The sequence below is a fragment of the Grampus griseus genome (assembly GCF_964374135.1).
Source record: "Grampus griseus genome assembly, chromosome: 14".
In the NCBI taxonomy this organism is placed as follows: Eukaryota; Metazoa; Chordata; class Mammalia; order Artiodactyla; family Delphinidae; genus Grampus; species Grampus griseus.
The window spans coordinates 36,933,704-37,003,526 of record NC_139008.1 but is presented as its reverse complement, the minus strand read 5'-3'; the positions used below and the strand labels follow the sequence as shown (position 1 = coordinate 37,003,526).

Below are 69,823 nucleotides of genomic sequence, written 5' to 3'. Positions count from 1 at the left end.
GGAAGGGCAAAGTTGAGATAGTGAGGTTTGGAGGTCTGGTTTAAGGTGGACCTTAATGAGGATTGGGTAAGAATCATGTTATACAGTTTAAGGTTGTTGGTCACAGTAGTTTAGGATTTGTCGTCTCAGCGAGGTGAGGGTTTCAGAGTCTTGGAGCTTCAACAGTTGTTTGATGTTACCTGTTAAAAAGTGGTGCCATTTTTGATGGATTTTTCTGAAGTCAAGGCGTAAAGTTATTTGCACCTTTTGTCCTCCCGGGCAGGTGTTTCCGGGAATAGTAGACTCACAGTAATAGTCATTATTTTGCCTCAGCCAGTGTGAGTCACAGTCCTCTGCTATTTGCACCCAGAGGAATCCTGTATGTGGTTTTCTTGTGCGTTAAATGGGGATTATGCTGCGGGGGGTGCGGGGGGCGTGGGGGGCGTCAGGGGCGCGGGGGGCGCCGGGGGAGCTGGACATGCGTGAGAAGACCAAGGTGGCAGCCTGTTGGAGCCTTTCAGTATTACAGCACGGTGGGGCTTACAAAACTGTCTGCGTCTTGAAAAATAATTCTTACTCTCAAATCCGAAAAGGGAGCTGCCAAATCGAAACGAATAGATGTTTATTAAATGTCTCCAACATATCACTGTGTTCACTTGCCAACTGCGACTGAACGCATATAGTAACAGGGTCATTGCATTTACTTGGTAAAGGGAGGTGCACGTTCACATGTTTGATGCCATGTGGTGGAGGCTTCAAGGTTACAAATGTTCCAGGCTTATCAAGGTCTTAAAATGGCCCTGGGGTGTTTGACTCCTGGACTTCCTACTTCCCAGTCATGTGAATTGGGGTGAGCTCCTCCCCTCTCTGAGCTCATTTCCTCCTAGGTATGGTGGGGAAGACGGTGCTTTGAGCAGGGTAAGGAGGCTGAAGTGAGTTCACGTGTTGAGTGCCAGAAGTTGCAACTGAGGTGCAGATGATTCTGGAGCAGCGTCAGCCCTTAGCAGTGTGGGCTGCCCTGTGAACTGTGGGCCTAGGACAGCTGTGAGAGAGAGACTGGTCCCATGGGAAGCAAAGTTGGGAAGGACTCAGAGGATTAATCAGGTTGGGAAAGAAAGCAGGAGAAATGAAGATGACAGTAACCACTATCCCAGCTCAGGGAGTCTGGGGCTTGTTCAGGTCAGTTCCTGCACTGCTCCCACTGACCCCCTCCCCATCCCCAGGACAAGTGCAGGGGCAACATAAAAAATATTGAACAACCAGTTCTTTACAGGCAGAAAACAATCAGAAAAGGCTGGCTGGAGACTCTTGGAGGTCCCCTGTCTCAACAGGCATTAACACCCCCCCTTTTTTTTTTCATTTTTTGGCCATGCTGAGTGGCATGTGGGGTCTTAGTTCCCCAACCAGGGATCAAACCCATACCCCCTGCATTGGAAGCACAGTCTTAACCACTGGACCGCCAGGGAAGTCCCCAGCATTAACCCTTTAATTACTCCCTTTGGGGGTCTAGAGGAGGGCTGGAGCAGCGGCATTAAGGGGCAGTCGGGGGCTTGAGGAAGCAACTATTTACAGCCTGTAGGTGACATTCATTTGGGCCCCCTCAGAGCGTCCTGGCTGGATATCTGCTTTGCTAGGGAAGCGTGGAGGTGGCAGGTGTGGCACAAGTGGAGGTTGGCAGCGCAGCCCAGTTCAGGGCAGGCATGGGAGAGGAGTAAATTCTGATCAGGTGGGTCCTCTCTGGGCACTCCCAGGCCCTGGCACCTGATGGCTGGGGTCTCCCGGTGAAGCCTGGGCTCCTGAGCCTTTGAGCTGCGCCCTCACACGGAACTTTGCTGGTCTTTCCTTGATTTAGACTGGGGGAATTCCTTCCCCTTTTCTGTTCCTCAGTGAAGCATTTCCTGTCTCCTCTTGTCTTTCCCAGCAGACCTGAGGGCAAGGTAAGTCTTGTGACCAAGTCATTAACACCTGGAAAACTAGTTCCCTTTTCCTCGAGGGCAAGAAAGACGGGATCTTGAAACTCTGCTAGGATATGAGGGAAAAATATTTGCATTTCATCTTTCTATGGTAAAGAAAGGAAAGAAAAGAAATCACTATACAATTTTAGAACAGAGAGTAGTTTGATAATACATGCTAAAAGCTGTATATAAGTTTATAACCTTTGACCTAGCAATATCTCTATTAGGAATATAACTTGTGGAAATAATCAGAGATGTTTTTCAAAGATTTCTGAATAAGATTGTTTAATGAAGCATTCTGTACAGTAGTAAAAAGAATGAATGTCCAGTGTTAATTTTCATGTTATGAAAATAGTTTACTGGCATGGGAAGATACCAAAATATATTACATTTAGAAAACAGATTAAAATAATGTAGTAGCATGATTCCAATAATATAAAAGCGTAAAAATAGAATCCATAGCCTGTTTTATCAGTTAGGAAAAAAGTTGCGTACTGTTTCATTTAATTAAGTAATCAATTGACTCAGCAAAGGTGGGAGCTGCTACGTGCCAAGCACTGTGGGTATAACAGTGAGCTGTTAAAAGTGTAATTTTCAAAAAAGGTAAAAGCATGACTTTCAAATAAATATGAGTGGCATGTGTCAAAGACTTTAACTCATTAATGAAGGAGGAAACCATCAAGATGTTAAAACTGGTTTAAAAGAGAATCTGAAGAAGAGACATATACATGGGAAATCAGGAATGCTGAAATCAATTTACTAATAATGGATGGAAGACTGCTCAGTAGCCTAAAGCAAGGAATGTAACTTTTGGAATCATCTCTTCCACAGGATGACGAGAATGCCAACCAGCAATGCTGTCCATCCTCACAGGGTAATCAGTAGCATTGGTGGGATATGACTTGCTTTCTAGGAGCAGGAATTATTGGCATTACTATCAGTTTTCTGCCAATTCTGTCTCCACAGAGCTGTCAAATAGCCTCCTCATCAGAGACAAACAAAGGTGCACTCCCCTATGGGATCGGATGATCCCTGGAGGCTCCAGCTTGCCTTGGAAGGCTATCCAGGCATCTCATTTGCCCATTTCAAGTCTTCCACACTTTTCCCAACAGGGCTGTGTAAAAGAATAACAGAGGGACTTCCCTGGTGGTCCAGTGGCTAAGACTACATGCTCCCAATGCAGGGGGCCTGGGTTCTATCCCTGGTCTGGGAACTAGATCCCACACGCCACAACTAAGAGTTCCCATGCCACAACTAAAGGTCCCGCACGTGGCAACGAAGATCTTGCGTGCCACAACTAAGACCCGGCGCAGCCAAGTTTATTAATTAGTTAATTTTTTAAAAAAAGAATAACAGGGTGTCACTTAAACTAAGGCCAAAGAGAAGGTGCCTGCTCTGAAGGTGCGGTCAAGACCTTCCGGTTAGATGGAGCAGCACGTGCAAAGGGCCAAGAAGAAATAGAGGCCCAATGGGGCTGGGCTTGAGCCAGGAGTGAGGACAGGAAGGGGAAGAGGTCAGCACGGGTGGACGCTGAAGCACCTGCAGGGAGGAGACGCGAGGATTTGAGATCTCCTAAGTGCAGTGAGCACCGCTAGGGTTTTTAATGGGGAGATGCCGTGACCTAGTTGGTGTTTTGTTAAACATCTCTGGTTGCTGCGGGAGAAGAGCCTGGAGGGGACCCAGGACCCACCAGGAGGGGGGCTGGCGGGCCTGTGCCGGGGTTGTGGGGTGGGGGAGAAGGCCTGGGCTCTCCCACTCGCTTGTTCTGGGCTGGAGACACCAGGACGTGCCGATGGATTGGTGGGAAGTAAGAAGTATTGCTGTGTTGGGCTCAGCCTATCAGTAGTAACGCTGGTGGCGAGGGGTGCCTGAGCCCTTCTCCCAGCCCTACAACATGGCAAGGCCTTCACAAGACGTGTTGTGGCTGGGCTGGCCCTTGTGGTTCTTATTATGATTGCAAGACACACCTTAGCAACAACCCTCAGGAAACTTTGGAAAGAAACCAGATTTATTACTCACAGGTCCTGGGGGGGCACACCGTACACCCTAGGGCCACACAGCGAGGTCGAGGGTGGGGGGGGATGGGGGACGCGGACAGGGGGCTCTGCCTTTATTAGGGTCCAAGAGTGAGGAGGCTGGGGTTTCCCGGCTTCACTCTTTGTCGAATTTAAATTCTAATTCATGGCCGAATTTAAAAGCTGAGAGTTGGGGGAGTTCCTGGTGGTCTGGTGGTTAGGATTCAGCACTTTCACTACCGTGGCCCAGGTTCAATCCCTGGTCAGGAAACTGAGATCCCGCAAGCCTCTCGGCAAGGCCAATAAATAAATAAATAAAACCTAAGAGTGGGAATTTGGGTTCAGGAAGGGAAAAGTGGGGTCACTCCAGTGGTCAGTTATCTAGGTCACTCAGGGCTTTCTAAACCTTTCTAATCCTTCATGTGCGGGGCCGCCTGGCTCCTTATCTGGTTGTCAGCTAGTAGCTGTGTTGCACAGCTGGCGATGTGTTCATTCAAGATGGATGTCTTGAAATGGTTGCCCCAGCAACCAAAAGCTTAATGTCAGACACTTACACTGCAAATATATGTATATATTGGTCTCTGCCCCCCTCACCCCCGTTCCTGAAGCCCTTGGAATTCCTGGGTGATTGGAGCATCTTTTGTTCTAATGAGATAATTCTTGGTAGCCTCTTTGGTTCCTGGATGGGGACTGGTCACCAGAAAGACCAAGCCATGATTAGAAGCTTGAAACCTTAAACCCCATCTCCCATCTTCTGGGGAGTGGGGAGGGGCTGGAGATTGAGTTAGTAATGGATTGTGCCCACGTGACGAGCCTCCATAAAAATCCCTAAAGTACAGGGTTTGGAAGGCATCCAGGGTGGGGAACACATCCACATGCAAGGCAGGTGACACACTCCAGATCCATGGGGACAGAAGCTCCTGCAGTCGGGACCCTTCCGGACTTTGCCCCATGCGCCTCTTCACCTGGCTGTCCATCTGTGTCCTTTATTGTATAATAAACTGGTAAATGTAAATAAGTGTTTCCCCGAGTTCTGTTGAGTCGTTATAGTAAATTATCAAACCTGAGGAGGGGGTTCCTGGGAACTCCAGATTTGTAGCCACGTCAGACAAGTGCAGGTGACCTGAGGACCCACCACTTGTGATTGGCATCTGAGATGGGGGGAGTCTTATGGGACTGAGGCTTTAACCTGTGGCGTCTGCATAAACTCCAGTTAGTGTCAGAATTGAGTTAAATCGTAGGACACACAGTTGGTGTCCACAGAGAATTGCTTGTGGTGGAAAAACCCACACACCTGGTGTCAAAAGTATTCTATGTGTACAGGAAAGGAGTTTTTCCTTTACAATTGGTTATGGGTGGGGAGGAAAAGGCTAAATCAAAGATGGCTCGCAGGCGTGTGGCTTGAGCAACTGGGTGCATGGTGGTGCCGTTTTCTGAGACATGGTGCCTGGGGAGTGTCTGAATTTGAGGGAACCTCCAGATTCCTAGTTAAAGATGCCTGGTGGGAATCCAGATCCCCAGTACCCAGCCTGTGTCTTAGAGGCACAGCTATGGACTGCAAGTGGGGGGTGTCTCTCTCCCTGGGCCCCTAGATCAGGGGTATCCCAATCCCAGCTGCCAACTGACTCCCCCAGAGTTGTCTGTCCTCCTGGCAAGAGAAACGTCCACACTCTGACTTACCCAGAAGCCATTCATTAGCAGTAATTAGCACAGTCACTTATTTCCCTGGAGGGTTGGTGGGGGAGGAGGAACGTGGCTGGAGGCAGGTGGCTCTCCACCCTGCAGGGGATGCTGGAGCTGGTTTCTCCACGCCTTCTCTCTGGCCAGCATCACGTGGCTGCCTAGCTCATGGCTCAGTAGGTACCCCACAGGCAGACCTGCAGACTCCAGCTCTGTGTCCAGCTCACCTATGGAACTGGGGGCCTCTCATTCTCCACCTACCCCTAGCCGAAGTTAATTCTGTACAGTCACCTCCTCTCCATGAGCCCTTGGCCATGACCTCTGACCTCACAACTCCTAGGTCTGCGAGTCTTTGATGAGTCACCAAGAGTGCTAGAAGTGGCCCAGGCCGGCAATGGGCACCTAGCAAGGCAGTTTGCCCAGCGTGCCCACTCCCTCTGCCTTTCCCAGCTCAACTCTTCCCATCAGGCTCCATCTGGGCTCAGCCCTTCCCAGCATGTGGCTCCCCTCTCTGTTTCCTGGTGCAGAGGAATTGCAGTCCTTCCAGACTGATTTCTCAGTGTTGCAGTGAGAGTCATTCTAGTTGGTCCTGGGTAGGAGGAAGAGCAGTGTGCTTGACTGGTGAAGGACACTCTTAGTCATGGAGGAAAGGAGACCTTTCCAATGACATTTCTGTAGGATGACTGGCCACCTTCCTCCCTGGTGATTCCCAGCCAGGCTGGTGGGATATTTTTCCAGAACAACAGGAGTCAATGGGGAAAACGTGCTCTAAGAATTCTGACGTACAGCCAACTTTTCCGAAGAAGGAATAGGTTATGAGCAAAACCTAGGAGAATGCTGTAAGCCATGGAAGGAAAACTCTGGAGGAAGCTGACATGGAGACCTGCCATCGAGAAAGAGATGGACCACTAAGGAATGGAGGAACAGGTATAAGTGCAGTTTTTTTAAAAAGTGCTGAAAGTCTCAGTGGACCACGAGAATGAACAATGCTCTATATTCCAGGAAGACATTAACCAGAGTGAAGATACATGGAGTCACACTATTAACACCTGGACCCTGGATGTCCAGCATTCAAAGAGTCAGACAGTGGTGTGGGTCAAGGAGGGGCTCTGTGTTTAGAAAGTATGGGGTTGAGGAAGGGACTGGGGAGGAGGGACCCCTAAGACTACAGAAAGGAAGGCTGGCAAGGAGGGGGATGCTCAACTTCCATTTTGAGGAAGTGTCAAGAGGACAGGCAATGCTGTTATAAGATGGAGAAAATTTTATTTCGCAGAATTTGGGGTGGGGGGTGCGGGTGGGGAGTGCCTGGACTACACAGCCCAGGGTCCGAGAGCCTGAAGATGGCGAAAGGATTCGGTGTGCACTGATGAAGCTGGGTTTCTCGTGGAAGAAAGAAGAAACAGAACTCTGGGGCTGGGACTGGGGTAAGCAGAACCAAGAGGGCCTTGAGGAGCCTGGGCAGAGGTAGAGGAAATGCGAGGCCTGGGGCCATAGGAGCCATGGTGAGGCTCTGAGGGGGACCCGGGCTTTTGGGACGGGGAGACCTTTCCAAACATCACTGGAAATGTCTCCTTTCTTCCATGACTAAGAGCATTCTTCACCCCAGTCTCCAAGAGGCAGGGAGCCCCGAGTGACAGCCGAGCTCCTAGGACAGTTCAGGAGTGGTTAGATGGAAGGATGTCCCCTCGGGAAGGTGATGAAATGCCAGCTGGTGAGCAGTGTCCTGGAGACCAGCCAGGCCAGGTTCCTCAAAACCATTAGGGGGCTTCCCTGGTGGCGCAGTGGTTGAGAGTCCGCCTGCCGATGCAGGGGACACGGGTTCGTGCCCCGGTCCGGGAAGATCCCACATGCCACGGAGTGGCTGGGCCCGTGAGCCATGGCCGCTGAGCCTGTGCGTCCAGAGCCTGTGCTCTGCAACGGGAGAGGCCACAACAGTGAGAGGCCCGCGTATAGAAAAAAAACAAAAACAAAAACAAAAACAAAAAACCATTAGGGCCCTGGAAAAACTCGCCTGCAGACAGCACAGCCTGGCTGTTGCTCAGTCGGCGCTCAGCCTGAGCAGTCATGACAGACTTAGCGGGGCTGACAGGCCTCTGCACAGATGCATAAACTGAGGCCAGGTTGGAAGAAGCAGCTGCTATGTCCCTGGCTCCTTCGGAGTGCTCTGCTTGCTCTGGGAGCTTACTTGAGTCACCCGGCAGGGATGGAGCATCTGCTCTGTCCCAAGCCCTGCCCTCCGAGCGCAGGAGATACCCAAAGATGTGGTGCCCTGGCTGGCCCAAACCGCGGAGTGCGGGTGGGTAAGTGTGGCTGGACTGGAATCAGGCCTCTCAGCCCAGCGGGGCCCAGTGTTGCCACCGCTTCTGAGGTTCATGAAACAGTGGATATTCAGATTTCTTTTTCCATTTTTCAATTGTAGTGAAGTATACATAAGATTTATCATTTTGGCCATTTTTAAGTGTACAGTCCAATGGCATTACATACATTCACAGTGTTGTGCAACCATCACCACCATCCGTCTCCAGAACTTTCATCTTCTTGAGCAAACTCCTTTCCCATTAAACACTAACTCCGATCCCCCTCCCCCAGTCTCTGGCACCCATCCTCTACTTTCTGTTGCTATGAATTTAACTGCTCTAGGGACCTCATATAGGTGGAATCATACAGTATTTGTCCTTTTGTGTCTGGCTTATTTCACTCAGCATAAGGTCCATCCATGTTGTAGCGTGTGTCAGTGCTTCATTCCTTTTCATGCTGAACAGTACATAATGGTCCACCTTTTGTTTATCCATTCATCCATCGATGGACACTGGGTTTTTTCACCTTTTTGTCTGCTGAGAATAATGCTGCTGTGAACATGGGTGTGCAAACATCTGTTTTAGCAGGGACTCAGAAAAACATTTGTACACTCGTGTTCACAACAGCATTAGTCAAAATTCAGATTTTTTTTTTTTGGCCGCACTGCCTGGCTTGTGGGATCTTGGTTCCCCAACCAGGGGTCAAACCCGTGCCCCCTGCATTGGAAGCATGGAGTCTTAACCACTGGACCGACAGGGAAGCCCCCAGATTTTTTTTTTAATGTGGATTTGCCCAATTTAAAAAACACAGCAGTGTGGATCTGACCAAACCCACTGGAGGGCTGGATTCCACACCTGGAATGCAGTGCTGATCTCAGAGCCAAGTGGCTTGCCTGGAGTTCAGCATGACCCCCACCCCACCCTGGCTCCCCTCTCCAGCTCAGAGATCCAGCCTCTCCTTACAGAAAACAGCTCGCAACCTCCAAGCCAGGGCCAGAACTGCATGAAAATGAGCCTCAGAGGAGAGAGCAGTTCCCGCGGCCAACGCTCTCTGCTGGGTTTCTGTGCAGGGCTTCTGCCCTAAAGCCAAGGCTCCCTTATATGGTTGGGCCCACGAGGACCCTGGTGGTCTGGTGACCTCTGCCCCGAGTACCCTGTCCCTGTGCCCTGAGCTGGTTGGCCCCTCACCCTGGATGGCTCTCCCCACCTCTTCTCCTTAGTGTCCCCAACTCATCCGCTGGAGCCAGGCTCAGTGTCACCTACACAAGGAGGCCGGGTGGCCAGGCCAGGCCCCCTTAGCCCCTGTGCCTCTACTTTGCCACTGGAATCCTCCATTCCACCCACCGAGCCTTTGAGTTTGCTCTTCCTGCGGCTGGAATGGTCTCTGACCACACCTGCCTCTGCCCCTCTCCTGCAAGTCTCAGCTGAAGGTTTGCACTTCTTCCCTGGGCTCCTGATGTAAGATTACAAACCCCAAAATGCCACACCCCACCTCCTGTTCCCCCTCCCATCCCCACCCCCACCCGAGTCCCTTCCGGCTTTGGTTTTCCCCATAGACTTTATCATCTATTAAACTAAATGATTTACTTATTTATGTTGTTTATTCTGTTTCCCCTGGTGTCCCTGCCGTGAGAGCAGGATTGTCTTTGGTTTGTTCACAGCCGTATCGCAGTAGGTGCTCAGTAGATTTGGTTGGATAATGAACGGATACCCCTGATCAGATATCTGCCAGACTCCGGTGCCCACGTCTGAGATGCTGAGAGAAGGGGGGCAGTGAGTCACTTCTCTGGATTGAGCATTGCTGGCTCCCGCTGCTATGCCCTCTGAGGCCTCTGCAGCCCTATCTGTCACCCCCAGCTCCCTGCAAAATCATCAGTGGTCCTGAGACGGCCTGGCAGGGACACGGATAGTGGGTGGCAGGGTGGGCAGCCCATCCATCTCCTGCCCCGGTGAAGAGATGCCCAGCCACGATGCCTGGCATAGGTCTGGCATACCGTGGGCACAATGAATATTCTGTTTGAATGAATATTGAATCATACCAAGGTCTCCACTCCTTGGGAACTGGGGAGCCGGTCTGTGGGGCCCTTTTCCAGGACTTGTGCCAGGAAGTCTTCACTGGCTTTTCTGGACTTCCCCTGGTTCTTCCCGGGCCCTTCCCCTTGGGGCTATCTTCCTGGCCACCCCATCACGAAGACGGAAACATCTTGGGGCACATGCCTGCCCCTTGGATCACCTGGGAAGTGATCCAGGTGGCATGAATGGCACACAGAGCTGGAACACAGAGGAACTGGAGAGGCAAGAGGCTGAAGCAGTCGGTCCCCAGTGGAATTCTCCAGACTCACTTCTTCCTCATTTGTTTATTCATTCAACAAATATCCATCGAGACCCAGTGTGCACCAGGTACCAACCTAGATCCCGAGGATCCATGGGGAACCTCCTCACCGTCCCTCTCCTCTGAGAGTCGCAGCACACAGCACCCACCCTCAGGATGGCCCTCCAGGGTCCACGCCTACAGCCCCCTCCTTCCCTGACACTCCTACCCCAGTCCCAGGCCTCTGTGCCCATCCCCCCATGACCCCTTGCGGTCATTACTTGCTCACTGCCTCCCACCCCTGGGGAGATGTGTGCTGTCTAAGGATAGGACATGTGTCTTATTCATTATCGTGTCCCAGTGCCCAGCACAGGACCTGGCATACAGCCGGTGCCCAATAAGTGCTTGTAGGGTGAGCTGGGGAGGCCAACCGCCTTAGATTCAGGAAGGGAGTGGGTTGGAAGAGCATGAGGGGCAAGGCCAGCCACAGGGCACAGAGGTGGATCCAGGACAGACAGTAGGTGGGGGAGGGCAGTGGCGGGGAGCCCCCTTCCCCCACCCTGCTGGCATTTCTGCTCGACTGCTGCTGGGGCCCCACTGGAGGTGCCCCTCACCTTAGCCACTCTGTTTCCCAGCAGTCTCCCCACCCCCAGTCCTGGGACAGAGGTGAATGCGTCAGCTAGGAGCTGTTCACGCTCCTGCGCCCCACCCTTGCCTTGTCTTTGGGTGGAGTGGGGCAGGGGCCTCCACGCAGCAGGAGGGCACCTCTGGCCTGCGGTTTAATCCTGAGTTGCCTCCTGCCCCTCCAACCCAAGCAGGGGCCAGTAAAACACATCAATGATCCTTTTTGGTATCGATGATCTCCAGGTGAGTCTCACAGACTCTTGGAACCCCTAACAGCCTGAGGAGGTGGACAGCAGGAGGGGAGTCCACCCCTGGGCAGGCTCTGGGGGCAGAACGTGTGTTGGCTAAGCTGTGGGGCTTAGGAGAAGCTGTGGTAGGCGGTCTGCCCACAAAGGACACGGGCTGTGGTGGCAGCCCCTCCCAATGCCCCGAGCCACCCACCGGGCCCTCACTCCCTCTCCGTGACCTCGGGCTTCCCCCCCAACTGGTCCCCATCCCCAGCCTCTGTAGGGTTAACTCCATCATTTCCTTCAGCCTCCCTTTCAAGGTCCTCCTTTCTGGGCAGCCCTCACTGGCGGCCCCCGCCCCCCGCCGGCATCAGGTGCCTCCCCTGGGCTCCCACCCACCCAGCACTTTTGACCCCAGGGGGCGGGTCACCATCCGTCTGCTGCTGGGCTCCCTCAGGGCTCCAAGAGTCCAGTTGGCCCTTCTCTAGAATTGGGGTTCACATCTGGGCTCCTCCCCTCACCAGCTGCGGGACCTTGTGTAAGTCACTCACCTCCCTAAGTGGCCTCAGTTTGCTCATCTGCAGAATGCGAATAATAATAAGGGACTTTGCAGACTGAATGGGGTGGTGCCTGGCTCACTACGCACACCGTAACTGCTGTTATGTCCATGCCCCTCCCCAGGCATATCGAGGGCCATCGCAAGTTTTGTTGATCAAATGACTGAAGGACAAAGATACACAGTCTCTCTCAGAAGAAGCCTGACTCCTCCTGCTCGGGGCACGGGTGTCTGGAGTGTGGGGTACTGAGTCACGGAAGACCTGACTGCAGGGTGAGGGTTACAGGATCACGCGGGCAGATTCCTTGGGGGAGCATTTTGCTTCCCACACCCCCACCTGGGCTCCCCGCTCAAGCATCACCCAGCAGCCGTTTGACCCCAAGGAGGGGTCCAGGGGGGTGGTCCTGGGAGCACAGGGGCTGGGGTGGGGTGTGGGGACTCAGCATCCCAGCCCTCCCCAGGCAGCCGCATCAGTCACAGCCACCTGGGCAACTGGCTGCCCCACCTGGGGTTCCTGGAAGTCCAGGTGAGAGATGAATCCTTAGGCTGCTGAGTGACAGGGCCCACAGGAAGGTGTCCCCGGGACAGGTGGCCACCGGGGGTCTGATTCACGCCTTCTGGCAAGTGGGTTAACGGGATCCCCGAGCCCAGGGCTGGGTCAGGTCTTCCGCTGAGTCACAGGAGCCGTTACGGAGCCTCTGGGCAGTCCCTTGCCCGCTGTCACCCACCCAAGGCCCCAGGGCCTCCCCAACGGCTCCCGCCACCGCGGACCCAGGCCCCAGAGTCTGCGTGCCTTCCTTCCCCACCCGGACCACCCCCCCTTCAAGCTTAAGGGCCTTTCTCTGCCCTGCCCCTCCAGTCAAGGTCAAGGCCCAGCCTAGACCTGAGGGCCCAAGTTCCCTCTCCTGCCCCTCCAGAGCCCAGATCCTGAGACCTGAGTCCGCGGATCCAGGCCCGAGGTAGGGGTCCCAGCTAGAGCCCTCCAACCCCACCGCCAGCCCCACCCCTGACTTTAACGGCTTATTTCCTCCCCAAAGCCCCACCCCCTCCCTGTGACTGACAGCCCGGGGTGGCGGGACTGAGCCACTCACTCGGGAGACTGGTCCAACAGCATTCTGCCTCACAGGATAAAACCCGGGGTGGCCTGCAGGGAATCCAAGCTCTCCTGTCGGCAGTGGCCATGGTGGTTCCCGAGACTCTCCCTGCCCTGGGGAGGTACTACCTCAGCATTGTAACCTCCCTGCTGCTTCTGGCTGCTCCAGGTGAGTCCTGAGGGCCTGCTGCCCCCTCCACCCCTTCCCCATTGTCCACCCAGCCGTCCTCCCTCTTGGTCCTGCCTGAATCCCTCCTCTCCCTCTCATCTGTTGCTTTGTTCCCCCACCTCCCTCTCTCCCTCTCCCTCTCTGTCATTTGCCTGCTCTGAGCCTCAGGTTCCTCCACAGCTGTGAGGAGTACATAGAACACTGCACTACAGGGCCCAGGACAGGGCTTAGTGCAGTCAGTGCTCAGTGTGCTCAGCTCTGCTTGTTATTTACCCTCTTCATGTCCCGTTCCTGTCTCTTGGGTCTGCATGGTCCACTGCCGGGGCAGCGGCATCCAGACCTAAGGCCTGGGAGGGGGGTTCTCCCTCTCACCTCAGTGAGACACCCCAGGGGCTGACCCCTCACCCCCAGGTAGGCTGGATGGAGCCCGGGCACAGGCTGGACAGGAAGTCGCAGGGAGGCCAAGGCTGCAGCTCACACCGAGGGCCTGAGGTTTCGGTCTGTCCTGCCCAGGCTCCAGGAAATGCCCCGCCTGGGAAGGTCTGGAGGGCCCCAGGGACTGAGCCACCGGGAAGGATTGCTGGGTACCAGGGCTCCCCTCCACCGACCTGACCCTTTCTTTCTCTTGCCCTCAGCCACCCTAGCTGCTGCCAAGACAGCTGGTAAGTCAGAGCTGCCCTCAGGGAAGCGGGGAGGGAGGAAGCCTGAAGGGCAGGGTAGTGTCTGTGTGTCTGTCTGTGGGGGACAGGTCAGAAGCGGGCAGTGGGGCAAGAGGGTGTTTGAGCTGGAGAGGAAGGGCAGGCAGGAAAAGAGGCCCAGAAAGTGAGGATGCGGCCCAGCGAGTCGGGATGCGGAGGAGAGAGGCCCAGGAGGGGGTGAGCGACCCGAGAATGTAAAAGGGCTAGAGGACCAAGTGCTGAGCCAGAGTGGAGGGCAGAGGGTGGAAGGGCCGGGGAAGAGGCAGCAAAGAACGGAGCCAGGGTGGGAGGAGACTGGAGCACAGGCCTAAGTGCTGAAGGCAGGGAAGGGGGGCTGGAAGGGATGAGGATTGTGCCTGAGGGTCTGACACACCGGCCCCTCCTCCGCCAGGTCCCCCAGCCTGTGGAAAGCCCCAACGCCTGAACCGAATCGTGGGTGGTGAGGACAGCACCGATGCTGAGTGGCCCTGGCTTGTGAGCATCCAGAAGAATGGCACCCACCACTGTGCAGGCTCCCTGCTCACCAACCGCTGGGTGGTCACGGCCGCCCACTGCTTCAAGGGGTACGTACGCTCAGCTGGTCCCTTCCACTCGATTCCCCAGACCCCGGGCTGCCCACACGGCCCCGGCTTCCAGGCCTCAGTCCAGTCTTGGGTCCCTCAGGAGAGTCCCTGCTTCTCCCCAGAAGCCTCTTTTGCTCACCAGGAGCCTTCATATGCCATTACACCAGAAACCCTTCCCAGACGCTTCCTGAACACCCAGTGGTTCCTGGCTGATGCCACCCCCTCCCTCTCCCTTCTAGCCATCCGAACAAACCAGCCCTGTTCTCTGTGCTGCTGGGGGCCTGGCAGCTGGGGAACCCCGGCCCGAGGTCCCAGGAGGTGGGTATTGCCTGGGTGAAGCTCCACCCTGCGTACTCCTGGAAGAAAGGCGCCCGTGCTGACATCGCCTTGGTGCACCTGGAGCACGCCATCCAGTTCTCTGAACGCATCCTGCCCATCTGCCTGCCTGATTCCTCCGTCCATCTCCTTCCGGACACCAACTGCTGGGTTGCTGGCTGGGGGAGCATCCACGATGGAGGTGTGGCTTCTTTCTCACCAGGGGTATGGGGGTGGGTGGGGACAGAGGGCGGTGGATACTGGGAGATACAGGTGCCACGGGCAGCAAAGGATAGAGGCCAGAGGCAGAGCACAACACAGATAGAAGAAAAGACAGGTTGTGACCCAGAGATGTGATGACACAGAAGCCTAGGTGGATAGTTCTAGATCATTTCTAGTTAAAAGGTACCTTTTGCTGTGTTCTGAGGCAAAGATGCCAGATCAACCAAGATATTAAGTGATATAGGAACAGCTGAGAGGAGGTGTCTATGGGACCAAGCTGAACCAGGTGAATATGAAAACAGCTCTAAGATTCCAAATCTGGAATAAACGCCCCCTGGTGGCATCATGACACAATTGCAGGCAAAATTCCCAGGAGAAAATGCAGTCTCCATAAATGGTAAAATATAATTGGCAAACCAAGTCTGGAGGTTTGGAAAACCTCATCTAGAAACACAAATTAGATTAGATGAAGTAAGAGGCAGAGAAGCAGTGACATATATATATGGAACTTTAACCAGATTCCAGAAGAATTAAGAGAAATGACACCAGTTTGGGCGTCTGGGGACCCCACTGACTCTGAAGTTTCAGTCAGTCTCCCCACGGTCATTCTTAGGGGCTCCTGTGAAAGGTGGATTTATGAACTGGGGAAGGTCTACAGACCAACCCTAGGATCAATCCCCCTAGGGGATGGCAGGGGTCCCTCAAGTCCCAATAAGATTCAACACTGAGTGGCCATTAGCCTGTAGCAGTACCAGTGCTGGATAAAGTAGTGCCTGAGATGGGACAAGCCTGGACCATTGGTTTGAACCATCTCATTGGCATCAGAGATCTCGTTAAAGATTCAGAGTTTCAGGCTGCACGTTAATTTGGGATTCAGTAGATCCAGAGTGGAGTCCTGGAATTTGGGCTTTCTGCAGGCATTGTGGGAGAGCCTGACAGAGTTGATCCACTTAACCTTTGAGAAACGCTGCTGAGGGAATTGAGGAGGGAATTGAGGAGGCCACCAGGAGAGTCTCCCAAGCCTGACTCTCTCCTCCCTGCTCCCAGTGCCCCTGCCCGACCCTCGGACCCTCCAGAAGCTAAAGGTTCCCATCATCGACTCAGCAGTCTGCAGCCGCCTGTACTGGCGGGGAGCCGGGCAGGGCGCCATTACGGAGGACATGCTATGCGCCGGCTACCTGGAGGGGGAGCGGGACGCCTGTCTGGTGAGCACACCACCTCCTTCCCAGCACTGCCCCACTGAGCTCCATCACCCCTCTGCTCCTGCGCCTCCTCCCAGAATCAGCTGTGACCTGGTAGTCCCCCTAGATAGATGCCTACAGAACCCGGCCCCAGCCTGGCTCAGCCGTTCATACATCAAACATTCTGAGCACCTCCGGTGTGCCTGACCCCATTCTCAGGGAGCTGGCATCCTCCTGAAGGGGTGCCACGGTCCTGGCCCCCAGAGCCAGCTCCAGCTCCACCACTGTGGCGGAGCACGGTGGGACGGTGCAATGGTCCACACCCGGGCTGGGTCAGTTTTCTTCTTTCTGAGCCTCGGTTTCCTCAACTGTGAAGCAAGTCACAATCCTCCCTGCCTCCAGGGCTGTGAGGGAGAAGGTCTAGCACAAAGTGCTTCTTACCGGAAGTGAGCCTGGGAAGTGTGTCCTTCCCCGCCCTCCCGGTCCTGGTGGCGTTGGTTAGGGTGCCGCGGCCCCCAGGTCGGAGAAATGGTCCCCCGCGAAGGGAACTGCCACCTACTGCGGCGCGGGTCCTGGGCTCTGCTCACCGCTTGCCCCACGCGGGTCCCTAACCTTCCCTCCTCTCCGCAGGGCGACTCCGGAGGCCCCCTGATGTGCCAGGTCGAGCGCACCTGGCTGCTGGCGGGCGTCATCAGCTGGGGCGAGGGCTGTGCGGAGCGCAACCGGCCTGGCGTCTACATCAGCCTAGCCGCCCACCGCTCCTGGGTACAGAAGATCGTGCAAGGGGTGCAGCTCCGCGGGCACTCGCAGGGTAGCGGGCCCACAGGACGCCGGGGACGGGCTCTGGGGGCGCGGCGAGCTCGCAGGGCCGCCCGGGGCCGCGGGGTTTAGGGATCTGGGGAGACCACGTGCTGTTTCCTCCGTTGTAAATAAGCGGTCTACCTCTGGGAGCGCCCGAGTGCCGGCGCCGGATCTCCTCCGCGGGGAGGCCCCGCCCCGCCCCTGGGCTCAGGCCCCACCCCCGAGGCCCGGAGCGCCTTTGTGTACATACATGTTAATGATTTTTACAGTTATTTGTAACTCCTCCCACACATCTTATTTATTCCTCCAATTTCAATAAATTATTTTTACCCTAGTTCCTATTTTTTCCCTCGGGTATGGGAACATTGGGAAGAAGGGTCCAGTCAGGGTTAAAACGGGAGTTGGCAGGTAGGACTTTGGATGGTGGTCTGGCCAGGGACCCAGGTGTCCTGCCCACCTAGGATTCAACATCCTGACTTCTGACCTTTGCACTGTCCTTTTGTAACCCCTTGCCACCAGGGAGACCAAATGGAGAGGAGACAGGAGGCCCAGCAACCTGGGAGGCCCAGCTCTCCCACCTGAAAGGTGGGTGTTGGGGGCTGCAGGGCCAGGCAGGTCCCCAACCTGCCTGTTGAATTTCCGAAACAGGGCTGGCTAGGAGAACACCCCCCCCCCCCCACACACACACACACGAGTGGGGTGTCCCCCATCCTCCCTCATCTTAGAGCCGGGTGTCTCAGATTTGGGCTGAGGCAGCCAGGACTCCCCAGGAGCTGACTCAGCCAGTGACTCACTGCTGATTCTGTGAATCCTCCCCCCGGAATGAAGGAGCAAAACAATGAGACAGCAGGTCTCTGTGGGGGCTTGAGTCACCTCACCTGCCCCCACGGGGTGGGGCTGAGAGCTGGGTCCTAGGCCACCATAGGGTCTGCCTGGGACCGAGCTAATGCTCCCCTTTCCCAATGCCCACCATTCTGCAGCCAGGCCTCTGGCCTCCTGGACCAGCCCTGCCCCTCCTCCCAAGGCCCAGGATACTGTACCCCATCAGCGCCACCTGGGCTTCCCAGAAACAAGCGAATGTGCAGGCAGGGCTGTGTGGTTGGTTTGATGAGTATGTGCGAGAGAGATTTTTTCTAACAGTCAGGAAGACAAGTAGGTCCAGCTGTGCAGAGGACAGAGCTGAGTGGCTGCCTCAGGGTCTCCAACTAGAAACGTAAATGTAAAATCAGTGCAGTGAGCTTGAGAAGGCAGCACAGGTGTGGTTTGGTTGGTTGGTATCCTTTACTGCGAGCACTGTCCTAAAACTTCTGTTCATATTGTTTTGATTACCCCCATGTTAATAAGTGCTGTGGGGTTGGTCTTATTAACAAACAAACGCTAACCTGGCCTCCCGCTGGCCTGGGAACCAGCTGGGGGGTGAGCAGGTGGCTCAGGTGAGGCCCCTCCCCTTTGTGACCTGGTCCCGCTTTACCTGTCACTCTGCTTCCCTTGTCCACTTACCCTCCTCTCTGGACTCAGTCTCCCCTCCCCCCCATACCCCTCCACTAGTGCCTCATTCGCTGCCCTTCTTGCTGCCTCCATTTCCCCATCTGCCCTCCAGGCTCTTCCTCTGTTCCTCTCTCCCCCACGTCCTGTCCCTGTCCCCTCACTCCTTCTCTGTCTCTGTCTCTGGCCACTGGCCTCTGTGGCTCAGTGTCCCCCACACCCTGACTCTCACCGCCCTCTACCTCTGCTTCCAATGGCATCCTGACAGAAGCCCCTGAGAAGGCCACACCTAGAAACATCTGCTGGGGGGACTTCCCTGGTGGCGCAGTGGTTAAGAATCCGCCTGCTAATGCAGCAGACACAGGTTCGCGCCCTGGTCCAGGAAGATCCCACATGCCGTGGAGCAGCTAAGCCCGTGCGCCACAACTACTGAGCCTGTGCTCTAGAGCCCGTGAGCCACAAATACTGAGCCCACATGCCACAACTACTGAAGCCTGTGCACTTAGAGCCCATGCTCTGCAACAAGAGAAGCCATCACTATGAGAAGCCCACGCACCGCAACAAAGAATAGCCCCCGCTCTCCACAACTAGAGAAAGCCCACATGCAGCAACAAAGACCCAGCACAGCCAAAAAAATAAATAAATAAATAAATAAATAAAATTAAAGAAAACAAAGGAAACATCTACTGGGGCTGAGAAGTCACCCCGTAAATGTGGGACCCTCAGGTGAGGGTGGGTTTTCTCTGAGCTGGCCATCACCCTCCAGGGAACCCCAGAGCCGGAGGCACCTTCCCAGAGCCCCAAGAAGCCTGACAGACGGGCTGGGCCATGGGGTGGGGAGCCCGCCCCGGCTCCAAAGTGTGACAAGATTTCCAGTGACTCCCTCCCCAGTTGGGTGGGGGTCCCAGGAGGTGGAAATGTGGTCAGTCCAGCCCTGGTGGGGTCCACACCAGCATCGCAGAGAGCTTGTTTGCCCCTTGGTTGGAACCAGGCCAGGAGCAAGCCCCAAATGGGCGGGGGTGGGGGCCATCACTGCTTCGGCTCCACCGACACCTCCTGCCTCTGGGGGCCGCACATGGAGCTCCTTTGGCCTGTCGGGCTAAGGGGAAGTGCCAGTGGGAGGGGCTGGCACGCCAACCTGGGCTCCCAGCAGGTGCCTCCACTCACCTTTAACTCCCCACATGGAGCAGCCCCAGGGAGAGTCCTCCTTACCTCCCCCAGGGCAGGGGTGCCGCCATCTGGCCACAGTGACCCATGTCCTTACTATGGAAGTGCCTTGGTCATAGGCTGCGAGGTCTGGCTACTGCTCTTCCACATGCTCCTTCCTCAGATCTTTAATTCTTTAGAAGACTTTCACTTCCACACCAGGGACCTGCCAATTCGTCTCTACTCTGCATCCAGAACAAGTGTGTAAATCGCATCTAACCCCATGAGGTCCCTCGGTGGCCGACTCCTTTGGCTGGCTAAGCCAATAACCCCATTCCAACACCCCTCCCTTCCTTCTTCCACCTCAGAGACTGGAAAAACTAAATGTTCCTTTCCACAGTCTCCCACAAGGTCCCAGTGGAAACAGATGTCTGATGGGTAGTTTCTTGGGAAGACTTTGTTTTGTTCCTGATAACAGGAACATGTTCAGTTGGCATTATCCTTTCCCACCGTCTGCCTTCTTCTAGTCTTGGATACAGATGTAATGCCTAATCCTTAGCAGCCATCTTATCAACATGAGGCTACGAGTTGAATAACACCTAAATTGACAGTGAACAAAGATTCAGAAGCTGCGGGTGTGAGGACATGGTTGAGAAGTTGCCTCCATCCTAGACAGCCACCTCCATCCTTCTTGTGTGCTTTCAAGCCACTGTTGGTCTGATCTTCTTTTACTGCAGCTAAATGCCTTTGTAACTGATATACCTGCTTCAGACCCTCTGTCAATCTAAAACTATTCTGAACAATCGTTTTTTAATTAATTAATTTTATTTATTTTTGGCTGCATTGGGTCTTTGTTGCTGCACGTGGGCTTTCTCTAGTTGCAGCGAGTGGGGGCTACTCTTCGTTGTGGTGCATGGGCTTCTCATCGTGGTGGCTTCTCTTGTTGCAGAGCACGGGTTCTAGGTGTGTGAGCTTCAGTAATTGTGGCACGTGGGCTCAGTACTTGTGGCTCTCAGGCTCTAGAGCGCAGGCTCAGTAGTTGTGGCACAAAGGCTTAGTTGCTCCGCGGCATGTGGGATCTTCCTGGACCAGGGCTCGAAGCCGTGTCTGCTGCATTGGCAGGCGGATTCTTAACCACTGAGCCACCAGGGAAGCCCCCAGAATAGTTTTAGATTGACAGAAAACTTTTTTGCTTTTTTTTTTTTTACAATAAACACTGTTATCATGGAAACAGTATGTCAGATTTTGTCAGTGCAATCAAATCACACTTAAATTATCCAAATTATGAAGGCTTTGAGCTCATACCTATCCACAAGAGCTTTGGACCTTCGGAGGGTGTCCCAGTTAGTTTCATGTTTTCATATCATGCTTACTCAAGAGCAAGTATTTTCTTTCTCTCCCTTTCCTGCTTGAAGTCTCCCAGTCAGTGCTACTGCCCGGGGAGGCATCTGAAGGAGTCTCACCATGACCCCATTGATGGTGCCCTAATGAGTTCACCAGTCTCCTCACCAAGGGCGCAAGCTCCCCAAGCTCCCCAGACTGGCTGGGGAGTGTGGAATTCTACGTGAAGGTGGAGACAATGGATTTCCCAGCTCCAAGCCAAACTTTGCTACCTGTGCCCAGGTCGTTGTGCTCATAGTATCACAAAGTCGCTCATGGGAAAGATGACTGGGCCTGTGAGTATGACCTTCAAGGTCTACAACCTTAGACCTCACATGATGACACCAGGCAGACTGGCAGGCAGCTAGTGAGTAAGAGCGTAACCAGGGCATGCAGGAAGGTGGTGTGTGTCAGACTGTGGGGGCTGTGTTCATCTGCCTCACCACTTGGCCTTGACCCAATGGGCCTGTGGGTCTGATTTCCTGTTGGCAGCTACTAAACAATCACACACAGGCAAACCAGGACAAATACCAGTTTTCAGGGACACAGTTGTCTCAATTCTTACTGAGGGGGGAATAATCACTTTCACAGAACATAGTCTATTTTGCTGGTTCTTCCTCATTTCCCCAACCTCTGTGTGATTGATGCCCCAACATCATATCTGGGACTTCTCTCCTCCTTCACCTACTTGTATCCATGGGTGATAGCATCTGTTGTCATAGCTCTACACACTATCCATAGAGGTGACTCCAGAGTTCTCTCCCTGCATGTCCACTCAACTAATCAACATCCCCTTGTAAATATCATATAGACATCTCATCCTTAAGGTGACCCCAAATGAATCTCAGTATTCCCTCTCAAACTTGCTCCACTGGCAGAATTTCCATCTCAGCACAAAGCAGCTGTCCTTCCTTCCAACTGCTCAGTTTGGGAACCTTGGAGTACTGACAACACCAAGTGTTGGCAAGGATGCAGAGCTCCTGGAACGCTCACATGTTGCTGGTGGGAGTGCAAACTGGTACTGCCCCTGTGGAAAACATGCTGACTGTTTCGTGTAATGTTGAACATCCATGCAGCAATCCTACTCCTAAGATTGATCCAAGAGAGAAGAGAACATATTCTTACAAAATCTGTATGCAGATATTTATAACAGCTTTATTCAGAATTGGTAAAAATTGGAAACAACCCAAATGTTTCTTCAGCTGGTGAATGGATAAGCAAACTGTGGTCCATCCGTTCAGTAGAATTCTACTTAGCAACAAAAATGAACAAACTATACACAACATGGTGAATCTTTTTTTTTAAATCTTTATTTATAAATTTATTTATTTATTTTTAAATTATTTATTTATTTATTTTTGGCTGGGTTGGGTCTTCATTGCTCCGCACGGGCTTTCTCTATTTGTGGTGAGCGGGGGCTACTCTTCGTTGTGGTGCATGGGCTTCTCATTGCGGTGGCTTCTCTTGTTGCAGAGCATGGACTCTAGGTGCACAGGCTTCAGTAGTTGTGGCATGCGGGCTCAGTAGTTGTGGCTTTCAGGCTCTAGAGCCAGTCTCAGTAGTTGTGGCGCAAGGGCTTAGTTGCTCTGTGGCATTTGGGATCTTCCCGGACCAGGGATCCAACCCATGTCGCCTGCATTGGCAGGCGGATTCTTAACCACTTCACTACCAGGGAAATCCCTCTTTTATCTTTGTCTGCGTTGGGTCTTTGTTGCTACGCACGGGCTTTCTCTAGTGGCGAGCAGGGGCTACTCTTCGTTGCGGTGTGCAGGCTTCTCATCGCGGTGGCTTCTGTTGCTGCGATGCACGGGCTCTAGGTGAGCGGGCTTCAGTAGTTGTGGCACACAGGCTTAGTTGCTCCGTGGCATGTAGGATCTTCCCAGACCAGGGATTGAACCCGTGTCCCCTGCACTGGCAGGCAGATTCTTAACCACTGCGCCACCAGGGAAGCCCCACAACATGGTGAACCTTAAGCACATGATGCCGAGGGGAGAAAGCTGAACTCCAAAGCCTCCACACCATGATTCCATTTATATGACACTGTTGAAAAGGCAAATCTATAGGGACAGAGAGCAGACGGGTGGTTGCTAGGGGCTGGGGTGGGGAAAGGATTGCTCCCAAAGGGGCATAGGGGGATTTTTTAATAGTGATGGAACTGGCTTTATATCTTGATTGTGGTAATGGTTACATAACTGGATGCATTTATCAAAACTCATAGGACTATAATTTATTAAAAATGGTGAAATTTACTCTGTGTAAACTATACCTCCATAAAACTGATTTTAAAAACCCCAACAACACAAAACTGTGGCATCTTCCTTACGCCTCTCTTCCTCTCATTCTCTAAGTTCAAGCCATCAGCACATCCTGTGAGTTCTTTCCTATCTCCAAAATACGTCCAGATCTGGCCACTTCTTTCCCATGCCATCCCAAGCGACTTTCCTCTTTATCCCAGATTTCTGTCATGGCCTCCTAACTGGTCCCACTGCTTCGGCTGTTGTTCCCACCAGGCTGTTCTCAGCACAGCAGCCAGAGTGGTTCTCTTAAAACCTAAGTCAGATCCTGTCATTCTATTCCAAACCCTACTCAGAGTAAATGATGTCATCTTTCCAGCCTCCCTTCTCATCTCTCTCCTCCTTGTTTGTGGGGCTCCAGCCTCTCTGGCTTCCCAGCTGTGTTTGGGAACACAGCAGGCATGCTCCTGCCTCAGGGCCTTTGCACCTAGGGTTTCCTCTTCCCCTGCAGGACTGCATGGCCACTCCCTCCCTTCCTACAAATCTCTACTCAGATGTCACCATGTCATCATCTTGTTTACAATGTTCCTTCCCTCCACTCTTGCTCCTTTCCTTGCTTTCTCTTTTTCCAGCACATTTATTACTATTTAATATATACAATTTATTTCATTTGTTCCTTGTTTATCATCCCCTCCCTAACACACATAACCAGAAGGTAAACCTCTGTCCCTGCATTTGTCATGTTCTCTTATTACTGTCTATTTACTCAGTTATCTTTCCCAGGAAATATTCTGAGCTTATGAAAGGTGAGACCTTTACCTTATCCAGCATGATACAGTCAGTGTCCAGAAAACGGTCCTGGAAAAAAAAAATGTTAGTAAATGTTTCTTGAGTTAATGGTAATGGTAATGAGTATGGTCTATGTCACCAGTTTGGTGGACAATGTGGACACATCTCTTTTGTTTTTCTAATTATTCACTCAAGCACTGAGTTCTCTCCTTAGCAGAAGTCTATTCTTTCTTGAGGCCACCCCATTCTGCCCAGAAATTATCCAAGAATCCTACAGGTTGACTCGGTCTGTAGGGAGGAGTCCTATGAGAACTGGAAAGTCGTGTTATTCCTTCAATTCGGTTCCACTGCTTGGGTCAAGGTCAAGTGGGGACGCCGATGAACACACCTCCTGCCTGCAGTCTGACTCACACTGCCCTCCCCCTCGCCCTGCTTACACTATACGCAAGCTCACTGCCAGCCCGCCCTGGTTTGCACGTGAGGTCTAAGTTTGCAGGTCTTACAGGTTGCACTCAGAGACCAGTCACCCTTCCCACGAGCAGAGCACCCAGGTGGCTATGTTCAAAGGAGCATCTAGCCTCAGCCACCTGCTGAGCTCCAACCCTTAGATATTGCCATTGATGCACATCACTCAGGAGGTTTGCCTTTGGGGTCCTTGGTTTTAATTTCTGCTAACTGACCCAGTGGGGACTGTCCCTAATCATCAGAGAAATTCTAATAATGTCAAACTCACTAAATTCAACTTGCCTTGTCCTACTCCACAAATGAAAAGTGAAGGCTTTGCTGTGGATTAACCATGAACCTAGAGATTTCTACTCTCCGTGAGCTGCAGTTTCCTCTGGGAAGAAGGGAGTCAGGAGGTGGCCGGTCCACAGGGAGACATCGTGTGCCCTGGGTGGGACAGGGAGGCCAGGTGGCCATCCCTTAGCAGCGAGTAGGGACCCCAGGTCTCCTGGACACAGGAGGTGATGGGCTGCCTGCTGGATGACGTGGCTTTCACATATCAGTCTGGGGAAGCCCGACCAGCTCCACCGACCCTGGATCCTAGGAGGGACTGGCCTCAGATGGGCCCTGTGGTACCCGGCCTCCTCTCAGCTGTCTCCCTGGAAGGGGCAGGACAGGAGTCCGAGAGGACTGCCAGCGAGGAGCGGGCCAGGTCCTGCCCAGCCAGGGCTCCGGGTGACTGCCATCGGTGAGGGACCCACCAACCATCCCTCGGGTGCCATCCAAGGATGCTGACCCTCAAACAGTGTCTGCAGGTGGAGAGTCATGCGGCTGGCCAGGCCTCTGCCTGTTTCTGCTGCTGCATCTGTTGACCGCTGCCCTGCCCCGCCACTGGCCCCTCTGCTCTCCTGTGGGGCCTGGGTCTTTTGCTTCTGTCATCCTCCAGGGAGATTTCTGGTTGGCTGGGACAGGGCCAAGGGGCAGAGGCCTGGCCCTGGGGGCCAGCGAGCCTCCTGGGGAGGTGGGAGGAGGAAGAATCAAGGAGGAGACCCGGAAGCTCCTTCCATCTGGGGTGGCCTCCCCCAGACCAGAAGGAGAATTGGGATTCGCCCTGTTCTTGCACTCCTGGTCTAACAGAGCGGGGTGACTTTATGACCAGAATGGTGACCCTGCCTCCCTGGTCTGTCTTTCCTAGGGGCCCTCAAGGATGTGCTGCCTCCAGGTTGGCCCAGCCCTGGACGTCCCAGCCAAGGGTCCAGGGCCAGTGGGGTGTGCGTAGGAGGTGCTGGAGTAGAAACTGAGAGGAGGGGACACATGTGATGGCTGAGGCTGGGCCCCGTCCCCACCTGCCGGTCTCTCCCGGGGTGGGGCCTATCCAGGGATGCCGGGAAGATTGTGGGAGACCAAGGGGCCCAGGAAGGAATGTGGCTGCAGCAGGTGAGCTGAGGATGGCCTCAAGGGGCACGTGGGTGGGGGCTCCCTCACCCCCCTCAGCTGGGCGCCCTGGGCGTTACTGCTTCCTCGGGTGAGTGGGGTGGGTGGAGGGCGGCCACGGGCTCCTTAGCTGCAGAGGCAGCACCTGCGTCTGTTCCCTCCTAGGTCTTTATTGATTGATTGATCGTGTGCTTTGGAACAGCTGTGCTTTACTAAACAGGACGGCGTCTCCAGCAAGAGTGAAGGGGCATCTCTACACCCGGCTCTGGATGTGGGACTCAGGGTCTGTGTGAGCAGGAAGCTAAATGGATGCCCTGACTCACGTGGTTGTGTGTCGTTTTTGTTACTGCTGCTGCTGCTGCTTTTGCTGTGGTCACTGTGGGTGCTGTCTCCACTGTCACTGGGTTGTGGTAGTGGTTGTTGCTGCCGTTGCAGCACGAGTGAGGGCGGCCCCTCAGCCCTGCTGGGCGGCGGGCTCGCCCAGAGCTCGGGGCTCCATGGAGGGCATCCCACACTGCTACTTTCCTGCTGGTCTTGCAGAGTCTCCTGGAGGGCAGGGGCGGCCGAGGCCCACCTGGGGGACACAGACCCTGGTGCTGACATAGTGGGGACACTCCCAGCGCCATCATCCCCGGAAGCTGGCATGTGGGATCATCAGCGCCTCCTGGGTGTTCGGATCCCAGCTCTACTGTGTTGAGGCAGGTGGGTCGCTCCCTCCCTTTCCCATCCCAACTTGACCTCCGTGTCTGTGAACAGTCTCCTTGTCCACCCTCGACCACGGGCAGGGGTGGCCCAGGGGACAGATTCCTGGTGCAGTTAGACTCCCTGAGCCCTCTCACCACAGGGACCTGCATAGGACTTGGGGGCCTTGGGCCAGTGTCCTGGATTCTGCCCGTGGCGGAGCCAGTGCAGTTGAGGCTGAGAGGCTGTGAGATTAGTAGGGCCCTCAGTTCCCAGGCAGATGCCTGGGGCTTGAACTTACTGCCCCAGCCCCTGCCTCCTGGTTCTGGGAGGCGGGAGGAGCTGGGTGGGCAGAGGTGCAGGAGATCCAGTCCTAGCGTGGGTCCTCCTGGCGGTGGCTGGGCCCATCTGGGTTTGGGAGACGTACTAGCAGGTGAGCACCTAGGATAGCCCAGCCTCCCCAGGAAGGGCCTCATCCAGTATGACATGTTCCGTGCCTCTTTGTGATGGGAAAAAAGACTCCTGCGAGGTGACGGTGGCTTCCATCCACCCTCCAGGTTCTTCGTGTCCCCACTCGGTCCCCACCCCCACACCCCAGCATCCACAGGGAGCAGCATCCTTGCTCAGCCCCTGTGACCTCAGCAGAGGGTGCGCAGGCCCATGGGCTCCGGAAGGCCTCATGCTCGGCTCCTGCCCTCCCTGTCCCTGGGGTGACTGGGGGGGCCACTGCTCTGTTCCATCTATGATGCTTGGATCCCGGTTGGGACTGTAAGCTGGGAATCAGGCTGCGTTGGGCCATACCAGCCTGGTGTCTACATCCATGTGCCAAACTATACAGACTGGATGGGGAACACTGGCAAAGTCTCCCTCAAGCACCTCTGGGTTCCACGCTGTGCCCCTGCTTGAGCCGGTGGCCTTACTCTTGCTTGGGGCCCTGTGAACTCTGAGTGATGCAGTCCAGACTCACCCTTCTGGTGGGATTTGCAATTCAGGAGGCTTGGAGGTGACACAGAAAAAATGGACCTCAAACTGGGGATTTGAAGGTGACAGCCCAGGTGCTTGAGGCTCCAGAGCTCAAAGTGACTCTGGTGCATCGTGACTCCTGGAATAGCTGGTCCTTCACTTAAGCAAAACGCCTCATGTGTATGTTCACATTTATGTTTCTGTGTGTATATGTTTGCGTGTGTGTCTGTATTTGTGTATGTATCTGTGTGTGTCTGTATACGTCTCTATGCATCTATATGTGTACATGTGTGTGTGTGTGTTTATGTGTCTGTGTACATTCTGTACGTGTCTGTGTTTGGGTGTATCTGCGTGTGTGTCATGTGTGTATGTGATCTGTCTGTGTGTGTGTTCCTCAGAGCGCCCCACATTTGCTGGCAAAAGACAGCAGAAACGGTTCAGTTCCCCCAGCCAGGGGTGCCTCCTCCCCCCACCCCACCTCCCACTTGTGCCGAGGGTGAGTGAGGAGGAAGGAGCCTGAACCAAGAGCAAAACTCACGGAGACCTTGCAGCCTGACCTTGGTTGTGATACACACACCAGCCCCTTTGTCATCTGTTTCCCTGGCCACTTCCAGAGGGTGTTTGCAGAGGATCTGGAAGACTGACACTTGTGCTCATAAAACTCCACCCCAACCCCGGCTTGGTGCAACAGACAGAGAGGGTTCTCTTGGGGCCTCTTGGGGGTGGGGTGGAGTGGAGGAGCTGCCCCACCTCCAGCAGCTCCTCTCAGCATCTGGCTGCCCAACCACCCTGGCTGCACGGCTGAATGTCTCTCAAGGGCCCCCTGATGGCTGGCCGGTGGTCCCTGCACCCTGGTGGGCCTCTGGTGGGCCTGGGACTAGTGACACTGTCCAGGGACAGGTTAGGGGCTGGGAGTTCAGTGTGTGGAGAAGAAACAATTCACAGCCCCCAAACAAACGACGCTCCATGGCTCAGCCAGGACGTGGATAAGGAAGAGGTTAGAATGTATGCAGATGTTCCGAAGGCTGACAGGCTGACTTCTGACCAAAGGCCAGATGAAGAGCAGGATCCAAGCCCAGGATAAACCGTCCCTCCGTCAGCCTGGACCCCAGGGCTCAGGTTTGACATGTGCCCGGTTTCTTAACTTTTGTAGAACCACTGAGAAGGAGATCACAGGGGCCAGGCCGGCTCTGCCAAAGTCCCTGTAAGTTCTGGGCCCCGAGTTCCCAGAGCAGCGGAAAGAAACCTGCAAGGAGACTGCCTGCTGTGTGAGTTTTGAAGTGTGTGGGGACACTCAGGAAAGGACATCTCTCCCCCCAGATGGCACCCAGATGGGCACTGGATGGACATCTGAACAGGGGAGCGGGGGTGGGGGGGGCAGAGCGATAGTAGGTTTAAATTCCACAACCACTGGGTAAATTACAACAATTCTCTCAGCCTGGGTTCCCTCATCTGTAAAGATAGGATGTTAACACCCACCTGAGAGGTGTTGTGAGGACTAAATGAGAGAACAATTGTGAAACCATCTGGCGTTAGGCCTGGCCCCACATGGGTGCAGGATGGATGCTACTGCTCCTTCAGTCCATCCTTCCATCCATCCATCCACCCCTGTTGCAGGAATAAATCAAGTCACAGGAGAATTACTCACACACGTACACAAAACATTGCAACAGAAAGCAGTTTTCACAAGCAGCACTCTGGAACCAGTTCCTTTCTGTTGCATAATTAATTCCTTGCCCCTGGCTTGCTAAAAGGGAAATGTTTCCAGTACTGAGGAGACTCCACTCCTTTTCTGGGGCCCACCTTTCCTGGGGCTGGCAGCTGGGAGCGGGTCGCCTCCCAGTGCTTCCTGGTTGGCAACAACGAGGGTCAGAATGGGACAGTGTTGATGGGAAGAGTGACAGCACTGATCCCCACAGCAGTCACTGCCTTAGACTGGGGAAGGTAGGAGAAGAGGAGCATTTGGAGGAGAGCCGGAAGAGGAGCGGGTGGGGGGAGGAGGGGAGGGAGGGGCCGGAGCAGGCGTGGCGCCAGCTCAGGGGCTGTTGTGGGAACTAATTGCGAAGCACCTTCCTGGGCACGGTTCATCCTTATTTGGGAGCCGGTTCTTGGGAATTCCTTCATCATTCCCACTGCAAACACTGAGGTGTCCTCCGGGCCAAGCCCTGCCCGGGCCCCACGGAGTCACGCGTGGTGGAGACAGCGTCCTGAGACGCTGTTCTCAGAACCTCCGGTCATCAGAATATAAGGCTCGCATAGTGCGCGGGCCCAGGGAGCTTGGGGGCGCCTGGAGCCACTCCCCTTGGGGGCAAGAATCAGGCGGGCTCACGTGTGTGCAGAACCTTTCTTCAACACGGGCATTCAGCATCACTCTGGCCTTGCCGATTGGTACCAGCTCGGGGTCACCTGGCCTCTGGTCCTGACCACCTGGCCGCGAGGAAGCAGGGCGTGGTGGGACCCGAGACCGGCTCAGGACCGCACTGGGCCTCGCTGGGTCCTGCTTCCCCGCGCGGGTCATCAGCTCTCTGGTCACCGCGGCGGGCCGACTGGGCGGACGGCTTCTCGGGGCCAAATCCCCACTTGAAGCCGATTCCCGAAAGGCAGTGGAGCAGGTGCTGGCCGTTGGCGGACGGGAGTGTCAGCCGGGAGGCGGGAGGGCGGGCGCTGAACCGCAGCCCCGCGCGGTACCCGATGGTGGCCTGGCGTCTCCTGCTGGTGCCGCAGCGCAGATGCCGGATGCAGGCCGCCCGGGTGACCCTCTAGCGCGTCTACCGCAGGGACTCCGGCCCGCTACCGCTGGGGGCTCCTTACCGCGGGCTCCAGTGCGCCCTAAACCTCAGCCGGATGCTGGGAGGGAGGCGGACTTTCCGGCCGCACACTCCCCCCTCCAACCACCCCCCCCCACTCCAGGACTGATGTTTGCTGTGAAACACCCAAGAGGCACAGAGCCTGGGTATGTGAGGAGGAAGAAATCAGGCAGGTTCTGCCCTAGGTGACCCCCAAGGGGTTGAAGACACAGAAGCAACTGCACGGAACAGAAGGCCGGCTGCAGAGAAAGTGGGAGACAGGGCCCCACCCTTCCCTCATTTAGGTGGAGTTGCTTGTGCTCTTCTAAGTAAATTAAAAGTCTAATCCCACTGCCCCATCCAAGGACTTGCGGGATAACACTGCTGGGGGAGCATCACTCGGATCAGGCCTCCAGACTAGTGTCCTGATCCTGGTGACATCACATCACTGCTTTATTCCCACTGTATCTGAAGCAGCAGCCTCGGAGAGGTTCCGCACCTTGCCTGAGGTCACTAGGGGAGATGGTGGCCAAGGCCAGGCAGGACCCCAGTGACAAGTCCCGAGTCAGGCAATCATTGCCACACCCCATTGCCCCTGATCCACGGAGACCCCTGCTGAGCTCCAGGCACCCCTGGCTCCTCGGCCTCTTCCCAGCCAGCGTTCAGCCCCATTCCCTGTCCCTGGTTCTTGCAAACGTCCCCCAGCTAATGGGCACATGCAGAGCTCAGCACAATCCAACCCATCTCCCCAAGGGACCACACAGGAGGACAGGCTTTCACCTATTCGACCCCTTGTGACAAGTGGGGAGCCCACCTGGGGAGGAGGAAATGTAGAAGAGCTGCCAGCCTGCTAAGCCCTCAGCAAAGACCATACTCAGCACAGCGCAGACAAAGAGCTGGAGATTCCCCTTAACCAAGCCTAAGACTGGAAAATCTCTATTATGAGTTTTGCTGCCCTTTCTGGTTCCCTCCTTCTGCCTTCCCCTGACACAAGAAGAAAAGAACGTCCCGCAAAGCAGCTGCAGATACACCTGTTAAAACGTGCCTTACAAGTGTCCTATGAACACCTGTGCTTTTATTATTGATTCAGTAAAAGGCAAATCTGGGGGTTCCCTGGTGGCCTAGTGGTTAGGATTAGGTGCTTTTACTGCAGAGGCCAGGGTTCTATCCCTGGGGTCGGGGAACCATCCTGCATTACAAGTGGGGCATGGCCAAAGTTTAAAAAAAAAGGAAAAAGCAAAACACAAACACCCATAATTTGGAAGCAGTGCTGAGTGTGAATTTCAAGCTATCTGGGACAACTCTAATTGATATGAAGAGGCACAGGCGCTGTTAAAGAGGGGTCCCAGGTCCCTTCTACCAATGGAAACATGAAATTTCCAGTAGAAGACAATGAAAATATCAGTGCTTTTTTCCTGATCCGAGTTCAAGGATTCCTGAATTTTCCCACAGACTCCAGGTTAAGAACCACTAAGTGACTCTCAACCAGCATGTAAAATTAGAATTAGAGAAGAGGAACATGTCAGTGAGTATCACAAAGAGACATGAGGATCCGTTAGGAAACTTTTGCGGTTCTGAGCCCAGACTTTGCAGCCAGACTTCCTCAACCTGAATCCCGACTCTGCCACTTAGTGCTGTGTGACAGGCTGAGCCACTGTGCTCTCTGGGCCTCCGTTTCCTCCTTTTGCAAATGGGGACAATAGACGTCCTGTCCTTCTAGGGCTGCTGGGGCAGGGAGCTGAGGTGGGACAGGGCCTGGCGCTTTACACCGTGGCTGAGTGTTTGGCTGTTGCAGTTTGATGGATGCATTTGATAGAATGTGAAAGGCCTGGGGTCTGCTTTAGTTTTCCTTTAAGCTATAACAAATGACCACTCTTCAAGGAGTGCTGTGCTTGACTATCCCTGGTTCTGGCCTTTGCCCATGTTGATCTCTTGGTCTGCAATGCCCCCCTCCCCTTGTCCCCACCTGGCCAGTTCTCACTCAGCCTTTAGGACTTAGCTCAGATATTGCCTCCTCCAGAAAGGCTTCCCTGAAGCCTACCCCATCACTGGGCATGTGCTACACAAGGCGCTACACCTGTCCCTATCAGTTCAGATGCAGTAACCAACTGCCTCCATCTGCTTCTGCACCTGTCCCCCATCGGGTGTCCCCAGCTGGATAGCTGGCCTCTTAATTTCTCTGGTGTCCAGGGAGCCTGTTGTGGACCAGGCCTTGGCAAATGTATGCTGAGTGAGTGAATTAATGTATGAATGAATGGTTTCCCTGAAGCCCTTTGCACACTCAGAGAAGCCTGGAATTGAGCCTGGGCAGCACAGGCCACCTGGATGAGCTTGTAGCAGGGAGTGGGGGATGGGGCATCCTCGGAGCCAGGAATCCTCATAGATTATGGGATCTGCCTGGGGTCTGCATGGGCAGGCCCAGCATCCTGGGCAAAATCACCGAGGCCTGGGGTGTCAGACCCACCTCCTGCCTCGTCCTGCAGCTCTGCTCAGTGAGCTCCGCCCCGGAGGCCTCATCCCCCACAAGCTCAGAAGGCTGTGTTCTAGCCCAGACTCAAGGACCATGCCTGGACGCCTTGTTGCTTCAGAAGCTTGATTTATTGATGGATTCTGATTCAGAGTCTCAACTCAGACTCCCTTGTGCATGAAGCCCACCACCAGCCAGATGGGCTCAGCAGGGTAACCCAGGTCCCAGCCCTGGAGACCCAGGAGCACTCATTTCTTTTAGGTTGTGGTGCTATCTGGTGGAACAGAGTTCAAGGTTACTAGAGGATAATCCCACTCAAAGCCGATACTGGAAATGCCCAGGAGCCTGTAATGCTCAAAGATTCCAGTGAGCACCTCCTTACTGTTACCTGGGGAGTCAAAAAAGGTCCTGCCACCTTCCTCTCCAAGTGTGGAGAGTGCTTCCTCTCCAGCACTCAAAGTCGGTGTATATGACCAGGTGCTGGAGGAAAAGCTTGTAGGAGCCGTAGATTCCTATAATGTGTTAACCTGGCAGCAGGAGGCATTCCTGGGGCTTCGCACCTGAGACTCCATATTTTTCACTCCAGGGGATCCAAACCTCACCTGGATACTGGGAGGAAGGGGGAGCTTTGAAGGCCTGGGATCCAGGTGACTCACCACCCCCAGGTCCTTTATCCCCTGGTCACCAGCAAGAAGGACAGCCCTGTCACTGCAGCATAAGTCCCTGAGCACGTGACTTTGGGTGCCTGAAACAGGCTTCCTGATCTCAATCCCCTGCTTTGCTACTTTCAAGTTCTGTGATTTTGGGCTTGCTACCTAGCAACTCCAGGCCTCAGTGTGCTCATCTGCAAAGTGGGAGTGATTGGGGGAGCAGTCACTGAGACCTTCCATCAGGAGAGCTCCACAAGGTACCCAGTCACCATGATGCTCAGGAGGTGCCAGCTACTGTCATGACTCAGAGCAGGGAGCTGTCCCTGGGCCCAGGTTTTGGAGCCCCAATCACTCCAACAAGTCCAGGTGGCAGGCCTGAGAAGTAGGTGACTCTTATCTGTGACCTTCCCCGACCTTGGTGCCTGTCCCAGAGCCTCCCCTCCTCATCTGGCCCCACCCACATTCTGTCTCCTTTAGTGTCTGCAGCTCTGGCCCATTCCCTCTCCCAGGTCCCTGGGACCCAGTAAATGCAGAGCAAAGATCCACCCCAGACCTTGAGTAACGCCCCCACCCCATCATTAGTGGAAGACCCTGGGCTTGCTGCCTCTATATACTTCTTGTATTCAATCAGTGGTGCACTCTGACCCTCACTTCATTTTCTCTTTGACCCTAAACTGGGCAGACCTTTCTCCTGCTTTTCCCATCAGGTATTCTCAAACTGAGAGACCATTTATGGTTGAGTTTGGGTTGAAAGGACAAAGTAGGGAGAAGCATCATCTACCCTTCCCTTTAGATCAACCCAGGAAGCAGAGGCCGGACTTGCAGGAGGAGAGAGAAGGGAGTAGAGCTGGTGTGCAGGAGAGGAAGCAGCAGAGGAAAAGGGACAAAAAAAAGGTGATGACTGGTGGCTCCAGGACTCCAAGGACTCAACTGAACTCCTAGGGTCATCAGGAACCCAGTGAGGGTGTTGGGAGAAGGGGCTCTAAGCCCCACTACCCCTGTTCGCAAGACTGGGGCAGGAGTTGGGACACAGCAAGGGGCTCCATGGTCCTGCTCCTACTCACCTCTTAAATATGCCGATAGCACCTACAAACACTCGAATCCCAGTGATTTCATTTTCATAGTCTTTAAAGGTACTGAAATGCCATCCTCCTCCGGGCCCGTACATCTCTATTAGATGAAGAACCAGGTGGGATAAAAGAAAAAAACTACACAGGGACATGTTGGTTATTTCTGCCCAGAAGAGGGTGTACCCCCTCCAGACAATGGGACACGCCTGAGACTAGAGTTAGTCTGTGAGAAGGGCTGGGCCCAGACCCCAGGTCCTGGATGGAGGGAGGTGAGGGTGGCCTCTAGGGGGATGGGCTGGAGGGGAGAGACCCAGCCAGACTTACGCCCTGCCCAGCAGGTGGGGCTCCACAGAAGGGTGAGGGTCAGCCATAGCAGCATGGCTTCTGGCTGGCGAGTGAAGGCCTCCTGGAGAGAAGAGAACAGGCCATCTGACTCTCAGAGATGGGTCCCACCCGATCTCGTTGGCCCATCCATGGCAGGGGGCACTGTCTTACCTGGCCTGGAGAGTCTTGTGGTCCAGTCCTGGCACTGGGGAGTCTTGTTGTACCTGGGCGCCCTCCACGTGGCCCTTTATACCCTCCTGGGCCCTATGGGCCCCCCTCCAGAATGAAGGAACAAAGGGGCCACCAGGGGGACAGAAAGGAGCTGGGAAGTGGGGGCTCTTCCTGGAGGAATCCCCAGAGCCATCCAGAGGGAGGATCCCGGATGTGCTGTGTTTACTGTCTTGGCCCTGTGGCCTACACAAACAAAATGAAACAGTGACAAGCATTTTGCTGTCACCTGTGGGTCTCTCTCCTGGGTACCTGCACTTGACCTTGACTTTGGAGGTGGGGGAGGTTTCCTGAGAGCCCTTTCCAGCTTGACCAAACGGGGTTCAACCCCACAGGGGTGCTTCGGGGCAGCTGCCCCCAGTAGCTTCATGGGGCCCAGGACTCCTACCTCGTGCAGAACCTGGTCCAGGGCCTTATTCATGCTTGGGCAGAGCCCTGGGTTCCCTGGCCTTTCCCCTCTGGCCCTTAGACAGCCGAAGTGGACAGTCCAGTTCTGAGTGCCTGGTGCCAGGTGGTAGAGACACCCCAGGCACTGGCCCTCCATGGCCTGTCACTGGAAGACGTCTGAGATCTTTCCTTTGTGCTGAGTCTGGTGTAGCTGGGGATGAACTGGGCTGAATGGGCTATGGGATGACCAGCAGCAATGACACAGGACCAGAGGTGCTGTGGGTGGGGACAGGGTGATTCTCCAGGCCAGTTCTCCCCAGAGCTCCTGGGCAAGGCCGAGGGGTCAGACTTGATCTGGGAGGGAATGGGGTGTTTCTTGAAGGCAGGGGATCTGGGGACCCTCTTGGTACAGCAAGCCCAGGCTTTCTGTGACTGGACAGAGCTCAGGCTGTCTGCATGGCCTCCCTGACCTTTGGGAAGAGCCATGGGGTCACAGTCCTCAATATAGGGGTACTGTGGGCATGGATCTGGAGCCAGATCGGGTCTGAATCCCCACTTCCCTACTTCCTAGGCATGCCCTTTGGGGAGCTCATGTCACTCTCGTATGCTTCAATTGTCCCCTCTGTTATATGTGGGTAGCAATAGACCCCCCTCACAGGTGTTACGAGAATTCAGTGAGATCCTTCTCCATCCACGGGCCTGAACACAAAAGCTTTACACCTGTGGTCAGGTATGCAGGTTATTCTTTGAGCAGCCTTTGGAATCGCCCAAGATAAGACACAACAGACCTGTCTGTCTAGGTGACAGTTTTCATGAATGGTGGTGTCCTCGCTGTGGCGGTGAACTACTCAGGCCTGGAGAAGAAATGGACCCCACAGCTGTGCTGACGCATTGCCACAGGAAACAGGCTGGGCATAGACTACAGTGTCCTGAACCAACCCCCCCCCCATGTGGTTACAAGGAGAAGGGGTGCAGAGCATGGTCTGGTGTGTTCACAGCCTCACTCGGAAGTGCTGGCTGCCAGGAACTGGGACGTTGGCTTCATCGAGATGGCTGTGCTGGGGGGGCCTAGGGTCAGGGTGGAGGCCCTGTCTAGCTGTCACCTTCCTTACTTACATCAGGTCCCTACGCCAGGGGTCAGTACACTATGGTCCAAAGGCCAAGTCCAGCCCTCCATTGGTTTTTGCACAATCCGTGAGGTAAGAGTAATTTTTATATTTTTAAATGGTTAGAAAAATTTCAGGAGAAGAATGTGATTCATGGCCAGTTCATGAAATGCCAATGTAATTGTCCACAAACAAGTGTTATTGCCCATTCATTTGCATATCGTCTGGAGCTGCATCCAGGCTGCAAAGGCAGAGCTGGTCAGGTGTGACAGAGACTTTATGGCCCAGAAAACCTGAAACACGTGGCCCTTCACCCACAAAGTCAGGATCCCTGTCCCTACCCTGCAACAGATGCAGCCCTGCCCATGGTCATGGCTGCAGGCGGCTTGGGGGCTTCATTTGACAACCAGCCTTTAGTGGGCAGAAGGGAGCAGAGAGCAGCTTTGTCCAGAAAGCCGTACCCCTCCTTCTGGCCATGCACTGGTCTCCCTGGACAGGCTCCTAGGGCTCAGGCCACCACTGACTCATGTTGCAAAGATGAGAGCCCCCATTGTCCTCCAGAGCCTTCACCCAGCCACCAGAGGCCTTCAGCCCCATGAATGCATCAGAGGCTGGGCTGGGGAAGGTCAGGGCCAATAGGCTGCAGAGGGGCAGAGAAACCCTCCCGAGGCCCTGGAATCCTCCTGGGGGAGGCGGAGGTGGAAGAGGCCTAGGACCTTGGCAGGCACAGCTCCTAGAGGAAAGGGCCCAGAGACATCACAAAGGGGACTTGTGTTCTTGTCCGAGCCCACCCTCGGGCACTTTTTCTGATAATGCTGTCTGTTCTTGAGCCTTCCTTCTAGATGCAGGCTGCCAGGGTTTGAGCCCAGAAGGAGGGTCTGTCTGGGCTGGGACTCCAGGAAGAAGTCCCCGGGGTGGAAGTTGGAGGAAGAAACAGCTGCCAGCCTGGACAAGGAAGGGTTGACAGGACATGCCCGAGAGCACACGGGAGGTGCATTTTCATAGAGTGCATGAGCATGCTTATAAGGGATGCACATGCACACACATGCGTTCAAAATGCACGTGTGCACCACAGGCTCACACGTGGATGCACCCTTTAACACACACACACGCTTGCCCAGCTTTCCCTACACCCAGGAGCTTGCACTCACCCTGCACAGCCGTGTACACCATGCATACCTATGCTGGAAGCCCCACCCTCAGAGGAGCCCTGCCCCCTTGTCCACCCTGGCCCAGTGCTGGCTGTGAGCCCGCTCGGGAGACTCAACACAGGCCCTTTGTCCCCTGGGATCAGGGCTGCCCACAAGGGGATTTAGCAGCATTAAAACCATAATCCCCTGTGTGGGTGTGCCCCAGATCTCACTCTGTCAGGAGCCTGGAACAATTGGGCCCCCTTCTCCCAGCAGAGGCAGATGCTGGTCTGGCTGGCTTGTGGGTTGGGGGTGGGTCAGGGCTGACATCCTTGCCTCCCTCCCCTCTGGATGTGGGGCTTGCAAAGACCCCTCTGTGCTCTGCAGCCTGAGGCACAGCAGACTGAGGGCCTCTGTCCCCAGCGCACTCAGAGCTGGTGGGCACCTCCCTGCAGCCCTCTGCAAGGAGTCCCACCCTGGCTCGCAGGCTGGATCCTGCGTCCTGGGCTCAGACTCCTGGGGCAAGGTGTGGGTGCTGACTTCTGCACGTGGCCTCATCTGACGCCTTAGGCCCTAGGAATCAGATGGAAGAGCCTGCTGAGTGGGGGAGGGGGAAAGATCAGATGGGAAGGGACATTTTGTCCCCGCCTCAAGGGAAGTCCAAAGTTGGCCTTTGTGCCCGGGCTTGCCTTCAGGTCACGGCTACCAGACAAGGAGGCCCATCCTAAGGGGAAAACTTGGCTGTGCATTTTTGAAACTCTCGGCTCTTCCCCTTTTACTCACTCATTCAAAATCTCATCGGATGCTCTAAGCAAAACATTTTTCTCCACTTTTCCCCAGAGAAACTCAATACTTTTAATGGAATGCCAGGTCACCCAACAACACATTTTTCTCTAATCTTTTATGTAATTAAAATTCCATTAGTGTTGGGGCTTCCCTGGTGGTGCAGTGGTTGAGAGTCCGCCTGCCGATGCAGGTTCGTGCCCTGGTCTGGGAATATCCCATATGCCGCGGAGCGGCTGGGCCCGTGAGCCATGGCCGCTGAGCCTGTGCGTCCGGAACCTGTGCTCCGCAACGGGAGAAGCCACAACAGTGAGAGGCCCGCGTACCGCAAAAAAAAAAAAAAAAAAAAAAAAATGTTTTCTTTATGGACTTCCCTGGTGGTCCAATGGCTAAGACTCCATGTTCCCAGTGCAGGGGGCCTAGGTTCGATCCCTGGTCAGGGAAGTAGATCCCACACGCCGCAACTAAGAGTTTGCATGCCACAACTAAAAGATTCCCGAGTGCCACAACTAAAGACCCCGCATACCACAACGAAGATCTTGTGTGCTGCAACTAAGACCCAGCGCAGCCAAATAAATAAATATTTTTTTAAAGTTTTCTTTATTTTTTGTGTTTGTTTTTTATGTATTATTTGTGTGAAAGTATTATAAAGCTATTACAGTACAGTACTATATAGCCGATTGTGTTAGGTGGGTACCTCAGCTAACTTTGTTGGACTTATGAACGGAACTCGTTCGTATGTAGGGGACTTACTGTATTATCTCTGGTTTCCTTGGAGTCAGTTCAGTTTATTGAAATAGATCCTTCTGGTGCATGCGCAAATTCCCTGCAAATATTTCTTCATCCTTGGTTGCTGTGCAGTAAAAGGTTAACTGAACAGGCCTAGGATGTTCAAACCCTGCACAATCCAAAGAAAGGACTGGCCCTTGCCCACCTCCTAGGAAATAACCTCTGAGCCCTTGGAATGTCCTGCCTGAAAAGACTGTCTTTGTAGACCTGGGGCCTCAGGCCACTCCGGATAGTTGATGATAACGATGTGATTTATGGCGGGGCTTTGGGTCACACTGGATCAGCTGGACCTCTGGAGGGGCTGCAATCTGAGAAATAATGTTGGCCACATGGGCCCTCCATGCCTATGTGATGAAACCCCAGTAAAAACTCTAGACACCAAACTTTCAGTGAGCTTCCCTGGTTGGCAAAACTTCACGAGTGTTGTCACACGTCATTGCTGGGAAAATTAAGCACTGCCCACCTGACTCCCCTGGAAGAGGACAACTGGAAGCCTGCACCTGGTCTCTTCCAGACTCTCCTCTGCACCTTTGACATTTGCTGATGTTATCTGTATCCATTAACTGTAAGGAACCATAACTAGGAGTACAACAGCTTTTCTGAGTTCTGTGAATCCTCCTAAAATATCATTGACTCAGAGGGTGGTCCTGTGGACCCCAACTCAGTGGTCTGCTCACATCTATGAGAGAGTCAGTTTGGTGACTTTGGTGCCGTGCAATATTGTCTGCAAGGAAGGGAAGCTACCTGTAGACTCCATAGAGTTAGGTGAGGCTTGTTGCTGGGCAGCAGGCAGACATGGAGGCTAAGAGCCCTCTAGATGGTCAAATCAGGCCAACATTTATTCTGTGGGTCCTGTAATGGATCATCACGTTTAACAGTAGATGACACAGTGCGAGACCCCCAATGGGGGTCTCAGTGAAGACTTGCTAATGTGCTTTCACAGGAGTCCTGGCTATGGGGCAGGTCCTTGTTCCTTCCTAGCGGAAGGAATGGGTAGAAAAGAGGGCAGCATGGGGGGCAGCCAGGTCCCCAGGGTCGCAGACAAGAAAGGGATCATCTGGGTAACCTGGCTCCTGGGCCATAACAAGGTACTTAGTTGGGGGACCGAGCTCCAGTAGAAGCTCAAAGCCGGGGCACTGTGACGTCCCAGGTTCCCAAATATCCCTTGGACCAGAGAGGTCAAGCTGAGGGAAGGGGGCGGCCAGGGTTCCCGTGGCTCCCTCTCCCCGAGGGGGCGCCCCAGCCGCGCCTTGGAGCTGGCGGAAGCAGAAGGGGCGCCAGGCGGCGGGAAGAAGAAGCCGTGGGCGCGCAGGTCAGGACGCTGCTGCTGGCGCAACTGTTGGTGCGGGTCGAAATCGCGAGGCAGGGTGAGCTGAGGCGGGGGCTGCCGGCGCAGCTAGGGGTGATGGGGGAAGGGTGGGGCGCGTGGAGACCAAAGGGAGCTCACTTTCTCTCCTACCCGCAGCGTTGCGGGATAGGGACCTGTTGCTTCCAGGTAAGGCGTCCAGGGGGCCCGCTTACCTGCGCAGGGCACCTGAGCCGGAGCGCGAATGGCGACTCATCTTTTCCTCTTCCCGCCCCAGGTTTCTAGAACTCTTCTATGCTCGCATGTAACTGATGGGGCCCCCCCTGTGTGTGGGGGAGGGGCGTGCGCCTGTGGAACACGTGGGGCAGGTCCCCAGCGTCCCCTTCTTCCTGGGCGGCAAGACCCCTGGACGCGCGGTTCCCCGGGGCGCCCCTTTTCTTCTCCCACTCGGTGGGTGAGGGTGGACGGGGTGGGCCTGCCTCCCGCAGCTCGGCCTGGTGTCCATTTGTCCATCCCAGGGCCATGTGGCCAACGGACTATCCCGACACTCATAGTGTATGGAAAGGATGCAGGGCTTGGGCGCAGGGCAGCCTGCGCCTATGGGGCTCCCACTACTGCGGAGCAAGCCTGCTCAACCGCCGCTGGGTGCTCTCGGCCGCGCACTGCTTCCAAAAATGAGTCTGGGGGCGGGCGGCCCGCTGACCCTGGGCCCTGGGTCTGCACCAGGACCTGCGCGCATGCCCCACGTGGACACGGCCCTCGGGCGCTCCTGAGGCGCAGTCCCGGCTGCAGCCCATTACGCACCCACGCGAGTCCCCCAGGGCGCTCCGGGAGGAAACCCTGTGCGGTTTCTACCAGAACGTTCTCCCAGAACTTTCCCACGCACATTTGTCTTGTTCTTTTCTTTCTCACGTCACTTGTCCCCAAATGGCACCACCAACCTCCACCTTCCTCACCCCACCTCCCAGCAGAGGTGACCCCATCCCCCCCCACCCGCCGCGGGGAGGAATGAGCTGAAGTAAGTGCTGGACACACAGCCTGGCCTGTGGTGACAGTGGCCCCGGTAACTGTTTTGAGCCCAGCCTGCTGTGGCGCCCATGCACCTGCTCGTAGCCTTTTGAGAAGGGTTCTTGGAGGTGACAGGTGGTTGAGTGACTGGCCAGATGAGCTGTTAGGGGAGGCACCCTCCTGCCAACACCCCCAAGTTCCCAGGTGTGGGACTTTGTTTGGGGATGTCTGGGCTCTCCCTGTTTCTACCCTGGCCTCTTTGGTCGAAGGAAGACCTGCTAATGGTGCCTGGGGTGAGCCCCGCAGCAGCTCGGGGGTCTCAGCTCAGGGAGCAGCCCCAGGTGTGCTCAGGTGGCCCACCCTCCCTCTGAGGACCCCTGACAGCTCTCTCCTCCCCTGCCAGCAACAGAGATCCCTATGAATGGTCGGTCCAGTTTGGCGAGCTGTCTGTCACACCACCCATTTGGAGCCTGCGGGCCTACCTCCATCGTTACAGGGTGAAGAGTATTATTATATACCCCAAATCCAGGAATTATTTGCAGGACGACAGCTCCCTGCTGAAGCTGTCCTCCTCCGTCACCTTCAATAAGAACATCCAGCCCGTCTGTGTCCTGTCCTCCTCCTCTGAATTCAAGAACCGTGATGACTGCTGGGTGAATGGCTGGGGGGACATCCATGAGAAAAAGAGTGAGGTTGGGGACAGACGGGTTGGGAAGGGGAGTGTTATTCACCACGTCCTGTGCCAGCCACACCAGCTGCAGTGGCCCCCACCTTGGTCTGTGTGCCACTGTGCTTTGGCTTTGGCCCGCTGAGCAATCCCTCCTCACCTCCTTTCCACACCCCGCCCCCCTGTAGAGCAGGGCTTTCTGTACCCACACTCAGCTACCCCTCCCTTCCGAGTCTGTGAGCCAGAAACCAGAGAGGGAGGCCCCCCTGCACCGCCCCAGGCCACACCCCCAGCCTGCGGGGGTGTGCGAGGTTTTGGGGTGGACTTGTCAGAAAGACATCAGGCATTGTTTGTTTTGGGGGGTTTTTTGAAGTATACTTCAAAAACCATAAAATTCATCCTTTTAAAGTATACAATTCAGGGACTTCCCTGGTAGGCCAGTGGTTAAGACTCTTTCCACTGCAGGGGGTGTGGGTTCGATCTCTGGTTTGGGAACTAAGATCCCACACCCCGTGCGGTGCAGCCAAAAAAAAAAAAAAAAAAAAAAAGGCATACAATTCAGACGGTTTTTTTTTTTTAGTATATTCACAGAGTGGTTCCATCACCACTGTCTAATTACAGAACATTTTCATCATCTCAAAATGAAATCCCATGCTTATTAACCATTACTCCTAATTCCCCGTTGTTCTAGGGCCATAGCCCCTGGCAGCCACTAATCTGCTTTCTGTGTCTAATGGATTTACCTACTCTGGACGCTTCATATGAATACAGTTATACACTACGTGCTAGCTTCTCTCACGAAGCATAATATTTTCAATGTTCATTCATGTTTTAGTGTGTGTCAGTACTTCACTCCTTCTTTCTTGTTAAGGTTTAACTCATATAACATTAACCATTTTAAAGTATATAATTCAATGGCATTTAGAACATTCACAGTGCATAACCATCAACTCTATCAAGATCCAAAACATTTTCATCACGCCCAGAGGAAATCCCATAACCATTAAACAGTCACTCCCCATTACCCCCTCCCTCCAGCCCTTAGCAGCCACTAACCAACTTTTTGTCTCTATGGATTTACCTGTTCTGGACATTTCATATAAATGGAATCATACACTGTGTCACCTTTTATGTTTGGCTTCTTTCACTTAGCATAATGTTCTCAAGATTCATCCATATTATAGTATGTATGAAAACTTCATTCTCTTTTATGGCTGAATAATATTCCATTGTATGGATGCACAATTTGTTTATCCATTCCTCCATTGATGCCATTTGTGTTGTTTCCATCTTTTGGGTATTTGTATTAGTATACAAATTTGTGCTTGAATACCTCTTTTCAATTATTTTGTGAATGTATTTAGGAGTGCAATCCTGGATCACATGGTCATTCTATGTTTAACTTCTTGAGGAGCTGACAAACAGTGTTCCATAGCAGCTGCTCCATTTTACGTTCCTATCAACAGTGAGGGTTATCATTTCTCTCCATTCTCCTCAATAAAAAACTTGTTATTTTCCAGGTTTTTGTTTGTTTGTTTGTTTGTTTTGTTTTGTTTTGTTTTGGCCATCCTAGTGGGTGTGAAGTGGTATTTCACTGTGGTTTTGATTTGCATTTCTCTAATGACTAGTGATGTTGAGCAACTTTTCATGTGCTGGTTGGCCATTTGTATATCTTCCTTGGAGTAATGGCTATTTAAGTCCCTTACCCTTTTTTTTTTTTTTTTGGTCACACCACGTGGCTTGTGGAATCATAGTTCCCCAGCCTGGGATTGAAACTGGGCCCTCAGCAGTGAGAGCAGAGAGTCCTAACCACTGGACCTCCAGGGAATTCCCAACCCAATTTTTAAAATTTATTTATTTATTATTTTCTTTTTTTTTTGCGGTACGCGGGCCTCTCACTGTTGTGGCCTCCCCCGTTGCAGAGCACAGGCTCCGGACGCGCAGGCTCAGCAGCCATGGCTCAAGGGCCCAGCCACTTCGCGGCATGTGGGATCTTCCCGGACCGGGGCACGAACCCGTGTTCCCTGCATCGGCAGGCGGACTCCCAACCACTGCGCCACCAGGGAAGCCCTGTTTGTTTTTAAATAAATTTATTTATTTTATTTTTGGCTGCGTTGGGTCTTCATTACCGCACGCGGGCTTTTCTCTGGTTGCGGCGAGCTGGGGCTACTCTTCGTGTGCGCAGGCTTCTCACTGTGGTGGCTTCTCTTGTTGGGAGCACGGGCTCTAGGTGCACGGGCTTCAGTAGTTGTGGCACACGGGCTCAGTAGTTGTGGCTCGCAGGCTCTGGAGTGCAGGCTCAGTAGTTGTGGCACACGGGCTTAGTTGCTCTGCGGCATGTGGGATCTTCCTGGATCAGGGCTCAAACCCATGTCTCCTGCACTGGCAGGCAGATTCTTAACCACTGCGCTACCAGGGAAGACCAACCCCCCCCAACCCTTTTTTTTTTTTTTTTTTTTCCGGTACGCGGGCCTCTCACTGTTGTGGCCCCTCCCATTGCTGAGCACGGGCTGCGGACGCGCAGGCTCAGCGGCCATGGCTCACGGGCCTAGCCGCTCTGCAGCATGTGGGATCTTCCCGGACCGGGGCACGAACCCGTGTCCCCTGCATCGGCAGGCGGACTCTCAACCACTGTGCCACCAGGGAAGCCCCCCAACCCATTTTTTTTTTTTTTTTTTTTTTTTTGCGGTATGCGGGCCTCTCACTGCTGCGGCCTCTCCTGTTGCGAAGCACAGGCTCCGGACGCGCAGGCTCAGCGGCCATGGCTCACGGGCCTAGCCGCTCCGCGGCATGTGGGATCTTCCGAGACTGGGGCAGGAACCCGCGTCCCCTGCATCGGCAGGCGGACTTTCAACCACTGCGCTACCAGGGAAGCCCCCCAACCCATTTTTAAACTGAGTTGTCTTTGTTGTGATGTTGTAATCGTTTTTATATATTCTGGATACTAGACCCTTTTTAGATATATGATTTGCAAATATCTTTTACTATTCTGTGGGGGTTTTTTTTCCTTTTTTCTTCTTCTTTTTTTTTAAATTGGCTCCTGGGTCTCACTCCATGGATTTAATTGGTCTGGGATGTGGCACAGACATTGGGATATTTTTAAGCGTCCCAGGTGATTCTAATATGTAGCTAAGGGTAAGACCAGCTGGCCTAATGGGGTTCATGATGCTTAGAGAGCCAAGTGATGCCAGGAAAGAGGCAATAATCTCCAGGAAAAGGACGAAGAGCTAAAGGTTTGAAAGTTGAAATGAAGACCTAGCTGAAGTTCTGCAGAACAGGTAGGCTTTAGTGTCAGAAAGTTGTGTTTTGAATCCTCTTACTTAACTCTTCAGTTTCTTCGAAAGAGGCATCATAGCTCCTTCCTTCCGGGTTGTTCCATGTTGTCAGTCCCTGGTGTTGATGGGGGAAGAGCACTTCAGATGCAGGACTGAGCCAAGACTCGTGGACCACATCTCTTTTCACTTTCATGATAGTATCTGTTGATGCACAGAATATTTTAATTTTGATGAAGTTCAGATTATTTTTTCTCTGGCGCTTTTGCTTTTGGTATCATGTCTAAGAAATAATTGCCAAATTCGAGGTCATGAAGATTTACCCTCATGTTTTCTTGAAGAGTTTTATAGTTTTAGCTGTTATATGTATATCTTTGATTCTTTTTTTTTTTTGCGGTATGTGGGACTCTCACTGTTGGGGCCTCTCCCGTTGCGGAGCACAGGCTCCGGACGCGCAGGCTCAGCGGCCATGGCTCACGGGCCCAGCCGCTCCGTGGCATGTGGGATCTTCCAGGACCGGGGCACGAACCTGTGTCCCCTGCATCAGCAGGCAGACTCTCTACCACTGCGCCACCAGGGAAGTCCTCTTTGATTCATTTTGAGTTGATCTTTGTTTATGGTGCGAAGTAGTGGGTCCAACTTCATTTTTTGCATTTGGATATCTAGTTGTCCCAGCACCATTTGTTAAAGAGACTATTCTCTACTCCACTGAATTATCTTGGCACCTTGTCAAAAATTAGTTGACCAAAGAAGAATGGGTTTATTTTCTAGACTCTCAATTCTGTTCCGTTTGTCTGTATGTTTATCCATTTGCCAGGACCCCATTGTTTGATTCCTATAGCTTCCAAGTATGTTTTGAAATTGGGAAGTGTGTATTCTCCAACTTTGTTTACTTTTTCAAATATTGGTTTTGTTATTTGGGGTCTCTTGATAGTCCCTCTAAATGTTAGGATGAGCTTGTCAATTTCCACTAAAAAGGCCATTGGAATTTGGATAGGGACTGCATTGAATCTGTGGATTGCTTTGGGGGAGTATTATCATCTAAATAATATTAAGTCTCCAGTCCATAAACAGAAGATATATTTCCATTTATTTATGTCTTCTTTAATTTCTTTCAGCAATGTTTTGTAGTTTTTTGTGTACAGGTCCTCAATTAAATTTAACTATTTCATTCTTTTTGATGCTATTGTAAAATGATATTTCTTTTCTAATATCCTTTTGAAATTGTTCATTGGTAGTGTATAGAAATATAATTGACTTTTGTGTCTTGATTTTAGATCCTGCAAATTTGCTGAATTCATTTATTAATTCTAGTCCTTCTTTGTGTACTCTTCATTATTTTCTATATATAAGATCATGTCTCCTGTGAATAGACATAGTTTTACTTCTTCCTTTCCAACTTGGATGTGTTTTATTTCCTTTTCTTGCCTAATTGCTCTGACTAGAACTTCCAGTAAAATGTTAGATAGAAGTGGCAAAAACTGGCATCATTATCTTTTTCCTGTTCTTAGGGGGAAAGCTTTCAGTCTTTCACAATTCTGTAGCTGTGGGTTTTTCACATATGATCTCTATCATGTTAAGGAAGTTCTCTCTATCCTTAGTTTATTGAGTGTTTTTATAATGAAAGTGTTGGATTTTCCTGCATCAATTAGGATAACCATGTGGGTTTTTTTTTTCCTTCATTCTATTACTATAGTCTGTAGTATGTTATATTGATTGATTTTTGTATGTTGAACCCACCTTGCACTCTGGATAAATTTCACTCGGTCGTGGTGTAGAATTCTTTTAATATGCTGCTGGATTCAGTTTGCTGGTATTTTGTTGAGCATTTTTGCATATATGTTGGTCTGTAGTTTTTTTTTTTTTTTTTTTTTGCGGTACGCGGGCCTCTCACTGTTGTGGCCTCTCCCACTGCGTAGCACAGGCTCCGGACGCACAGGCCCAGCGGCCATGGCTCACGGGCCCAGCCGCTCCACAGCATGTGGGATCTTCCCGGACGGGGCACGAACCCATCGGCAGGCGGACTCTCAACCACTGCGCCACCAGGGAAGCCCTATGGTTTCTTTTTGTGTGTGATAACTTGCTTGGGCTTTGGTGTCACAGTAATGCCAGTCTCATGGAATGAGTTAGGAAGTGTTCCTTCCTCTTCTGTTTTTTGGAAGAATGATTGATGTTAATTTCTTCCTATGTTTGATAGAAGTCACCATTTAAGCCATCTGGCCCAAGGCTTTTCTTCATTGGGAGGTTTCTGACTAGTGACTAAATCTTTTTACTTGTTATGTGTCTGTTCAGATTTTCTATTTCTTCTTGAGTCTGTTTTAGTATTTTGTGTGTTCCTAGGAATTTGTCCATTTCCTCTAGGTTATCTAATTTGTCGGAATACAGTTGTTCATAATATTCACTTATAGTCCTTAATTTTTCTTTAAGGTCAGTAATAATGTCCCCACTTTCATTGTCAATTTTGTTGATCTTTCAAAGAACCAACTTTTGGTTTTGTTGATTTTCGCTATTGTTTTTCTGTTCCCTAGTTTGATTTTTTTCCATTCCTCTCTTTATTATTTCCTTCCTTCTTCTACCTTTGGGTTTAATTTGCTCTTTTTTTTTCTAGTTCCTTAAGTTAGATTGTTGATTTGAGATTTTTCTCCTTTATTAACATAGGCATTTCCAGCTATAAATTTCCTTGTGAGAATTGCTTTTGCTGCAACCAATAAGTTTTGGTATGTTGTGTTTTTATTTCCATTCATCTCAAAATACTTTCTAATTTTCCTTGTGATTTCTTCTTTGACCCATTGGTTAGAAGTATGTTGTTTAATTTCCACATATTTGTGAATTTTTCAGTTTTCCTTCTGTTATTGATTTCTAGCCTCAATCCACTGTTTTCTATGATGTCAATCTTTTCTAATTTATTGCAACTTATTTTGTGGCCTGACATGTCATCTATCTTGGAGAATGTTTTGCATCCACTTGAAAGGAATGTGTATTCTGCTCTTGTTTGGGTGGATTGTTCTGTATATGTCTTTTAGGTCTAGCTGCTTTATAATGCTATTCAAGTCCTCTGTTATCTTACTGATCTTCTCTCTGGTTGTTCTATCCATTAATAAAAGTGGGGCATTGAAGTCTCCAACTGTTCTCATAGAACTGTCTATTTCTCCCACCAGTTACATCAATTTTGCTTCATGTATTTTGGGACTCAGTTGTTAGATGTGTAGATATTTATAATTATTATACCTTGAGGACTTACCACTTTTGTCAACATATAATGTCCTTCTTTGACTCTTTTTAAAAATATTTATTTATTTTTTTAAAATTTATTTTGGCTGCACTGGGTCTTAGTTGCAGCATGCAGGATCTTCATTGCGTCATGCGGGATACTTAGTTGCGGCATGTGGGATTTCTTAGTTGTGGCATGCAGACTTCTAAGTTGCGACATGCAGACTCTTAAGTTGCAGCATGCATGTGGGATCTAGTTCCCTGACCAGGGATCAAACCCAGGCACCCTGCATTGGGAGCACAGAGTTTTACCTGCTGGACCACCAGGGAAGTCCCCCTTCTTTGACTCTTGTAACACGTTTTGACTGAAAATCCATTTTGTCTGACATTAGTATAGCAACCTCAGCTCTTTTTGGTTACTATGCATGGAATGTCTTTTTCCAACCTTTCACTTTAAACCTATATTTACCTTTGGATCTAAAATTATTGTCGGGCTTCCCTGGTGGTGCAGTGGTTAAGAATCTGCCTGCCAATGCACGGGACACAGGTTTGAGCCCTGGTCTGGGAAGATCCCACATGCCGCGGAGCAACTAAGCCCATGTGCCACGACTACTGAGCCTGCACTCTAGAGCCCACGAGCCACAACTGCTGAGCCCATGTGCCACAACTACTGAAGACTGTGCACCTAGAGCCTGTGCTCTGCAGCAAGAGAAACCACGCAATGAGAAGCCTGTGCACCACAACAGAGTGGCCCCCGCTTGCCACAACTAGAGAAAGCTCACATGCAACAACGAAGACCCAACGCAGCCAAAAATAATAAATAAATAAATTTTAAAAAATACAAAAATTAAAATATAATAAAATTATTGTCTTGTAGACAGGATATAGTTGGATCTCTGTTTTTAATCCATTCTGCCAATCTCTTCCTTTTAATTGGAGTGTTTAATAGTTACATTAAAATTAATTACTGATAGGGAAGGATTTACTTCTACCATTATTCAATTTGTTTTCTATATTTTGTCGGATGTAGAAGATATAGATATCTTATATCTATATCATATCTATATCTATACCTAAGTCATATCTTTTTTGTTCCTTATTTCCTCCTTTTTGTGTTTAATTGATTTTTATTAGTGTACTGTATTGATTTCCTTCTTATTTCCTGTTCTGTATATTTTTTAGTTATTTTCTCAGCAGTTTCCCTGGAGATTACAGTTAATAACTTAAACTTATACCAGTCTATTTTGAATTAATATCAACTTAGGTTCAATAGCATACAAAAGTTCTGTTCCTATACAACTCTATTCTTCTCAAGTTGTACTTCCTGAAGATCGTAGGGAGGTGGCAGATCTGCCAGGGGTTGAGGGTGGGAGAGAGAAAGACAACAACCTTAGCCTCTCCTCTGCCATCTGGGGAAAGGGGGTATGAAGGGGAGTGGACTCACATTGTCTCACATTGTCACAGTTTACATCTTTATATATTGTGTAACCATATCTTTATATATTGTGTAAGCAATCTCTGTGTAACAGAGATTTACAATTATTGTCTTTTAAATTGCATTTGTCTTTTAAATTGTATAGCAAAAAAAGTATGAACCAAAACTATAATAATACTGGCTTGTATGTTTACCTGTGTAGTTATGTTTACCAGTGTTCTCTATTTCTTCCTATGGGTATAAGTTACTGGCTACTGCCCTTTCATTTCATCCTGAAGGTCTCCCTTTTCCATTTGTTGTAGGGCAGGCCTACTAATGATGAACACTCTCAGCATTTGCTTATCTGGGAATATCTTAATCTTGCCTTCATTTTTTTTGAAGGATAGCTTTGTCTGATCTAGAATTCTTGGTTGACTGTTTTAGTCTCTTAGCACTTTACATATGTCATTGCACTGCCTTTTGGCCTCCAGGGTGTCTGAAAAGAATGTGGCTGTCAATCTTGTTGAAGATCCCCTATACTTGATGTGTAGCTTCTCTCTCGCTGTTTACAAGATTCTCCTTTTGTCTTTGCGTTTTGATATTTTGATGAAAATGTATCTCAGTGTGGATCTCCTTGTGTTTATCCTACTTGGAATTTGTTCACCTTCCTGAATGTGTAGTTTCATATCTTTCATCAAATTTGGGAAAACTTCAGCCTGGATCCTGCAGCTATACTAATTATAAACAGGCTCAGCTGCATCAGCCCCTCCCCCTGTGTATGCTTCAGCCATGGTCTCTCCCCACTGGCTCAGGCAGGGCCTGTCATCTGCAGGCTACAGAGAGGGAAACCAAGCCTCAGGGAGGTGCTGTGACAGCCTGTCCATCCATTGGGTCCTTCTGTGATATTGTTCATCACCCACCACATACTGGGTGCTGGACTAGAGCAGAGGAATCAAGAGCAATGTCCCAGGTGCTGTGGATACTCCAGGAAGTCCACTCCCCTTCATACCCCCTTTCCCCAGATGGCAGAGGAGAGGCTAAGGTTGTTGTCTTTCTCTCTCCCACCCTCAACCCCTGGCAGATCTGCCACCTCCCTACGATCTTCAGGAAGTACAAGTCTCCATCATAAACAAATCCAGGTGTTCCTACCTGTTCCATCAGCCTGATTACAGCAGTCACAGCAGTAATAATATGATTTGTCCTGGCTCTGAGGATGGCAACACTGACGCCTGCAAAGTGAGTACCCCTGCCCCAATGAGGGCCATACTGAAACTGGGTACCACCCCTCCCAATCTTGGGCCTGAGAGCAACCACCTTGACCCCCTACCAATCCACCCTTAGAGTTCATTCATGAGAAAATCATTGTAGACCTCATTTATCCAGCCTATAAAACAAGCTTCCTGTTTTACATTAATTGTACCTCCTTTGATCCTATGTGAAATTGAGTGGATAGACTATTGCCCCCCTTTGCAGATGCAGAAACTGAAGTTTTTTTGCTTCCAGGGGGAGGAGTGGGATTTGCAGCCAGTCTGCCCAGCTCCACAGCCCCTCCTGCTCTACCAGCCTCTCCACTGGCCCCTCCTGCCCCATCCCAGGTCTTGCTCACCCACACTGCTTTCCAGGGTGACCCAGGCAGACCCTTGGTCTGTGAAAAGAATGGGCCGTGGATTCAGATTGGAATCGTGAGCTGGGGAGTGGGCTGTGGTAGGCGCAACCAGGCCGGCATCTATACCAATGTCAGTAGTTACTTCAACTGGATCCAGATGCTGGTGGGCCACAGCACACCCAGGCCAGACCCCTCTCAGTTGCTGCTGCCCCTCGCTCTGCTCTGGGCTCCCTGACTCCTGTAGCTGGCCTGTGCACACCTAAGCCCATGAGGGTGCAGTAGTTACTGCAGCTCCAGACATATTCACCAAGGGCTGGGGGCACGCCAGTGGCAGGACTGCCTGCTGGACCAGGCCCAGTCCCCTTCTGTCCCCTTTGCTAATAAACGTGTGCATGTTCACATTGATGCCTTGCACCACGTTCTATGGCCCTGGGTGGATTCCTGGATACCCTCACAGTTACCCATGTCCCATCCACTCGAAGACCACTCCTTAACTCCTAAACCATTGTCACCCATATGTGCTATACGGGTTTTGGTTGCAAACAACAGAACCCTCTCAGGTTAGTTCAATCAGAAAGATAATTTACAGGGATTTCCCTGGTGGTCTGGTGGTTAAGACTCTGTGCTCCCAATGGGCCCAGGTTCAATCCCTGGTCAGGGAACTAGAACACTCATGCCGCAGCTAAAGATATCCTGCAACAAAGATCCCGTGTGCTGCAACTAAGACCCGGCGCAGCCAAATAAATATTAAAAAAAAAGAAAGATAATTTACAGGAGGACATAAGTAGCAACAGGGTCCCTGGGGGCTAGGAAGGCTGGAGTGGAGTGCAGGGGAGGAAATGCCCCCAAACACCCCTAGCGCTCATGCCGTATTCCCCACTACACAGACGCCAGACACTCCTGGTCTCACCACGGTCCCCCAAAGGCTGACCTGGGACCAGGACGAGGGTGCAGATAATTTATTTGGGAGGTGATACCAAGAAGCCCCAGTGAAGAGTGGGGAAACTGAGGCAGGAGGGCTGAGAGCCAATGACGTTTGCCCAGATGAGGAAGTTACCCTTGTGGACAGCTGAGGCGCTGTCTGGCCGGGATCCCCTGAGAAATCACGGGGACACACCTCAGCATTGCCTGTGGGGGACAAGGACCTGGCATGGCCCTTTCTCTCCTGACTCCCCGTGGTTGAGGCTTGTCCTGGGGGCGTGGGGGCTCCAAGCTCCATAGGTGGCCTGGGTGGAGGGGCAGCATCAAGCGTGTCTCCCCCCAGCCTCAGCATGGCCAAGGGACCAGGCCAGCAGGGCCGACTTGGGCTGCTTGGAACTGCTCGGGCAGATCTGCGTTTTCATGAGATCCAGAGGTGCTATGAGAGCAGAAGGTATCAGAAGTTCTGGTCGATTGACAGCTTGTCTCTGTGAAGAAGCAGGTGGAGGAGTCTTGGGAGGGTGCCCTCCTCGCCTCTGCCCACCAGGACAGCCACACAGGCTGTAGGACACCACGCTCAGGCTTCATGCCCCTCGGCAGCCCTGCAAGGCTGGAGCTTCTCTTCCCCCTCATCACAGTGAGGAAACTGAGGCCCAGCAAGGTGACAGAACTATTCAAGTCACTCAGCTCACAAGGGCCTGTGTCCACCTCTCACTGCATGGCCTGACTCAGAGGGGCCAGCAGGTACCGGGCAGGTGGGGTCTCCCAGGTCTCCTGTAAGACTCACCTGCATTGAGATTTCCACTCCCCCCATCTGCCCTCCCCAACAGCCAAAACCTGAGGGTGCCCCCACTCACCTCCCACAAAGGCCCTCTGAGTTGACCCAAGCAGAACACTCACTGCCCTGGTGTCCCATGTGTTACTGGAAGACAGTGTGATTTAATGCCCATTAAGCACTTGGCCCCAGACCGACCACACTGCGACACTGCCCTGCAGGCCTGCTTGGACATTGCCCCTCCTCCAGTGCAGGCAGAGTAGCCTCTGGTGGCCCAGTGCCCATGTGACAGACTCATCCACAGAAATACTTTCAAGCCCGCCCAGGTGCACGTCCCACGTCCACCCATAGGGTGCTGTTCAGGGTCACCTACCCAGAGGCTCAAGAGGACTCCAGCCAGATGCCATGGCATGCCCCTCCCCCTGGCCTGGCTCACCCCACACCTTTGTCCCCCTTCAGGCTGCTTTAGATGACCCCTGGTTGTTGGGTCAGCATGGTGTGGGGTCTGGCTGTGGCCGTCCCAAAGGGCCCAGCTTCTGCTGGGACATCAGTGAGCATACCACCTGGATCCTGGAAAGGCCACCCCGTCCCACCTCCTCCTGCTGCCAGGTCTACAGGGTGCCCCTGGGATCTGGCCAAGGGTAGGGCTGGGCCCTCGTCAGAGATGAGTCCTGTGCTGCAGATGGTGGGCTGGGCACTGCCATACTGAAACACACTGGCAGGGCAGCCAGCTCAGGGGGCACATCCCCTGCACCTTTGTTGAACTGTTATTTTGTTTTCATCCTTGGCATTTAAAGACTTTGTTTGTAAGCAAAAGAATCCCCTAGTACCAGCATGAGTGAAGGAGAGTTGCTTTAGAAGGATAAAGAACAGCCCACCAAGGGCAAGGATGACTGGAATGAGGAGCTCCAGCTTCACAGGACACTCTTTCTCAGCCTGGAAGGTTGCAGGCTTTCAGGCCAGCTATGGCTGCCCCCTGCCTGGGCCCCAAGGGGTCCTCTCTCCCTCCTCCAGGATAAAAATCCCAGGGAAGGATTCTGATTGGCTGGTCTGGGGTCATGTGTCACCTCTTGATCAATCACTGTGACCTGGAGGACATGGTGGGATGATGGCCCTCGTTTGGGTCATTTGCCCTCCCCTGGGAGTGGGGACAGATCCAGCACCAGAAAAACGTGGGGTTGACTCAGCTATGGCCCTGAGAAGGATAGCTGTGAGAAGGGCAAGTAGATGACATTTGCTGAGGGGTCATTTCTGCAGTGTGACTCAAGGGTGGGACTGAAGGGCATGTGGGCCCAGCAGGGGTCTGTGCCTCAGTTTCTCAATCTGAGACAGGGGCTGGGTTGGGGTGAGCCCCTGGAGCGAGGTTCCTTTCCTACTCCTCTCAGCTTTGATTGTCCAATATTCAATCAGTACCAGATCCTCCCACCATAAGCCAGTTTCTCAGTGGGAATTTGTTTCCTGGTCCCTGCACCCAGGTGTCTGTCCTCCAGGCTTCCCGCCTCACCTAAATTGCAACAGGCAGACACGCAGCTCCTTCCATCCCGCCTTCCAGTGAACTCCCCTCTCAAGGTTTGGCCCATATCTCCAGAGACAGCTGTGTGTTCCCAGGGTCCCTGGTCACTCTTACTCCCACCTGCCTCTCCAGCTGCCCCAACTCTGCACCAAGGGGAACACTGCCCACCTGGCTCCATTCCTGCCAAGCCCTCTAATGGCAGCTGAATCCGGTGTAACGAAAGGTCAGGAGCCTTGGGGAAGGTGCTTCTTTCATTCTTGTGGCACTTCTATAGCATTTACATCAGCCAGGCACTATTCCAAGCTCTGCGTGGGCTAACCCAGTTAATCTTCACAACCACCTGGGAGGCGGGTTTTACAGAAGAGGAAACTCTCCCAAGGTCTCAGGGCTGGAGGGAGGGCGTTCCACAAGCCGACTCCGGAGTCCTTGAGCCTGGGCTTGAGCCTGCTCCTAGAGTGTGGACAGCAGAGGTCAGGCCTGAGGCTGCCCTCCCTCACTTCGAGTGGAGGGGCTGGGGCTGGGGCCAGTTGGCCTCTAGGTCCCCTCGTTCATATCCTTCACCCTCACTCCCGGCATGATGCCCTGCTGGCCCCTTTCACTCCCAAAGACTCAGTGCCCCACTCTGTGCTGGGCACTGTTCAGGCCATGGGGGACTGGTATGCACTGAATGTCTGTGTCCTCTCCAAAATTTATATGTTGAAGCCTTAACCCCCAATGTGACTGTCTGTGGAAGTAATTAAGGTTAAATGAAGTCTTAAGGGTGGGCTCTGATCCGATAGGATTAATGTCCTGCTAAAAACAGACACCAGCACCCCCCCATGCCCAGCAGACATAAAGAGGAGGCCGTGTGATCACACAGTGACATGCCAGCCACCAACAAGCCAAGAGAAGAGGCCTCAGAGGGAAACCCATCTTGCCAGTTCCTTGTTCTTGGACTTCCAGCCTCCAGAATGGTGAGAAATAAGCTGTGTTTAAGCTCCCCAGTCTGTGGTGTTCTGTTCTGGCAGCCTGAGCTAAGACAGGGACAGAGACCCAGACCCTGCCTCATGGAGGGAGGACAAACAAATCAAACCTCTTCTATCACACATCAACTCCCACTGTGACATGGCAGAGGAGGAGGTGTGCTGGGCAGGAAGGCCCCCAGGAGGAAGAACCAAGTGGAGGGCTGCTGGATGACTTGGTAGAAGGAGGTTCCAGAGCCTTCTGGGAAGTGGGCACAGTCCAGGCCCAGCCCACCGACTGAGCCCTGTCTCCAGCATCTCCCAGCCTCACCCGAGACCGGCAGCCTTGCTGTCCTGGCCACCCCAAATTGAAGAGGAGACTGTTTCCAAAGGTCAAGTCTGCTCCTGCCTCTAGGGTTAAGCGAGGAGAGCTGCCAGGTTTAAACAAGATATTCATAAGACATTCATTCCCCACCCCCCACAAAAAAACTGTGCAGAGCTGGGGCTGGGAGGGTCTATGCAAGGCCTGAAGCCTGGGCTCTGTATGAGGCTGTCCCGGCCAGGATTTCTGGACAGAACAATGCTGTTCAGAAGCCCCAGTGACTGAGCACTGCAAGGAGCCAGGAGGCAGGATCAGGTTCAGAGATGAGCGGCCAAGGATCCTCTGGAGCTTTGTGGCCTGACCAAAACAACCCCGACCCCCGTTCATCCCCACCCCACATCGCCCCCCACATTGCCTGGCTGGGCACAGGCTCCCGCCCCCAGTTCTGTGCACCTTGGCCCAAGCCAGGTTTCCTTTGAGAAATCCAGGTGTCCCTTTCCTGCCACCTCAAAAGCACTGTTCAAAGCATCTTTGTTCAAGCCTGGGCTGATGAAGCCACAGCCTCGCCCTGACCTCCTTAATTACCTCCTGGCCAGGCCCCCACCCCCTCCTGGGTCTTTAAGCCCCCAGGTTGTCCCCCAGCCCAGTTAGCAAGGAGGACACCAGCTGCAAGAGTGAGAACAGAATCCAGGGGCTGTGGGGTCTAGGGGTGGGGGGCACGCAGGAGCAGCTGTCAGGCAATGGAAATACAAGATGGAGGAGGGGCTGGGGTCCAGGGCTTGTATCGAGACCTAAGGTGGCCAAATCTCACAGTGGGTGGGGGGCAGGGGTGGTCTCTGGGGCCTGGGCATAGGGCATAGAGCCTGGGCCACAGGGCTAGGTCTGGGACCAACCAGGGTCTAAAGGAAGACAAAAGGGCCTCTGGGGGGGGGCTAGATCCTCCTCCTCTCTCTTCAGGTTCCAACCAGAGGGCACCCTCATTCCTAATCTCTGACCTCCCTCCCCTCACCCTGTTATCTGACACCAAACCCATAATCCAGTCCCTTCCGTGCTTCCTCCTCCAGTGTGCCAACCCCCCTCCACTCCCCCCCACCCCCCCCAACCTTAGCCCTGTGTCTCCCTGCCCTCATCCTCCTCCGAGTTCCCCGCTCCTCTGCTCACCCTTGAGTTCCCCTTGTCCTCCCACAGCCTGCGGGCAGCCTCACGTGTCAAGTCTCATCGTGGGGGACCGGGACACCCAGGACGGAGAGTGGCCGAGGCAGGCGAGCATCCAGCACCGCGGGGCACGTGTGTGTGTGTGGGGGGGGGGGGGGCACGTGTGTGTGTGTGTGTGTGTGTGTGTGTGTGTGTGTGTGTGTGGGCTCGCTCATCGCCCCCCAGTGGGTGCTGACGGCAGCACACTGCTTCCTGAGGTGAGCAGGCAGCCCAGGCTTGGACAAGGGGCACTCCCCTACTCTGAGGGCTCAACGTCGAAGGGGGCAGGGGCGGGTGGAGCAAGACCCACGGAAGGGGGCGTGCCACTTGGTGGAAGCATGGTCCCCAGGCTCTGAGTGAGAGGGTGGCGGGGATGGGGGCCCTACTGGGGGTGGAGAAGGAGCTGCTTTAACTAGACCCACCGCTGTCATGCCGGAGGGCGCTGCCATCTGAGTACCCCGTGCGCCTCGGGGCACTGCACCTGTGTCCTGCCTCGCCCCACGTTCTCTTGGTGCCCGTGCAGAGCGTGCTGCTGCCCCCGGACTACTCAGAGGACGGGACCCGAGGAGACCTGGCGTTGCTGCAGCTTCGCCGCCTAGTGCCCTTGAGCACATGAGTCCAGCCCATCTGCCTGCCTGAGCCTGGGCGTTGCCCACCACCAGGCACACCATGCTGGGTCACTGGCTAGGGCAGCCTCCACTCAGGAGGTGAGGCAGAGGGCGGGGCACTGGGGCATTGGGGCCGGACAGGCGATCTCTCTCCACCTCTCTCTGATCGGGAATCCCAGCCCCTCACTGCCCCAATCCAGGACCCACCGTGACCTCCAGGGACCCAAACATCCTCACAGTTTTTCCACCTCACTGTCTCCCAGCTCTTAGAAGTCCCCCCTTCTTCTCCAGTGCCACTCCCAGAGTGGCGACCTCTGCAGGGAGTACGGGTGCCACTGCTGGGTACTCACACCTGTGACCTCCTCTACTACATGGGCACCAACATTCCTCGTGCCAAGCACATAGTGCTGCCAGGGAACCTGTGCACCGGCTATGTCGAGGGTCAGAAGGATGCCTGCCAGGTGCGAGAAGCTGCCTGGAAACTCTGGAGTCCATGCTGCTATGGCCAGCACCCTACCTCCTTAGAACCCAGGACCTAGGAGGTACCACCTAGGGGGCTCAGTGTCCTGGACCCCAACCCAGAGGCACCACCTGGGGGATTGCAGCCCTGGGACCCAAAGTCTCTGGAGGGCTGGGACCTAAGCTTTTCTTTCTCCTGCAGCGTGACTCTGGAGGACCCCTGACCTGTATGAGGTCTGGGCGCTGGGTCCTAGTGGGTGTGGTGAGCTGGGGCAAGGGCTGTGCCCTGCCCAACCGTCCAGGTGTCTATACCAATATGGCTACTTACAGCCCTTGGATTCAGGCTCGCCTCAGCCTCTGATGCAGTGACACTGACCTGAAGCCAGACTCTGGAGTCCCTCAGCTGCCTGGTCTGTGTGGGGATCTACACATCCCCCCACCCTGCCCCTTCTGACTTAGGGCTTAGAGGCCTAATAAAGTTAAGGGGCCATCCACCCACCCATTCATCTGTCTATCCCCTGCCTCCTCCTTGGGGCTCACCAAACCCAAGCTGCCAACCCTCCTCCAGGAGCCTCCCGAGTGTCCCAGGGTCTCACACTCCCTCCCTTCCCTTCCTGCTCATATTTAACCCCCTGAGCGCCAGTCAGACAGGCAAGTGAGTCAGTGCTAGGTCTGGTCTGTGTGCCCTTCTTTTCTGGAAGAAGTCAGAGAAACTCAAATATGAGAGGAATTCAACACCAAGGAAATGACTGTCCATTGCTAGCTTTGAAGATGGAGGGGCCACGTGGCAAGGAGCTGATGAAAGCCCCTGGCTGACAGCCAGCAGGGAAAGGGACGCCTCAGCACTACTACTGCAAAGAACCGAATTTGGCCAATAACCAGAACAAGCTTGGAAGCCAACTCTACTCCCAGCCTCCAGATGAGAACCCTGACAGGCCAAGCCCTTGATTTCAGCCCGGTGAGATCCTAAGCAGAGAACCCAGTTTAGCCCACCCACAGAGTAGTGATTTAATAAATTAGTGTTTAAGTTGCTATGTTTGCAGTCATCTGCTACACAGCAATAGAAAACTCAAATAGATTTTGCCCCACTGCAGTGAAAGTGCCCCAGGAGGCAGATGGCCAGCCACCAGGCCTGGCCTTCCCATGAATTCTAAGGTCTTAGGAGTTTGGGGCACCTGACATCATGCCCTCTGCCAAGAGGAGACAGGAGCCCCCAGATAGGCCTGGCCATAGCTTCTGATATCCTTGTTTTTTCTGCCACTGCCCCCATCCATGCCCTGGATGAGTCTGAGGCTGTGTCCTAGCCTTGGCCAGGCCCCCAGGCCCAGGACCGCCCCCTTCCCCCACCTGCATCTGGAGACCGGCCTAGGCCCTTTCAACTCCCTGACCACCCTCATGTGCTGGGACCTGGTGTCCCATCCCCTCTCTGCCATCTCCTCATCCCCAGGCCAAGGATCATCCATCCCTATAGACAGAGCTCAGTTTCTAGAACAGCAGAAAGAACAAGAACCGGAACAAAACCTGGAAACTCTGAAGCCCCCCTTTGGAGCTGACGGGGCAGTCGGGAAAGGGGGGACAGGGGAAGCTATCATTGAAGGGGCAGTCTGGCTGGGCAGGACCAAGTGCAGCTGCCGCCACGCAGGCCTGAGCTTTGTCTCCCTCCCTTCTTTCCTCCCAGGGGAAAAAGTGGCTGCAGCACGTGGTCGCTGCTGGGCCAAGCCAGGCTGGGAGGGTGGGGCTGTGGACTGGGCAGTGAGGGAGCTCCGGGCTGCTGTCTCCCCTAGGCTGAGGGCCGTCTACTGGCTGCCCCTGGTGGGGTCACTGGGGACCAGGGTACCCAGAACAGGGCATGGCTGTGGCAGGCCAGGCAAAAGGCTGTGGGCACATCTGCGGTGGGACCCTGGCCGCCCCTGATGGGTGATGCTGGCCATCCTCCCATCCCGCCCTCAGCCGGGGGCCAGCCCAGAGAACTTCCTCAAGATGCCTCCCAAAGTACTGAGACCAGAAAAAGCCAAGGACTGAGAGCCAGGATGCCTCAGTCTTGGACCTGCCGTGATTAGAGTAATGGATCCCCATTCAGAGCCCAGTGTTTCTTTTCTTTCTTTCTTTGGCTGTGCTGGTTCTTAGTTAAGGCTCACGGGATCTTCGTTGCAGCATGCAGGATCTTTAGTTGCGGCATGCAGGATCTAGTTCCCTGACTGGGGATCGAACCCGGGCCCTCTGCATTGGGAGCGTGGAGTCTTAACTGCTGGACCACCAGGGAAGTCCCAGAGCCAAGTGTTTCTGAAGCATAAGGTGAGAGCTAAGCAGGGGTGTCCTAGAAGTGGAGAGGGCGGGCTGCCCACGGAAGGGAATGAGCAGAAATCTGCTACTCATTAAACCCTCACCAGACACGGTGCAGAGAGCTCTACTGCAACATCTCATGAGATTCTCACTAGACACTCTGTGAGGGGGGTTTCCCCATTTGTCAGATGAGAAAACAGGCCTAAAGGCATACAGCTGGTAGACGGTAGACTGTGATTTGAACCCAGGTGGTCTGATTCTGGAGGCAGCTGGGGGTGGTAAAGAGGGTATTACCACCTTGGTTCTCTCCACTTCCACTCCAACAGTGTGGCCTCCAGGCCTGCCTCCTCTCTGCTTGTTCCTGTTGTGGCAGCCTCACAGGGCTGGACAAGCTACAGCTCTACTCTGTCCAGCAGGCTCAGTGGCACGGCACCCTGTGCTGCTGCATCCCGCCTGTCAGCAAGGTCATTGGGCCTGGAGCTGGGGCGGGGCAGGGGGGGCGCCGGCGGTGGTGGCGGGGTATGGACCTGGCCCTGCATCAGTAGCATCCTGCCCCTGGCCTCACAACGGTTGCCTGATCTGCCAGGAGGGAGGCCCTGGGGCGGCGAGGATAGTCCTCAGAACCCACCGGGGACAGGACATCAGGCTCCTGTCCAAGCAAGCATTCTCTAGCTGCTCACCTGCTCCAGTTGGTAGAGCTGCAGCCAGATGGCCCAGCCTCTCCCAGGAGTACTGACTCAACCTCAGTTTCCCCATCTACAATCTGAACTGGTAACACGAACCCTATCATGGCTGTAGGGAGAGTCAAAATGACTCAGTTCTGCCCAGCGAGCACGCAGCCTGAGCCAGGCACTGGCGGGCTCTCAGCTGATCTCTGAACACCCGTGAGGTGTTCCCATTTCACGAATGGGGAAACAGGACCAGAAAGGCTAGGTAATATGCCCTAAGACCCACAGCAGGCAAGAGGTGGAACCAGATTTGAATCTGGGCGACTGACTCTAATTCCACACTGAATTGTCACTTCCCTCATAGAAATGAAACCAGTTGTATGACACAACTAGAGGCACACTAGTAACGAGTGATGATTGACAATTACTGTTTATTAATCAACACTTTAAAAAGTTTAAGTAGACCAAAGGAGAAGTCCCACCAGGTTGATACCCTACAGGCTTAGTTTGGAGGCCGGGGAGGGTCTCTATCATGAGCGCTGGGTGGTTGAGGCCACAGGGCAGAAAGGGCCCAGGAGGACTTCCTGTGCAGAGAAGCAAGAGCAGCTGGCCAGCTGGCTCACCCACCATCTTGAGACTCCCATTTTGTCTGTCATGGCCCCCAGGAAGGAGGGCCTGCACCCAGCTAGACCACAGAACTGGGTGGCTGGGGGCTCAGCCCCTGCTCCTCCTTCAAACTTCTCCTGACCCCATTCCCACTGCAGGAGGTGTCACTGTACTCACTGACACGAGGACTGCAGTTACCTCCTGCAACCGACCCACCCACCATAGCACAATGGGGTGCACAGAGATCCCATCTGAGGGAAAGGGCTGCCTTGAGGCACAGGTGTGGAGGAGTCCCAGGAAGGAAAGGGACTTCAAAGGACTCCTGAGGAGCCAGAGGCCAGAAGTCAAAAATGATAACTATAGCTATAGTTTAGGAAACATCTATTGAGTGCTAACTCTTGGTGATGTTACCGGCAAACTGGGTTTGCTTCTTGGTGAGTGTCAAGCGAAAAGACCACAACCAAGCCAAAGATGGGGAGAAGGAAGGATTTATTATTATTTGCAGCAAGTGAAGAGAACACCAGGGATCTTTCCCAAAGCAGTGTCTTCCCGAACAGCAAAATTGGGGGAATTTTAGGCTAAGGGTACATGCATATTCATGAAAGGGCTTGCAATGAGGCCAGGCTTAGATCACAAAGTGGCTTAGGCCAAAAATGGCTTCTCTTCTGTCAAGAAAACCATGCTGGGTTCTCTCTCCAGGGACCCCCCCCACCATCTGCTTACACCAAGGCTCCGCAAACTTTACAAACAGTTATTCTCCAATCTCAGAGAGGGGGAAACTGGGCCTTGGTGAGGTTAACTGCCCAAGGCTGCACACTCAGTGCCAGAGCAAGGATTTGAATCCCAGCAGGTCTGAGCCCAGAGCCTGCATGGCTAGCCACCAGCTTGATTCAGGGCCAAGGCAGCATCATCTTCAGATTCCACCCACTCCAAAGAACCTCAAATTGTGGCCTCAACAACTGCTGAGCTGTTCAGCATCCAGGGTCACCACTGGCTCATCTCTCATTGGGTGCCACGGCATGCCTTCTCTGGCACGTGCCAGCAATGACTCAGCTGAGGTTCTCCCTCTCCCTGGGAGAGGTTGAAAAAGCCTCCTTCTCTTGCTCTAGTATAACTGCAATTTGGGGCGATGCAGGAGAGCATCCAACTACCAAGGAGGGAGGCCTAGGCTGTCAGTAGGTACGAAGGGCAGCCAGATAGGGAAACGAAGTCCACAGGCCCTTCTGGAGCCTGAGTGGACCTGGGCAGAAAGGCGGGCAGTTGCCCAGGGCACCCTCCTCCTGGGAAGCGTGAACACCAACTTTGGCCATGCATGCTGCTTCTTCCGAGGATGTTTGCCAGGCCTTGTTATCAAATGGGGGTCCTGCTGCTTGCTGCTCACAATCAATTGCATACTCACAAATGTTGGTGGCAAAGGAAAGGTGCTTTTAATCAGAATGCCAACAATCTGGGGAGATGGTAGACTCGGCGTCCCCCAAAAACCACCTCCACAGATTGTGCTCGGCCATGAAACTTTTAAAGGGCAGAAGGGAAGTAATCTCAGTTAATTGTTGAGATAGCGGGTCAGAATTATTGCCATCCCTCCACTGCATGCAGGCTGGTTAACTTCTTGGGTTCTTCCTCTAGATGTTATCTTGTTCACACAGTTTGGTCACACAGTTTGTTCAGGTTACTGAAGGGAAAGCTAGAGAAGAGATCTGGTCATCTGTTAAATACTTGCTCATTGTTCTAAAGAACCAACTAGTTTGGCAAGGTATTGTGTAATTAAAAGATTTGAAAGGTGTGCTTGGGCCAGATGGGTAGGTAGAACATGGGGTGGGTGGAGGGGCAGTGCCTGGTTTAAAAGTTAGTTACAGGGACTTCCCTGGTGGGCCAGTGGTTAAGAATCCACCTTCCAAGGCAGGGGGGCAGGGGGTTGGATCCCTAGTCAGGGGAATTAAGTTTCCACGTGGTGAGCAGTATGCCCCCCCCCCCCCAAAAAAAGTTAGTTACAATATAGCTTTGCTAAAGTGACAAGAAAAGGGGCTTCCTGCTGAGGGCAGTTTCCTGCAAAGAGCTGCTTACACACTCCCTAACCCCAAAAGCAGCTTCCAAGGATTCTTACAGGCCCTAAAGCCTCGGTAAACTGGTTTAAATAATCCTTACAGCAAGGCTAGGGCAGGGACATGGGGCTGTTTCTTGATACGGCGGCCGAAAGATCCAGAATTTAACACCTCCTCAAAACACCCGCCAGGAAGACCCATAATCATGAGTCAGACTCCCAAACCTGGCAGCCCAGGTCTCGCTGAGATGTGAATGTCTTGCCGCCCTGATGACCGAGACACATCATTCACTCTCATTAGGCTGTGAGGCACCCTACGCTTGAAGTTAGTCCCCACAAGGCTGACATTCCCCACAAGGACGGGAGTCCCCTAGACTGCATCAACATGGGGAACTCGCTTTGCCACACCCAAGATGGCGCCACCGCGCCCTGCGTCCCTCCCGCGCTCGGTCCCTGTCGGCCTCCCACTACCTCCGCCACTCCACCAACCGGCCCCGCCCCGCGCCACGGCGCCCAGTCCGCAGTCGGAGGCTCGGCCGTAGCGCGCCCCTTTACGGATTACTTAAAATGGCGGTCATGGGGCGGGGCCGCCAGGCGCGGGGTACGCTGGGAACAGCGCGCGGGCTGCCGGGAACGGGGCGGAGCGCGGCCGCGCCGGCGCGTCGAGGGGGAGAGGCAGCCGCCGCGATGGTGAGCGGGCGCTGGGGGAGGGGCGCTTGGCCGGGGCCGGGGCCGGGGCCGGGGGCGGCAAGGGCGGTGGGCCGTGCGTGGGGGCCCGGGCTCCGTGCTCACCCCGGCCCGCCGCCCCCAGGACGTGTTCCTCATGATCCGGCGCCACAAGACCACCATCTTCACGGACGCCAAGGAGTCGAGCACTGTGTTCGAGCTAAAGCGCATCGTCGAGGGCATCCTCAAGCGGCCGCCGGACGAGCAGCGGCTGTACAAGGTGCGGTCCCGTCGGTTCCGGGCGGCCGGGAGCTGGGGGAGCGTGCTGCTCGGAACCGCCGCCCGAGCCTGGCCGTGGGCGCAAGGCGGCCCAGTCGTTGATGTAAACATCAGCGACCGGTTGCCGCGGGCCGGAACTCCGCCGCGTGGGGCCGTTGCTCGAACTCGGGGAGATGAAGCCCCGATAGCGGTCGCTACACCGGGGGTCTCCGTTCGGATGGCTTGAAAGTCGCGCGCCAGGCCCTATGCTGAGCGCAGAGGGCCAGCGTCACATCTGATCCCTACAGCGGTCCCACCCGCGACGTGCTGGCCCTTGATTTCCCTGCTCTGCGGTTAAGGAAACAGGCTCGGAGGTGGCCACTTAACGAGGCCAAGGTTGTTGGCAGAGTCAGGATTTGAACCCCGATGCTCAATCGTGTGCAGGACTCTCACACGCCCCCCGCCCCAGACACGCCTTAATACAAAGAAATGGAGAAATGGAGGGTGTTGAGATGAGTCAGGTCCCACCAGTTCTTCACCCAACAACTGTTTATTACTCCCCAACTTACTGCTGATGTTCTAAAAGCCCCCGCCCCTTTCCCCCTTACAAGCCAATTGCAATTATCCAGCAAGGATGTCGTGGGATTTGGGGTTTTCATTGGGGAGTCCTGTTTGTTGGCCCCTCATTTCAAGTTTCTGGCAGCATGAGGTCCCTCACCTAAGTTCCTTGATCTGATTCTGGGTGGAAACTGGGAAACTGATCTTTTGCTGCAGGCTGAGCCTTCACCCCCTTTGTCTCTAAAGGCCTTTTCTTCTTGTTACCTGCCGGGGCTTCTATAATAAGGACCTTTCCTACTGCCTGAGCTTGTTTCACTTGCTGTGCTCTGTGCTTTCTGTAGGTCCTTTGCTCATTGAAGCCTCTGGCTGCCCTATGAGTTGGGAATTCCAATAACTCCCGTTTTACAGATAAGGAAACTTCACATCAAACTTGCACATCTTGTGCAAGGTGGTAGAGCTGGGATTCAACCAGGTCTGCCTGTGGCCAGATGGGGGTCACTGACACTTGAAATTAGATTCACCTGGAGTTGCAGGGGGGTGTAGATTGAAATTAGATTAGATTCACCTGGAGTTGCAGGAGTGTAGCTTCCAGACCCCTACCCTACCCTGGGAGGTTCTGATTTGGAAAGTCTTGGGTGTAGTCCTGGAAACTGTTTGATATACTCTGGGGTGGTTCTGGGCCCTACTCGGGGCTGTTTCTTTTCCGTCTTCTGACTTTCAGTGTAGTTGCTGACCAGAGAAGTCTTTGGGACTTGCCCCTCCTGGGGCCTCTTCTGAGACCCTGCCTGCCTCTCTCCTCAGGACGACCAGCTTCTGGACGACGGAAAGACATTGGGCGAGTGTGGCTTCACCAGCCAGACAGCACGGCCTCAGGCCCCAGCCACTGTGGGGCTAGCCTTCAGGGCAGGTGAGAGGGACAGCGACAGGGTGGAAATGGCCAAAGAAAGGGGTGGTCAGGGAGCCTGCAGTTGTTCCTCCTGGACCATGTCTCCCAGTTCACCAAATGCCGGCAATATCCTATAATAGTGTGTTTGCTTCCCCCATTAAAAACAATGAGAAGCACATGAGATACTTGTAGAAATTGAAGCCCATTTCATGGAGGATTCAAAGATTCTTAGTCACAGTACTAGCTTACAGTTACAGGGAACTTACTGAGCACCTGGCCCTGCACTCTGCATTTTATTTCTGTTGTCCCATCTAATCCTCTTGATAGCCCTGAGGGGTAAGCACTGCCATCCCCATTTGGGAGACATGGACGCCGAGGCTTGCTGGCAGTCATGTGGGAGGCCACAGTTCAGCTGCCGGCTGCCAGGACCTTGTCTGAGCTGGGCACCATGCCAGCCAGTGTCTCCGTGGTACATCGCTTACTCCCCCAGCATCTCTGTACAGGCCAGAGTTGTATTGTGATCATTTTAAGGATGAGTAAACTAAGCCTGGGGAGGTTAGATCAGGTTCAGCCCTTTCTTGCCCCAGAGCCTGTACTCTCCTTAACCACATTCCACTGTGACCAAAGTTCAGAAACCTGAGGGGTGGGGGTGGTTTATGTTGCTCCTTTTGCCAAGAAAAAGATTTAAATTTTATCCTTTGTCTCTGGAAATTTAAACAGGAGTTATAGGCTGTTTTCACAGCTGTAGACAGACCCAGGGGCTGTGTGAATGGCTGGGTAAATCTGGATGAAGTTACAGGGAGTTATTCTTCTAGCTTCTTGTAAGAAAATGTAGCAAGGGCTCAGGAGGGAGCATATAGCCTTAGCTGCACTTCTCAGTTTCATAAGGATAAACTATGTGAGGCCTCAGCAGCTGTGTCTTCGGGCAGCTACTTCACGCCCCGCCCCTCCCAGACTGGAGTTTGTCTCCATAAAGGAGTATGACACTGGGACCAGCCTCACAGCAAAGCAATGTGAGCCCCCGTGCACCCCAGGCCCTGCAAGCGCTCAGGAAAAAGCAGTTTTACGGGCCTTTGTGTGGGTTCCCTCAACTCTCACAGTGACAGTGAGGCAGGTGAGGGGCTGGTGCAGACTTTGTACAGGGTGGGTACTATACAAGGCTGTTCTCTGAGGCAGGTAAGGGAGGGCTGAAAGCACATCTGTTCTTCCTAAGCCAGGGCCAGGCTGCATTCTTCCAGAAAAAGTATCTCTTCCTCTAATTTGAACAGAGGCACCCTATAGACTTGCAGCTACTCAACCATCTTGCAGGTGAAAAAAATCACAGCACAGTGAGGTGATTTTTTTCTCCCCATGACCCCCACTTATGGCATAGATTGTGGACCCTTGGTGGCATCACCTCAGGTGTGTCATTGCTGTTTTGATAGGGGCTGTGGTGTGGACTGCAGTCTGTCTGCTTCCACTTGCAAAAACGCACTTCTGGGTGGGTAGTTTCCTTGTGCAGAGACGGGTCTCTCCCCACCCCCCAAAGTGGTTTGCTTGGTTAGGGAGATTATGATAGTGTCTGGTGTTAAATAGCATCTTCCAGACTTTATTTCCAAAGAATGGAGAGAGGTGATGAAGGCAAGAATTGTCACTCAGATTTGTGGCTTGGAAGATGAATTTGTTATTAAGCTGGGCCATGTGTCTTCACCTCAGCGCTGTTGACATTTGGGGCTGGATGATTCTGGGTGCGGTTGTCTTGTGCATTGCAGGATGTTTAACATCTCTGGCTTTTACGAAAGATGGCCTCTCCCCACTAGAGGCCAGTTGCAGCCCCTCAACCCCCAAAGTTAAAACTTGTCAGACCTGACCGACTTCCCCTGGGGAGCCTAATTGGTTGAGATCCCTGAGCCAGGTGGAGAGAAGTTTCCCATGTAGAAGAAAAAGTTGTGTTCATTTATCTGTGTAGTAACAGCAGGAATGACAGGGAAAATCTTCCTGGGGCTGCTGTTCTAGTAGGAAAGCAGCTGGTCAAGAGAAACAGGGCATTCGCGCTAGCGATTAAGTGTTCCCAGTGTAATGCACAGGGCATTGGGCATGTAGAGTGGGTGGTTGTACAGGGTGGTTGGGGAACGCTTCTCTGAAGAGGTGTTTTTTTTTTTTTTGGTTAAACTTTTTTAAAAAAAATTTATTTTTTTGTCTGTGTTGGGTCTTTGTTTCTGTGCAACGGCTTTCTCTAGTTGCGGTGAGCGGGGGCCACTCTTCATCGCGGTGTGCGGGCCTCTCACTGTCGTGGCCTTGAAGAGGTGATATTTGATTGCCCCTGGATGCCTTTCTTAGGCAGCCAGCCATTCTAAGTGTCAAGCTAGGGAATGGCAAATGCAGAGACCTTGAGGCAAGAAAGAGGTTGATGTGGGAACATGGGGACCACAAGGAGACATGTGGAGAGACATAATGACATGATGATTTTATTCAAAGTATGATGAGAAGCACGAGAAGGGAACAAGGTGATGGGGGAGATTGTAGGTGGATGCAATCCCAGAGGCTGAGGGATGCAGAGGGTGAGGAAAAGGGCCCTAGCATGGCCAGGCTGGGGGAGGGGAGCAGGATCAGGTTGGTTCTGTAAGTGTGGGAGACTCACTTTGCAGTGGCCACCCCCTCTCCACCAGATGAGGCCTTTGAGGCCCTGCGCATCGAGCCCTTCTCCAGCCCACCCGAGCTGCCGGATGTGATGAAGCCACAGGACTCAGGAAGCAGCGCCAATGAACAAGCTGTGCAGTGAGAGGTCCCCCAACCGCCCTACCCCCCCCAATAAAAGAGATTTGGGTGTCCACCTGGTTGCTGCTTCTTTCTACACACCTTCTCCTGACTCAGGCATCACCTCACTGGTGCTCCCCGCCTTGCCCCACCCTCAGCCTCTTCCAGGCCAGCCTGCTGCATCCCAAGCTCTGAGTCCAGCTACCAACCCCCAGCCCAGCCTACCCCTCAAAAGGCCATAATGGGGAGAGGAACCCAGGGCCTCCAGGCCAGCCTTCTGCTCAGCCTGGGGATAAAAGGTTTAGAGGCTTTTGTTTCTTCAGAGTGGCCAGCCCCCTCCTAGCATGAGCATGCTGGCTCCCAGCTGGAACGAGCGTGTTGGTTTCAGTGGGTTCTGTGGGGGATCCACAGCCTAGAGCCACCCCATAAGGCTCCTCCAAGGTATGCCCCTTGCAAGAGGGATGCAGCCACAGAATAAGGGCAGCTCCTCTCCTAACTCACTCACTCTCCCCACCCATAATAAACAATCTATAGACCCAATTCCTGCATTTCTCGTTTTTATTTGACAGAAAAAGTTGCTCTTGCTGTACAGATTTTAAAAAACCAAAATGCCTTTAAGAAACGTGAAGAAAAGTTGGGGGGGGAGGGGGCCACAACCTCACTGGGAGGCCAAGAGGAGCCAACTAATCAACTGCCCCTTTTTTCCAGGTATACCTCACACAGGTCTGCAAGTACCAAACCATCATCCCCCCCAAGAACTCGGGGCTAAAAGGGGGACAGTGCCTCCCAGATCCTTTCCGAGTCAAGACCTGGGAGTCCCAAACTGTATCCTCCCCTCCCGCAACTCCCATTCTCATTCCCACCCACCCCAAACCCCCCAAAACATGTGAACCAGGAAAAACTCACAGAGATTAACATTTCACAGAACAAAGAAAAAAAAAAAGAG

General features: G+C 53.3%; 3 protein-coding genes across 3 annotated transcripts; all 3 read left to right on the top strand.

Moving 5' to 3' along the window:
• Nucleotides 1-11,787: 11,787 nt before the first annotated feature.
• On the top strand, nucleotides 11,788-16,776 carry LOC309832828 (brain-specific serine protease 4-like; the record flags this gene model as incomplete). Its single annotated transcript, XM_082670820.1, has 7 exons — nucleotides 11,788-11,917; nucleotides 12,771-12,906; nucleotides 13,542-13,568; nucleotides 13,996-14,167; nucleotides 14,407-14,684; nucleotides 15,752-15,909; nucleotides 16,516-16,776. The coding sequence occupies exons 2-7, from the start codon at nucleotides 12,825-12,827 to the stop codon at nucleotides 16,774-16,776; spliced, it is 978 nt and encodes a 325-aa protein (XP_082526946.1). The 5' UTR covers nucleotides 11,788-11,917; nucleotides 12,771-12,824.
• Nucleotides 16,777-39,972: 23,196 nt separating this feature from the next.
• On the top strand, nucleotides 39,973-58,536 carry PRSS33 (serine protease 33; the record flags this gene model as incomplete). The annotated part of the gene is given in 11 exon segments (XM_082670692.1): nucleotides 39,973-40,023; nucleotides 40,194-40,329; nucleotides 40,428-40,572; nucleotides 41,680-41,963; nucleotides 57,103-57,201; nucleotides 57,269-57,326; nucleotides 57,547-57,721; nucleotides 57,725-57,793; nucleotides 57,797-57,815; nucleotides 58,008-58,177; nucleotides 58,378-58,536. Coding segments are annotated over 11 exon segments (1,365 nt in total).
• A 5,849-nt stretch (nucleotides 58,537-64,385) lies between these two features.
• ELOB (elongin B) lies at nucleotides 64,386-68,953 on the top strand. Its single transcript, XM_082670497.1, has 4 exons — nucleotides 64,386-64,463; nucleotides 64,585-64,719; nucleotides 66,057-66,162; nucleotides 68,790-68,953. The coding sequence occupies exons 1-4, from the start codon at nucleotides 64,461-64,463 to the stop codon at nucleotides 68,900-68,902; spliced, it is 357 nt and encodes a 118-aa protein (XP_082526623.1). The 5' UTR covers nucleotides 64,386-64,460; the 3' UTR covers nucleotides 68,903-68,953.
• The last annotated feature ends 870 nt before the right edge of the window (nucleotides 68,954-69,823 follow it).

Bases quoted from the DNA above. Each gene is read 5' to 3' on its own strand.
- ELOB (XM_082670497.1), top strand. The intron at 64,720-66,056 runs GTGCGGTCCCGT...CTCTCTCCTCAG, and splicing joins ACGAGCAGCGGCTGTACAAG to GACGACCAGCTTCTGGACGA. The intron at 66,163-68,789 runs GTGAGAGGGACA...CCTCTCCACCAG, and splicing joins GGGGCTAGCCTTCAGGGCAG to ATGAGGCCTTTGAGGCCCTG.